Source organism: Syzygium oleosum, unplaced genomic scaffold, assembly GCF_021117445.2.
Source record: "Syzygium oleosum isolate NSW1041296 unplaced genomic scaffold, Sole_v2.1 Sole_v2.21, whole genome shotgun sequence".
Lineage (NCBI taxonomy): Eukaryota > Viridiplantae > Streptophyta > Magnoliopsida > Myrtales > Myrtaceae > Syzygium > Syzygium oleosum.
Window position 1 is genome coordinate 3,198,931 of NW_026607505.1, and position 72,089 is coordinate 3,271,019.

At 40.4% G+C, this 72,089-nt stretch overlaps 3 protein-coding genes, 1 long non-coding RNA gene and 3 pseudogenes across 4 annotated transcripts in view; 3 read left to right on the forward strand and 4 right to left on the reverse strand.

Annotated features, from left to right (window-relative positions):
* Positions 1-711: 711 nt before the first annotated feature.
* LOC130140712 (senescence-associated carboxylesterase 101-like) lies at positions 712-3,714 on the reverse strand. The gene is made up of 4 exons (XM_056320871.1): positions 3,644-3,714; positions 3,091-3,493; positions 2,110-2,649; positions 712-1,855 (listed from the first exon to the last, which is right to left on the reverse strand). Exons 1-4 carry the CDS (start codon positions 3,664-3,666, stop codon positions 821-823), a joined length of 2,001 nt encoding a protein of 666 aa, XP_056176846.1. The 5' UTR covers positions 3,667-3,714; the 3' UTR covers positions 712-820.
* Positions 3,715-4,691: 977 nt separating this feature from the next.
* On the forward strand, positions 4,692-14,138 carry LOC115665953 (disease resistance protein RPV1-like; annotated as a pseudogene).
* A 1,080-nt stretch (positions 14,139-15,218) lies between these two features.
* LOC130140749 (uncharacterized) lies at positions 15,219-15,697 on the reverse strand. The gene is made up of 2 exons (XM_056321044.1): positions 15,346-15,697; positions 15,219-15,292 (listed from the first exon to the last, which is right to left on the reverse strand). The coding sequence occupies exons 1-2, from the start codon at positions 15,695-15,697 to the stop codon at positions 15,219-15,221; spliced, it is 426 nt and encodes a 141-aa protein (XP_056177019.1).
* Positions 15,698-17,511: 1,814 nt separating this feature from the next.
* On the reverse strand, positions 17,512-18,038 carry LOC130140713 (uncharacterized). Its single transcript, XR_008818693.1, has 2 exons — positions 17,874-18,038; positions 17,512-17,708 (listed from the first exon to the last, which is right to left on the reverse strand). It is a non-coding gene; the product is annotated as an uncharacterized LOC130140713 (long non-coding RNA).
* Positions 18,039-32,781: 14,743 nt separating this feature from the next.
* On the forward strand, positions 32,782-41,324 carry LOC115690766 (disease resistance protein RPV1-like; annotated as a pseudogene).
* Positions 41,325-52,539: 11,215 nt separating this feature from the next.
* Positions 52,540-60,608, reverse strand: LOC115690767 (senescence-associated carboxylesterase 101-like; annotated as a pseudogene).
* Positions 60,609-71,381: 10,773 nt separating this feature from the next.
* Positions 71,382-72,089, forward strand: part of LOC115690775 (oleosin H2-like) — a 716-nt gene continuing 8 nt past the window's right edge. Inside the window, exons 1-2 of the mRNA XM_030617241.2 lie at positions 71,382-71,953; positions 72,080-72,089. The exon at positions 72,080-72,089 is cut by the window's right edge and continues 8 nt beyond it. Coding sequence (XP_030473101.2) covers positions 71,471-71,953; positions 72,080-72,089 — 493 coding nt within the window. The 5' untranslated portion in view covers positions 71,382-71,470. The remainder of the gene's footprint in view (positions 71,954-72,079) is intronic.

Genomic DNA, 72,089 nt, shown 5'->3' on the forward strand with positions numbered 1-72,089 from the left:
CCCTTGTCGTAATAGTCACCTATTGGCCGGCTGGCCAAAAGTCCTTATTTGAGACGATTTGGCTATTTCATGCCCTTATTTGAGATGATTTGGTCACTTCATGTCCTTATTAGAAATAAGGTCTACTTCAGACCATTATTTAAGAAAATAAGGGCACTTCAAACCTTTATTTGAAAATTTTCCCATAATTTATTAAATAAAATACGGTTTGAAATTAAAAAAAACAATATATCGTTTTTACTATATCTCAATGAATTTCACAATACATCAAAAAAATTAATTGAACAAGTTATACTTTATATGTAAATTCCTTTTGCTTATATGATCAAACTAAATCTTGGTAAAACACTACAAACGGCCTACCTTTTCCTTACGTTTTACTGCTCTAATTAACTTCATTTTCGGCCGATATAATTGTGAAGCATGTCACTCTTGATAAATATGATCTTATGCATCAAATTACATCTGGGACCAATACTATTTCATATGCTAGATGCTTAGAATCATGAAAATACGATTTATATTTATGTTATAACAAGAAAATGCAGTTATCTAATATTTGCCTGAATAACATTAGAAGGACCCCTTTTTCAGATTGCAATTTACTTTGACCTGACAATTTTAGCTTGCACTTTACTTTAACCCCTCATCGCGTTGAAAATTGTCATCTTTAGACGGTACACGAAACTGCAAAACACGTTTCCTCACAAATTTGCTGATAAGAACATAGTAGGCATATATACCACATCCACAAATTCAATGTTGGGATCGAAGTCTGTATGTTGCCGAGGGCATCAGTATAGATGTCTCTTTTGGGAATTTATCTAGAGAAGTAGGAAAGGAAAAGAAAAAGGCAAAGGCAGAGGGAAAGGAGAAGGACGAGGGAAAGGGAAAGGAAACGCAGGGAAAATTGCAGAGAAAAGGATGAGGGAGAGATTTTGCGTCCTTCTGTCGACCTAAGACTCGCATTTGAGGAATCGGGTGGATTCACATTTGAATGACCCTCTTGAAACATCCTTGGGGAACCTTTAGCATAATTCTTGTAGGGCTCATCCCCCATGAAAGCAACAAGTGGTGAGTTCTGAGAATCACCCATCATTGGCCTCTTCAAGATCTCCACATACTCCCTCCACCATTGCATATAGCTGCTTTTCTCCAGAAATATGTCAGGCGAAACCTTGCACTCCTTGATCAAACCCATAACATATTTCTCAAACTCGATTAGTTTTGCTCTTTCGGAACTGTTTGATGATCCTCCGCTTTCCAGCAATCTGCACGACCGGATGGCCTCCTCCACGTGTGCCCAAAAGCACGAATCCTCCGTCACACTCGACTCGATGTTTTTCAATTTCGAATTCGAAGGACCAGCCTGCTCCTTGGACTTTTCTTTTGGATGATCTTCCAGCCATTTTTGAAGCAGCTTGTAGTGTTCGGATCTTCCTCGATTTAAGTAATCCTTCCGGCCCCTTTTGTAATATTCCGCTATGTCCAGCGGTTCAACTATCCTCCGGTAATTTGTCCCTCCAAAGAGCCAACGGTTCCGCAGTGGAGTGCCCCATACTTGAGGCTTCTTGTCCGCTTCTGTGACCACACGCTCCCAGTAATCCGTGAGGATCGTCTTGTACTTATCAACTCCATTGTCACGCCTTTCTCGTGCATTTTTGAAGCTGTCATAGTAACCAGGACCCTGGCCGTTGGCTTTGCATACCTTCATGTACCACTCCAAGAAAGCCAGGTACACTTTCATTTCGTCCAACTTCTTGGCAGGATCAAATGCCTCTCTTTGTCGTCTGATGACGCCTCGTTCATGCTTTACTATGTCCTCTATCAGAGCATCACTGACCTCATTCTGCTGCTGTCATTGCAATGGGAGTCCACTCAGTCAAAATTTTTAAGCATTCATAACATTTAGAGCTTGCAACTTCAGCAAGTTTTCCTTTTATCCAGCTAAAATTCTGAATTAATTGATCGGCATTTTAATTAGGTAAAAACATGGTCAACATGGCAAAAGTGGGATATCTGTGTGGTTCCAAGCAACACAACTATCTGCTATAAGGCAAACTTCCCCTGATGGAATGTAACCTGGAGAAGAAGGTCAAGTTAAGATACCTGAATTGACTTGAGGCCGACCAATACCCCAGCTTTATATGAATCTGCTTCTTGACCATTCAACCGAGAACAATCATAGTGAATTAATCTTTGCTCTAGGCATCCAATGACATTCTTATAATCAACACTTTGCGACTCTCGGTTTCCAACAACAATTTCCGACGTGAGCAGCTCCATGACGGACTCAGGGGCTTCAAAACAGGCGGCACCTGATTCAGAACACAAAAGAAATGTACAGAAAGGTTTGTATTGACTTGGGTTAGTGGTGGGAGGGTGAAGGAATAGTCTAGGGAAGCAATCATCCTTATGAACTACATGCAAGAAGCATGAATTCCAGGTCGAATATTGCGATATGGCTTGTTGGAAGGCACTGTCCCCGAGGAGCGGCGAACCGAAAGTGATACAAAGGGGGAGCGTTCTCTTCGTTGCGTCGAGCTTGTTTAGAATCCATAATGTGAAAAGGGAGGCGATGGATCCACCCAAACAGTGTCCTGTAATAATATAGGGAACAGAGTCCTCAGAATTGGCTGAAGCTACAACCTGCATTGAAGCAGAATAAGCATCAATCCACATTCTCAACTTATAGGTGTCAAATAGAGTCTTTCAGATAAGATGAACATGCACAGTTAATAAATGAAATGAAACTCCACACAATCATATGATTCAGTTCAGTGAAAGATTCATGAATTTATAGGATGAAAATACCAATTTGATGATCCACTCCTCAATTTTACGACAATGCTCAGAACAGTGAGAAAAGGCATTTCCATAGCAGAACAGTGCTTCACTTCTCATCTAATAAGCTTAACGATAAGTGGTAAACAACTCTAAATTCCTCAATCAGAGCAATTATTAGCATGTCTACTTCAGCAACAATTTCTATAAGTAGTGATTCCTAGATACATGCGTACTTATGATCTTACAGCATATATTAGTAATGATAAGAATGGATAACTCGAGAGAAGATATAAAAATTGCTACCTTTTCTTTGAGTATAGAGAGCTTGTTTTGAAGAGAGTTGAACAGAGAAATCGCAGCTTTGTTTATATGAAAAGTTGAATTGTTTTCGGAGCATAGGAAGTGAAATTCGGGGATATCCAATGAAGAAACCAAATCTCTTTCTTCTTGAAGTTGGCCTGTAGTAACTGGTGCGGTGACGAAAGCAATGATATTGTACTTCAGGTGGTGAAATTCATCGATTATTACAGGGATATTCCCATATGATCGGAAGGTCGCGGGTTCAAATTGCGGAAACACCCTCTTTACACAACGCAAGAGGAAGTGTTGGTTGATTCTCCGCTCAAGTTCGGATATGTCATTCCATGAATCCTGAAGAAGATTCGATGACACAGCCAAGTTTGCCAAATGCAGTCCATTGCTGAATCTGCAGATCAAGAGAAACAACATAAAACTTATCAAGAACGCGGATTAGGAGTAAAAGTCAATCCGAAATGCATTGTCTCATCACAGGTTGCCGAATCCGGTATTCTGCTTTAGAAACCTAAAGTGATGGAAAAAGAATTTCTTTACGCACGGAGGATCTCCATCACGGTCCATTCTCAGAGCTTCGTCAGATTCGTTCAGACACAGTAACTTGACAACGTACCTCCAGTTTCAACCTCATTCCAGTAACAACCACTGCAAGTGCCAGTTTGCTCAATAAATTTCTCATTCCACAAAAACAAAAAAGTCAATGCTTGGTATACAAAGACTATTTAACCCCAGCAAGAGCCTACCACCTCGCTTATTCTGCGGATCTTAGTCTTCTGACTTGGCCACAAACAGATAAAAATTTGATATATTTGGCCACCCATGGGAATTGTAAAGGGTATTATAAGGAAAGGACAATAATTAAACCTAAAATAGAAAGACTAAGGAGATTCCCAATATAAATCCACATCATTTATGTGCTTATTTTTTATTGACCTACTTTTATAGGCTTTGGAGCATTAATGATGTGAATTTTTTTTTTGCTTTAATGTGATTATGTTATTAATAACCCACTTTTATAAAAGAGAGTTTTTTTCAATTATTATTCTTTTGTTAGTTAGTTTAGTTGCGTGCTAATTTGAGAGACTATTATTCTTTTTTTTAATGAAACAAAAAGAGACAGCTTGGATGACATACAACCGTGGACTGACAAAGAAATAAATACACAAAGACTTGCATTTCTAGAGAAAATGCATATATACATTAATCCATGAGTTTTTTAGGCTGTGCATTACATTGAGAAGATCAATAGACCCCACTTCCTTCTTTATGAAAGAAACAACAACCGAAAATTCTCGTTTCCCTGAAAAGGGACACCATAAATAGTTTTCTGGAAGTGATATTCAATTAGCATATAGTCTATGTTACATTAGGTCACATGTTGATTATATAGATAATTTTGATACAGATAATTATATACTATAGATTGGGTCGCCAAAGCCCACCGCAATAATATTTACCGGTTAATGTTATTCCTAGTTTGATGACAGTATATTCATGTCAAGAACAGGGGATGCCTTGTGATGATATTACAATCCTCAATTTTTTGTAGGTGGTTAATGAAAAAATTGAGGCACTACGTTTGGACAAAAATGGCTCAACAGAGCTTTAAAAGAATGCCTAACCTGAAGTTCCTTCATGTGAGTCTAGTGGAATTTGGTGGAAATTTTAAGGAATCACTTACTCAATTAAGATGGCTAAAGTGGGAGAGATGTCCTAACTCTTTTGATGCGACCAATGTTCATTTGGATAAATTACTCGTGCTTGATTTATCAGGTTGTAATATTCGTGATGATTAGGGAGGATGGAGTTCAATCAAGGTAAAGATGAGAAACGCTTTCTCTTTTGTTACATTCAATGATAAATCATTCTATTTCCATCAGCTAACCTTGGAACATGTTTCTTTCTTATAGATGGAGAGGTTGAAAGTTCTCAATCTTTCGTGGTGCTCACATTTAAAGAGAACCCCTAATCTCTCCGTGTTTAAAAGTTTAGAGAGGGGCTAATCCTGGAGAACTGTGAGAATTTGGAGGAACTCAACCCTTCCATTGGACATGTCAAGTGCCTCCTTTCCTTGAACTTGAGGTACTGTGGGAGTCTTAAGAAGTTACTTGCACAACTAGGTGAACTAAAAGAATTGGAGGAACTTCTCGTAGATGAGATTGATATACAAGAAATCCCTCAATGTATAGAATTTCTGGAGAAGCTGAAGATGCTTAGTGCCGTGGGTAGCCGTCTACTTTATCAAGTTCCCAACTCAATAAGCAGTCTAGTAAATTTGTCGACCCTCAACTTGAACACCTGTAAAAAATTACAAGAACTTCCGGACTCCTTCGAGGCCCTTAGGAAATTGCAGCGCTTGTCATTAGTGCGCTGCTACATGTTGGAACAGATCCCTTCTTCAATTGGGGAGTTGGGAGAGTTGGTTGAGTTGGACTTGTTATCAACAGGGATTAAGGAATTACCCGTATCCATTGGCAAATTGAACAAATTGAAAATTTTGAGGATTTCTCACAGCGAGATAGAAAAGTTACCGAGCGCCGTTGGAGAATTGGAAAGCCTCCAAGAGTTGGATGCCTCAGGCTGCCATAAACTGGAGGGACAAATTCCTGAAGATATAGGTGGATTGTCTTCTCTAAAGACCCTTCGTTTAGGTAGAGCGAAAATTTCTGGCTTGCCGGAAAACTTCCATCAGCTTTCTAATCTCGACCACCTCGATTTACTTTACTGTAGTGAGCTTCAGTCACTGCCAAAACCTCCTTGATGGATCTTATGTGGGCCGCCCATGTTGGGAAAGACCGGTCCATGATCTATCATGCCGGCCCATCATCCATTGAGGGATTACTTGCGGATAAGGCGGTTACGGATAAAGTAGAATCGCTAGGGCAGTTTAAATTGAACCGGAGATATTCGGAAGATATGTGATTGTGTATCCGAAAATCTTCTCTCGTAGAACGTAGTTCTAAAAAAGTCTCCCAAAGTGCAAACAAAGTTCCGTCGCAGAGGAATCCGCCAAGAACTCTCAAGCCTGCAAGTGGTGCATTTAATCTGTGGCAAAAGAGGTATGTTCGTTCATGTAATATACTTCAAACGATCGGTGATTCAAGCGTAGAATGGGCACGTTTTTCCGCAAATTATGTATTATGTTTAGGAATCTGTTTCCGTCATTGGTATCAGAGCATGTGTTCTTGTTTTCCTGATCGTTGCTAGTGTGCATAACACGGAATATTGGCCGGAATTCGTGAAACGGCGCCGACGAACGCTCGGGTACGAAAAACCGACACCCGGCCGTACTGTTCGAGGTCGTTTCTCGATTTCCGTGAGTCAAAATTATTTTTTGAAGGCGTAGGTTCGTAGTACTCGTCGAAACGAGCATTTTGATGGGTGGCACGCCGCCGGGAGGAGCCGCACGCGCCCACACGCGCCGCCGCAAGTGGCGGTCTCGCCGGCACGTGCGTGGTGGTTCCTCCCCGCGCGCGTGCACCGCACGCGCCATGAGGGCGTGTGCGGCGTGGCTGACGTCACGCTGACATCAGCCACGCGGTTGCCCAACCCGGTTGATTTGGACCCGGCCCGGAAACCCGATCCGACCCGTGACCCGACCCATGTGACCCGTTGACTTGACCCGGTCATCCGTTTGACCGTTGACCTGCGTTGACCTTCTTTGACCGGTGTTGACCGGCGTTGACTGCGTTGACCATCGTTGACCGGCGTTGACCGACGTTGACCGGCGTTGACCACCAAAAAAAAAAAAATTGCGTGGAAGCTTGAATTGGAGCGTTTTTTCGGTGGCAATATGTGCATATTGAAATGTCTATTGTGATGTTCAATGGATTATATGTTAATCCTTTATTGTTCTGCATTTGTTGCAGGAACAAAGGCGTACCATTGACACACACCGATAGTCGTGAGGATGGATGAACAAATGAATACTCTTGCGAAATTAAAAGCTGATTTAGCTACTTATCGGTGGGATGGATGTCACATGGATATGCACATTATGAAGGTTAACAAGATAATACGGGATATCATCTCGAATGGATACCATATGTTGGATTCAGAAAAGATTGATGCCCTAAGAACCACTCTTCCGTATGAGTGGAAAATGCTGATTGATGATTTGTGGAAGGGTCCGGAGATAATATTTTTTGAGGATGGTGGATGGGATGACGGGGGTGATCCATGGATTCCAGAATACAAACAGTTTGCTGTGGATTTTCTAAAGGAATTCATAAGGATTGGGGCGAAGAAGACGTCAACTCTTGGGATGAACTCATCCTGGCGCAAAATAAATGCGCCATGGGGAAAACCCAAGGGATTTCCGATGGTCTTTTCATGGCTAACCGATACGACTATCGATCTTTCAAAGGGTTCTGACAATGAAGTTTTTCTTAAGTCTTTTCCTAATTCTTACGATAGTTAGGAATCGTTGACTTCTATGTTATTTTAGTTCGGTTTAAGATATCCTAGGTGGATATTTCTGTTCACGTTGATGTTCATGTTTCTTTTCTATGCTAGTTTCTTTCCTAATGTAAATAGTACTTAGTGATTGAATGTTGATGGATATTTATTATTGTGAATAGTTTATGGTACTATTTTATTATAATATCTGTCTTATTAATATTATCTGGTAGAGTGGGAGTTCTAAAAGTTTTAGTAACTTTAAAGAACGTAATTTTACTTTAATGATTACATTAACGGTAATTTCACATTAGGATTTTTGATGATGATTGGGAACATAGTGAACTTTCGAATCTAAAGCCTATGTGAAATTATCCATTAATATAATCAGTTTTTGTAAAATTGATGCATAAATGAGTGGCATTAATAATTCGTGCGTATATATCTGAAATGTTCAGATACCATGACTTCAGCATCAAAGAATATAGTTGCTGAACTGAACAAAGGAGAGAAGCTTAACGGTGATAATTATGAAATTTGGCATATGAAAATCCAATATGTGCTGGAAGAGCAAGAGGCTCTTGAAGCTCTTAACCTAGTTATGGTAGAGCCCGAAGACGGAAACACGCACAACATAAGAGAGATAAGGATGCATTTTTGTATGGAAGAGGAAGAACTCCCTTGCTCGCATCACGTTCTTCGAGTAGCATGGAAAATGATGTCATGCGAGAGTTTAGGCGTTTTGAAAATGCTAAGGAGATGTGGGAAGCATTGGCAGCAAGGTTTGGTCATACATCTGTAACCAAGCTTAGACAGCTCACTATTGGATTTGACTCATATAAGAAGTCACATGGTCAGTCCATGAAACAACATTTAAGGAAAATGTCAAACATGATTAATGAGTTGAAGGATGCTGGCCATGTTTTGACTGATGAGCAGCAAGTGCAAGCAGTGATTCGTTCTTTGCCTCAAAGTTGGGAGCATATGAAGTTGCACCTAACTCACAATGAGAACATCAAAACCTTTGAAGATGCAATGCGCCACTTAGAGCTAGAGGAGGACCGCCTCTTGGCGGATAAGCCGGTAATTGACATTTACTATGCAGGTTCTAGCTCACAAGGGCCTTCGAGCTCTAAGCGCAAGCGTCCTGATTCGTTCAGAAGGTGGAGAGGTAAGAGAGCGAGTTCTTCGGGGAAGAAACCAAGAGATGAACAACACCAAAGAGGAAAGCGTCCTCATGAGAAAAAGATGTCAAGAGTGAAGTGCTACAACTGTAGCAAGAAAGGCCACTTTGCTCGCGATTGTCGTGAGCCAAAGAAGGTTAATTCATCTTGTATTATTGAGAACTTTGTTTATGTATCAAGTTCTATATTTCTAACTGAATCAAATCCTTTGTGGATGTAGATTCGGGAGCAACGGACCATGTAGCGAAGGATAGAGAAGCCTTCGTAGAATTCGACGAGTTCCAATGGGAACTAAATGGATTTATGTAGGGAACAACTCGAGCCGAGGTTAAAGGAATTGGCACCGCCGATTGATTATGCGTTGTGGACGCTTGTGTTCCTACATGATGTATTATATGCTCCGGAAATTGTCGGAACTTAGTGTCCTGTTTTAGTGTTGATTCGACTTGGTTTTAATTTGAACTTCCATAACAGTGGTGTAGACTTGTATTTAGGTACGAGCTATTATGGTTGTGGTTATTTTCTAGATGGTTTTATTGTACTGGATGTTGATTCTGTAAATGTCAATGTTTGTTTTTCCCACTTCACGTCTTCTACTTCGTGTGATAATGATGTGAACGTTTGGCATGCTAGGCTTGGCCATATAGGCCAACAGCGAATGAATAGATTAGCCAAAGAAGGCTTAATGGGCAATATTGAAAAGTCGATTTGCCCACTTGTGAACACTGCCTAGCTGGGAAAACAACAAGGAAACCATTTGGAAAAGGAACAAGAGCTGAATTTCCTTTGCGGTTAATCCATTCGACATTTGTGGTCCAATGAATGTGAGGGCTAGACATGGGGCTGTTTATTTTATCACATTTATTGATGATTATACTCGATTCGGATATGTCTATTTGATTTCTCATAAATCTGAGGCTTTTAGTTGCTTCAAGATATTTATGAACTTGGTGGAAAATCAATTAGATAAGAAAATAAAAGCATTGAGATCCGATCGAGGTCGAGAATATCTATCTGATGAGTTCAGAAATTTGTGTGATGAAAAGGGAATAGAAAGACAGTTGTCTATTCCCTATACTCCTCAACAAAATGGTGTTGCGGAAAGGAGAAACAGAACCCTACTAGAAATGGTTAGGTCCATGATGGCGCAGGCTAACTTACCAATCACCTTTTGGGGTGACGCTTTATTAACTCTTCGCCTACATACTTAACCGTGTGCCTTCTAAATCGTTATTTCCACTCCGTATGAGTTATGGACAAGTAGAAAACCCGATTTGAGTTTTCTGAAACCTTGGGGTTGTGCCGCTTATACACATGAATCTTCTCATAAGTATGGGAAATTAGGTCCTAGAGGTAAGAAGAGTATCTTCATAAGGTATTCGGAAACCTCAAAAGGATATGTATTTATAGGTGAGCAAGAAAGTGGGAGTATAACTGAATTTGAATCACGAGATGTCACATTCTTAGAGAATGAGTTTCCTAAGAAGGGCGAAATAGGTGAGAACTACTCACTATTTGAAACCTTGGATCCTGATAGTGAAATCGATAAAGTTCGTCCAAGTGGAAGCAATGTGAGAAGTGAGGAATTGAATTCGACTCAATCTCAATTGCAACCTTTTGATGAGACGATTCCGTCATTATCTAATCCAAGTGGGAGCATAATGGAGAATGATATACCACGTGTACAATCTCCCATACGGCGAACAAGTCGCAAAAGTATTCCCCGACGACGTTTTGACATTGAAGGGGAAACTTTCATGATCGCTCCACAAAATGAAGACGAGCCAAGGAATGTAAATGAGGCTCTAAATTGCCCTAACAAAGAAAAATGGATGATTGCAATGAAAGAAGAAATGGAGTCAATGAAGTCAAACCATGTTTGGGAACTGGTTGATCTTCCAGAAGGACGCAAAGCTATTGGGAATAAATGGGTTCTCAAAATAAAATGCAAATCCGATGGCTCAATAGAAAGATATAAGGCTCGCCTAGTGGCGAAAGGGTATAATCAACAGGAAGGAATTGATTATGAAGAAACTTTCTCTCCTGTAGTGAGATTTACCTCAATTCGCCTTATTCCGCAATAGTGACAAGCATGGATCTTGAATTACATCAAATGGATGTAAAGCGCTTTTCTAAATGGAGAATTAGAAGAAGAAATTTACATGGAGCAACCAGTTGGCTTCATTGTGGAAGGCCAAGAACAAAAAGTATGTCGACTTCTAAGATCGATATATGGCCTTAAGCAGTTTTCGAGACAATGGTATATACGTTTTTATAATGCCATAGTGGCGTTTGATTTTACAATGATTGATGAAGATCATTGCGTGTATATCAAAAGATCCAAAGTTCAATTTGTGATTTTATCATTATATGTTGATGACATACTGATTGCCGGAAGCAATATGGAGTTGGTTAATACTATTAAGAGTTGGTTATCGTCCAATTTTGAGATGAAAGATATGGGTGAGGCTGCATATATTCTTGGAGTTAAGATTTCAAGAGATCGTTCCAAGAGATTATTGTCTCTTTCGCAAGAGACTTATATAAATAAAGTTCTTGAACGATTTTGTATGCAAGACTGTAAACCCATGGATACTCCTATTGCAAAAGGTGAAGGATTGAGCTATAGGTTGTGTCCTAAGACTCCACAAGAGAAGGAACAAATGAAACGTGTTCCTTATGCTAGTGCTATTGGAAGTTTAATGTACGCTATGATGTGTACAAGACCGACATATGTTTTGCGATTGGGATGGTAAGTAGGTACCAATCCAATCCAGGTCAAGCACATTGGAAAGCCGTAAAAAGAATCATGAGGTATCTAAAGGGTACTGCTAATTATTCACCGAGTTATCAAGGCAAGGATCTGCGACTTGAAGGCTACTCGAGATCTGATTGGGGAGGAGATTTAGATGAAAGGAAATCTACCTCGGTTTTGTTTACTTACCGAATAATGGCGCCATATCTTGGAGCAGAAGAAACAAACATGTATAGCATTGTCCACGATGGAAGCTGAGTTCGTGGCGTTGTCAGGAGCAGTACAAGAAGGTGTTTGGCTTAAGAGATTTTTGGATCATTTAGGTGTTGCTAAGAGTGCTGAAAACTCATTGTTAGTCAATAGTGATAGTCAAGCAGCAATAGCATACACCAAGGATCCGAAATATCATGGCAAGACCAAACATATAGATACCAAGTATAACTTTGTCAAGGATATGGTTGCACGAAAAAATGTGAACTTGCAGTACATATCTACGCATAGAATGATAGCAGATCCTATGACGAAACCAATTCCAAGAGATGTTTTCTATGGTCATGTAAAATCTCCGGGAGCGTAGAAAGTGATGTACTGAATATTGTATTTTTCCCCGAGTGTTCACATTTAATGAAGTTACTCTCTCATTATTAATGCCTATGAATTTATTTAATATTTATGCATCTTAATGCTTAGTGCATTATATCGAGAAAGTATGTTCCGATGATGAGATTAGCCCACTTACACGGGTAATCGCCTCTATTTATGTGCGATAAATAGAGATGAGACAATTTTTAGGCTTATTATCTAGGTGATAATCGAGAGCTCAAGCTTAAAATAAAAATGTTGCCTTAGCTAAGTGCCAAGATGAGGACATAACATTTACTATGTCCGAAAGTAAAATAACCCACATATTTTACTTTATCTGTCTTTGATGCCAGATGTGAGTTCTAATGGATTCTTTAGAGGAGTAGATACGTGAACTCAAGTTTAGACATTAGGTATGTCTGAACTATCATCTGTACGGTATTGAATGTAAAGACATACACTCCACGGGAAAGGAGTTAATACCGTAATACGTATTTCATACTACGTATGCATAAGACGACCGATAAGAGTGGCAAAAGTTTTTGATCTCAACTTTATGCCGTGTGAGACTCTTGAGAATATGAGTTTCGCATTTAGTGCCCTCATGACTCTAACTTATTCTCAAAGTTTCTATTCAGTGTTCGCTATCTTAGGATGTTGCCAATGGTCATGAATGATTCGATCTAATGGGGCATTTCTAGAAAAGCGAGCTGGACTGAAATAGAGAGATTGAAGGAAAGAGGAAGATCAATTTATTATGATGTCACATTCTATGTTTGTATTCACAGGTCGACCAATTATGATTTTAAGTAAATCATAGTTGTGAATACAATATACGAGATACTAAAAGAGATCAAAAGGGATATAAATGTGACTGATTGATCTAGGGGACTGCATACTATATCTACTCGGAAAACGTTGTACCCAATTTTGAGCTGCTATGTATTCCTAACAGATGCATCGCAACGAGCTCTCGAAGTATGTTGGTCGCACGGATTATTTGCTAGTATGAATATTGCAGAGAAGAGAGAGTTATGATTAGCCCACCATGTGCGAGTGGGAGATGATGGATCTTATGTGGGCCGCCCATGTTGGGAAAGACCGGTCCATGATCTATCATGCCGGCCCATCATCCATTGAGGGATTACTTGCGGATAAGGCGGTTACGGATAAAGTAGTAATCGCTAAGGGCAGTTTAAATTGAACTGGGAGATATTCAGAAGATATGTGATTGTGTATCTGAAAATCTTCTCTGTAGAACGTAGTTCTAAAAAAAAGTCTCCCAAAGTGCAAACAAAGTTCCGCTTCGCAGAGGAATCCGCCAAGAACTCAAGCCTGCAAGTGGTGCATTTAATCTGTGGCAAAAGAGGTATGTTCGTTCATGTAATATACTTCAAACGATCGGTGATTCAAGCGTAGAATGGGCACGTTTTTCCGCAAATTATGTATTATGTTTAGGAATCTGTTTCCGTCACTCCTTTAAGCTTATCATCCCTGCAGCTCACCTGTCAGAGCGGCACGCTTCCATCGCTCTCTGACCTAAGTCATCTAAAGAAGCTGACCCTTCACTCTTGCATGTCTCTTCAAAGCATTCCAGCGCTTCCCCCTGGCATAGGGAAGCTTCGCGTTTGGAAATGTCCCAAATTGGAAACTCTGCCAAATCTTTCCAATTTGAAATCCTTGTCGGAATTAGAGCTCTTGCAATGCTATGGGCTGAAGGAATTGGATGGTCTGGAAGCTTTAGAATCCCTAAGAAGGTTGGACGTATCCACAAGCACAGAGTTGTCCAACCTCCACGACTTTGAAGATTTAGAGTCGTTGAGATACTTGGACCTGCAAAGCTACGATGGAAATGTGGATAATCTCCATGTGATAGAAGGCCTTCGCCAATTGAAATCCCTGGAAGTGTTCAATATCTCTGCGCGCAATCACATTCAACAACTGGACCTTTCAAATTCGAAGGATCTGAAGCAATTGATTGTTAATAATTGCAAGAGCTTAGATAAGATCGACTTCCATAATGGTATAAAATCCCTGGAACGCTTTGATAGGGATGGGTGTCAGTCACATATCATCAGCCTCTTTAGCAAGTGACAGGTCATGATTCCAGAGGGAAAGAGCAGCAAAAAAGCTGACTAAGGTTCACAGGCTATTGAGCCCGAATCAGACAAGCAAATCCTCCTATGAGCTTTCCTGAGGAGTCTCAGCATACACTAACCACTGCACACGGTGTAGAGCTAGCAACGAAGGCTGCGTCCACATTAAGCTTAAGAGCTCCTTTCTCCGGCGGCGTCCAGATCGCAGGTGAGATACCTTCTCGTTCTGATTTTCTCTTTTGATTTACGCTGCAACTTTTGATATTTTCGTGCAAGGCTATAGCTTCATTAACAGTCGCTTGTGGATCTGGTGATTTGCCTCTAAAAATCGCATTGGTTCTCGCCTTCCACAGGAACCAGAGTACTTAAAAAACGAGCTCAAGAGACGGCGAGGCTGGTAATGCGCTCTTGTAGTTTAATAGCCACCGATCTATGCTTGTGAGGCCTTGATCTTCAATTCTGATTTGTAAATTGTGGTCTGACCAGACTTTGGTTGTCCAGGGACAAAGGAGAAAGAGGTGCTCTGTTGTCTCCGGACACTTCTTACACACTGGGCACAATGGGTCAGGTAAGATTCTTCGCTTGAACAAGTTTTCCTTTGTAGGCAAGGCATTTTGGCAAAGTTGCCATAGGAATAGTTTCATATTCCACACTTTAGACCATAGGGCTCGTGGTATTTGGTACGAGGATGAGGCTTGTTGATTGGCTGGGCCGTCTACTTCTTTTCTGAGATGATTATAACCGCTTTTGACTGAGTAATTCCCTGATTTGGCTGCTGTCCATACCAGTCTATCTTTCTCTTCAATAGATGGGATGGGGATGGCCAAGATTTCTTCCACGATACTATCTTCAAACAAGCTATAAAGGCTTTGTTCATTCCATTTGGCCCGGTCTCTATTAATTAACTCAGACACTAATTGAGGATCATCTTGGTTTGTTGGACCGGCAATTGTACCCAATTTTGTCCACCTGTCTTCACGAATTTTAATCGATTTTCCATTCCTTACTGACCATTGAACCGAGCCAGCTAATGCATCTCTTCCAATCAGCAAGCTGTGCCACCCCCAAGACGATCTTTGTCCTTTCCTCGCATGCCAAAAATCAGTGTTGGGGAAGTAGAGCCCTTTCAGTATTTGGCACCAAAGCGTCGAAGGTAATTGTGCCATCCTCCAAGCCTGTTTGCCCAACATTGCCCTATTAAAGGTGATTAGGTCTCGAAAACCCATACCTCCACTGTCCTTCCTCTTTTTCATTACCTCCCAACACTTCCAGTGTATACCAGCCTTAGAATCCTTGTTTTTCCACCAGAATGAGGCAATTTTTTGTTCTATGGCTCTACACACGGAAAGCGGTATCTTGAAGATTGACATGGCATATTGCGGGAGAGCTTGGACAACCGTTTTCAATAAGATCTCCTTTCCAGCCTTCGACATCATCTTTTCTTTCCACCCTTCAAGTTTCATGTTTACCCTAGCTAGTATCCAAGCAAACATTTGCTTCTTTGATACGCCCCAATCTGAAGGGATACCCAAGTATTTCCCTGTTTTGTCTATTTCTGGGACTCTCAATTCCTGCGCCATATTTCTGCGAAGATATGGGGGCAGCCCGAGCTAAAGAAGACACCCGACTTGTTTAAATTGATTGCCTGGCGGCCCTGGCCCGTGGCAACACAGTATTGATTGAGAATGTTAGCTAGGTTTTGGCATTCTATAACTATCGCCTTTTCAAGCGGAAGCCCTAGCACTGCTTCAAGGTGTGCGCTTTATGAAAGAATGGAGAAGAGAGAACATGGGGCGAGAAGTAACCGTGGAAGTGGAGTCTGACAACTCTACTTTAGTTCAGTCAATCACGTGTGAAGACCAACCTCCTTGGGATGTGGAAGTACTCATAAAAGAATGTCGGGCCTCGCTTTCTTGTATGCCTTTTTTATGTTTATCCCACTGCTCTAGAACCCAAAATAATGCAGCGGATTGGGTCGCTAAAGCTCAACTTCGCGGGACTCTTCCTCGGTGCTGGGTGTCCAATCCCCCTCAATCCCTTTTAGATATTTTGTATGCCGAAACCCATTTCAGTTGTGCTTTCATTTTATCTACTTAAATGAAATGGAAGGATGCATTTTCGACCAAAAAAAAAAAAGGTTCACAGGCTAAGGTTAGATTTTACATTTGATAGTACTGTATACGATTCATTGGGAGCGACCCCAAAAAGATAGGGCCGAGGACACTGCGCTGCATGAAAGAATTGTGAAGAAGATGGAAATTATGGCAGCAAGACAAAGATCTGATTCTGGAGATTGCTGAAGTCTTCCTTCTAAATGTAAATATAGCAGGTAAACCACCGCTTTTCTGTTGAGATTACCTGCTTTCATTAGTATTTTAAGTTTGCATGGGGATTTTCTTTGACGTGTTATTATTTTCCGTCTTAATTCCGGGAACTGGGGGAAGTTGTTGGAGCAAGTAAATTGTAATGCTTCAGTGTTATCTGGCTCGTGATCATGATACGAATAAAAAAGATCAGAATGCCTCCAAAAGTATATTAGATGTCGTCAGTCAAATAGTAAGAGATTCTTCATCCTCGACATGGTATCTATCTGCGCTTGTGTAAATAAAGTAGTACTTTTCTCCAACTTCTGTTAAAGTTGGTTTTCTTGTACTATGTGGTTGTCCTTTTTATGCAGAAGGATGAAGAAAAGAAATTTACTATCTGACGGATTCTGGATACTGCCCTTGGATATGTGATTTTGATTGCATTTTAGCAATTTGTTATTTTGTCATGGAAGCAGGCAGTGAAGGTACCATAATGTGTTTTGGATTTTCTCAAAGCCAGGACAATAATGTCAAGTTGAAGAATCTCAATGGATCTATACCAGACTTTGTTCGTCGTTTAATATGCCAAAATGAAGATTGCTCTCTCTGAAGGTAGATATATAGCATTGATCATGCCGAAAGTATTGTCATCAACGGTAGAAAACCCGGTAAGATGGTTTTTTTTTTTTTAATTGAATTGCTCAAAGAACTGATTCCTACACCGGAGTGCTAACCTTGTTTTGCAGATTAGTGTCTTCCGCAACAAGAAGGATAGAATAGAAGAAACCGGAAGGCAATCAAAAAGGAGAATTTTTGTGGAAGCTAAGCCAGGAACGTGAGCTCTGACACGATGTCACGAAAGGGGAAGGAAGAGAAATGAGAACAAAGAAAGAATTGTATTTCTGTTACTACTTGGTTTACATGTACAATGCTTAATATATAATACAAGATATGTGCAATAAGAGGAGAGAATATCTTTTATATAATCAATCCTAATCCTAGATTGATTCATTCAATCAACTATAATCTCGCAATGATTTAAATGTATCAATCATTATCTGGATTGATTCAGGCATATCTTCCAACAATAGGAACCAAAAGCCTTTCTTTTTGAAGACAACTTGCAGTGACCGGTGAGCTGACAATGGCAATGATATCGTAGTCCGGATGGTCCTCGATGATTTTTACGGGCTTATTCCCTTGATGTTCAGATATTGCGTTCCATGAATCTGTAAGAATACTGGATGACATTGTCAAGTTTGCCAAATACAATCCATTGCTGAATCTGCAATTCACGAAACCAACAGACTGACATAATCAGGAAGATGTTCGAGCAGTAAAAAGTCAATGTAAAATGCAAGCACTTTCTTCGCAGATCTTGGATTAGGTAATTCAGTTACAGAAACCAAGTAAAGGAAAATAAAATCTATATACAGGCTCAGGATCTTACAACGGTTCCATTCTGGGAATGTCGTTGGATTCGCACAAACACGGAAACTTAATGTATGAACCGCGTCCTCTTCTGATTTATAGAACTCCGAGGAAGAAACTAGCGACAGATTGCTTAGTAAATTTCTTATTTTACAAAAAAGTTAAACTTCATTTTAATCCTCGAGATGGGGTCCCCAGTATTCCAGTTGGTCTGTTTGAGACAAATTAAATTTGATAGGAGACTTCCAGGAAAGACCGTGTGTTGGCGTTCAATGTTCTAAAACCGATTTTCAAACTCCACTAGTCATTATGGTCATAAGAGAAAACTCCAAAAGTCATTCACGTGCCAAAATAAGAAATTCTGAAAGTCGTTGTCTTATTAGTTATCAATGGGCCCTAGCCAACAGAGATTGGATTATTTGGTCGGAGAAAAAAGAGATTGGATTATGTATTAGAGTAGTAAGATAATATTTGTACTGACACCCAAAAATGACCAAATCTTTTTAATTGACATGATGCCAATCTGGATATAGAGCTCGGTTGGGAAAAGTAACAAAAACATCATAAACCTATTGTATTGGTACCAATTCAATCCTAAACCTTTCAATTGGACCAATTTAGTTCTAAACCTTTTCATATTGCTACCAATTTAGTCCATTCAATCAATTTAGGCCGGAATTTGTTGACATAGACACCGGTCGTTCTACGTGATACAGCCGGCGCTGATATTGAATTTTTTAATAATTTTTAATGTTTTTTTTTGCCGTTTTGTCCTTTCTTCTCCTTCCTTGGGCCTGTGGCCGGTGGCCATGGCCGGCGACCGGTCACAGGCGAGGGCCGACAACTGTGGAATTTTTTTTAGTCAATTAATAATCCAATTTTCAGTCAAGAGGAAACACAAAAGTTGCTACGGAGGGCTTTTCCCAATCTGAATGTGGAAAATATATATAAAACGACAAACGTACTTCATCTTCTTGCTTTGTGTCACGGGTTGATTCCCTTAGGTTGCGTATGACAACGATTCTGTGCCCGGGAACAGATTCTGCTCAGAAATGATTCTTTTTTATTCTGTGCCCGGAATTGATTTTGAGCATTTTAAGGCGTTTGTTAACGGCCCAAAATTCCATCCTTGGAATAGAAAAAGAATAGAAATGCGTTTGGTATCGCCACAAAATTTCTTTTTATTAATAATATTTTTAAATATTTTAATATTTCTTTCTTTTTTTTCTTTTCCTCCTTCTTGGCCATGGCCTGCTCGCCGGCCATGACCGGTAAAATATTTTTTTATTAATAATATTTTTATTAAAAGTATTTTTTCTTTTTTTTGGCCATGGCCCGGTCGCCGGCCATGATCGGTAAAATATTTTTTTTATTAATAATATTTTTTATTAAAATATTTTTATTTTTTTTTGCCATGGCCTGGTTGCCGGCCATGGCAGGTAAAATATTTTTTATTAATAATATTTTTTATTAAAAATATACATTTTTATTTTTTTGGGCCATGGCCGGTAAAATATTTTTTTTATTAAAATATTTTTATTAAAAAGATATATTTTTATTTTTTTGGCCATGGCCTGGTCGCCGGCCATGGCTGGTAAAATATTTTCTTTATTAAAATATTTTTATTAAAAATATATTTTTTTGCCATGGCCTGATAGTCGGCCATGGCCTGTAAAATATTTTTTTTATTAATAATATTTGTATTTAAAATATACATTTTTATTTTTTTTTTTGGTCATGGCCTGGTCGCTGACCATGGCCGGTAAAATATTTTTTTTATAAATAATATTTTTTATTAAAATATTTTTATTAAAAATATATACTTTTTCTTTTTTTGCCATGGCCTGGTTACCGGCCATGATAGGTAAAATATTTTTTTTATTAATATTATTTTTTATTAAAATATTTTTATAAAAAATATATATTTTTCTTTTTTTTGGCCATGGCCGGTAAAATATTTTTTATTTTAATAATATTTTTTATAAAATATTTTATTCTCGTCAGATCCGGCGAGGGCGGTCCTCGGGCCGGACATTAGAAGCTACATTAAAAACCAAGAAAAGGAAGAAGAAAAAAAATCGATTCTCAAAATTGTTTCCAGAATCAAGAAGCTACTTTTTTTTTATTCTTGATTCTGCTCCAAAACTGATTCTGGGAACAATTTTTGACAAAATTGTGCCCAGAATCAAAAAATTAAACAAACGCATTTCTGTTCCCAAACTGATTCTGGGAACAAAAGAACAGAATCAAACACTGTTTGGCAAGTTGTCATGCGCAGCCTTACTCATGTGGCCTAAGTAATTCATTATTAAGTCCCCCTTACTTGCTCACACTCACAAAGATCTTTAGAGAAACTCTAGAGAGCGACCCATTTATATATAAGTACAAGCTTAATCATAGCCCTAGAACTCTCATCAATCTAATGATGGGGATCGCATCTGCTCATCTTACCAACTACCCGCAACTATTACAGGAACACTTTAGAATAGGGTACAATCATAGTATTGCCCGCCTCTCGAATATTTTAGAGAACACTGGAGAGGCTTGCCGATCTTCTCGGATGATTCATGGTTCTTGGAGTGTTGGAAACCTCAGGACTGTGACACTTGCCTCCTACTTTCGTTTCTTCCTCTTTACTAGCAATAAAGAAAATCATTACCCATGCTCAAGATGCGAAATCTAGAAATTTCACAATAATAAGTATGTGATGTTGGAAATTTTCTATGTTCGATAATGATATTTGGATTATAGTCTAAGTAGTATTTAGCTTAGTATTTGTGCTGACACGTAGAAATCATTGTTAGACCGTAATTTGTGAGGCGCAGATTTGGGAACGTAATCATTTCGAGCTCGACGTGTTTAGAATTTTAAACTTTGTTGTATATGTTAATGGTAGTGCGGTATTAATTAAATTGCCGCCGTCTTAGTAATTAATGGGTAATATTATTAGATTAAACTTTGGTTAATTAGTGATAATCATTATTTTCTAATTGTCATAAAAGGAGGGGTGGGAGGTATTCTGTTTTTCATCTTAATTCCTTACCAAAATCTCTCTTCAGACACCTTACTCTCACGTGGCTTATGAAGGGTTAAACATGCCAGATGCCCTCTTAACATAAGCTTCTTGTACTATCTTGACACCTAGCCATAGGTAATCATTTTCCTTGGCCATTACTCTTTCGTAATCAGTTTGGATTTCTTACACCTGGCCGTGGATGGAAAGAGGAAGTGTCACCTGTGAGTGCATGCACTTATCCATCTCACAATCTACTCCTCTATTTCATTTTCATCTGGGCAACATCGAAAAAAATTTTACCCCAAATTGTAACTCTCTTCTTCACCGTCAATCTTCAAAGAGAATTTACTTCATTAACACCCAATACAAAATCTACAAGCTGGTTTTGGGCATTCAGATTTTAGACAAGGTAAGTGAAGACTCTAAAGTTAAGCTAGTTAAATCTACTTGACACTTTTTAACTTGATTGCTTGAGAAATTATTTTGTGATGTATGATAATAGTGAAGATATCGTGATGGTTGGATCTGCTTTGCTGGTTCTGTACGTGTTCAAATGGATGTGTTTTGTTTCTATAAAGTGTGTTGAAAACGGCAAGTGTAATGGTTAAATCTGAACATGTAAATGTCATCTTTGAGGTGATTGTGGAAATTGTCTTGCTAGTTTTATGTATGTTTAAAAGGGTAGAAAATCGTTTTACTCAAAGTAGAGTATATTAGGTGAGTGTAAATGATGATTCTATTTACTTTTGAAATGAGTAGATTTTAATCTCAAATTCTGATTCCGTTTACTTTTGAATTGAATAAATTTTAGCATCAAATTTTGGTTCTGGTTACTTTTAAAACTGAACATGTCAAAATCTGGACATGTCTATTTTGAAACCAAGCAAATTTTACTGTTAAAATCTGGACATGTCTTTTTTGAAATCAAACATAATTTATTTTCAAAGTCTAGACGTATGTATTTTGAATCCGAGTAGACTTTATTTTCAAAGTCTAGACGTATGTATTTTGAACCCGAGTAGACTTTATTTTCAAAGTCTAGACGTATGTATTTTGAAGCCGAGTATACTTTATTTTCAAAGTCTGGACATATGTATTTTGAATTCGAGTAGACTTTACTTTCAAAGTCTGGACGTATGTATTTTTGAACCCGAGTAGACTTTACTTTCAAAGTCTGGACATATGTATTTTTGAACCCGAGTATACTTTACTTTTAAAGTCTGGACGTATATATTTTTGAACTCGAGTAGACTTTATGTAACAGCCCGAATTTCGATGTAATTCCGGGATCAATAATGCTGATATTATTTCGCATTTCATTTTAGTAAGTCTCGCCCAGAGCTGATCACTCTCGGGACACTAACCAATGGGGTATGGCTAACTAGAAACCGGTACGTGGACCGGGGACCCTATCGTGAAATGGACACCGATCACGAGAGACGCTGAGGGAATATTTTGGGCCAACGTAGGCCGATCGTAGGAAAGGGTAATGGATTGGGTTTGGCCAAGGCCTACGATGTACAATAGGGACGCAGGTGATTCTGCAAGACCGAAAGTACACGTGGCCAACTAGTCCTAAACTTAAACCGAACGATCGTGACCTCTGGAACTAGTGATAATTTCTCATTCTCTCAATGATCAGGACCATTACGATACGGATAGCCCTAGGTCGATACGCGTAACCTCTAAACAGCCTCCCGTTAGTGAGAGAGACCCTGAAATTGAAAGTTTAGCGAGTATTGTTCACGGAATTGGGCCCGGATTACGATGTCGATTTTTAAAGGCTTAAGAGACTATTTTTGGGAATCTGACGTCATATTACGCTGGCCACACACGTTTGGAGTTAGTACGAGTAAAAATTGGAATTTCGGTCCGGGGGTGAAAAATTACGATTTTGCCCCTCGGGACGCCAGCGTTGCTTTTCGAGGCCAAATGAGGTTATTTTTTGAGGCCGACACCATTTTTGGGTGGCCACGCATACCAGGAGTTGTTTTGGACAAAAACTGGAATTTCGACAAAAATTGGAAAAATAATATTATTTTATTCCCGAAACTTTGCAGTCGATTTCCAAGGGCTTAAAAAGTGAATTTCGCGATTCCGACGCCATATTATGTTGGCCACGCACATATGGAACGCGTATGTGTGAAAATTGAAATTTCGCCCCGGGACCGAAAAAATGACGGTTTTGCCCCTGGGCTAATTTTTGGTCCGAATTTTTGGGATAATTTTGGGATAATTATCAGAGGTTATCAGCTGCATTATTGGGGGCCATTGACCTTTTTGCCCCTCCCTTTTTGGATAAGATCGAATAGAAACCGTTAGATTAGGGGCGTTTTTGTCAAATCGCGCGGATCGGCGACACGTGTCGCCCCTAGCCCCTAAAGTTTGACTGGTTAAGACCCTCTCTCTCTCCTCTCTCCCTCATTCTCGGCCAGCCCCCACCAGAACAGCTCTCTCTCTAATTTTTTCTCTCATTTTCTCTCCCGGCCGAGCTTCGCCGGAGCCACCGCCGGGCACCGGAGCGCCACCGTCGGGCACCGGAGCGCCACCGCCGGCCGCCGTGCCTCACCGTCGACCCCATCGGTCCCCAGCCTCAGTCCAGCCCTGTCCGAACCCTTTTCCCTCTCTCTTTCCCTCTCTTTCTCCCTCTTTTTCTCTCTCTTCCGTTCTGCAAACAGTACTCCCAGAGCTTCGCCGGAGCTCCGATCGCCGTTCCGTCGACACCCAGCCGTCCAGCTCGTCCATACGTCGCCGCTCAGCCCTGTCCGTACAGTATCCGTGCGGTTACTGTTCACCGTCAGTACGGTCGCTGTTTCGCGGCCGTCCGTACGGCCCGTCGCGGCCGTCACCGGCACCTCGCCGGCCATCGTTCCCAGCCTGTCCCCGTACAGTGTCCGTACGGGAGCACTGTTCACCGCGTCCATACGGTCACTGTTGACGCCGTCCGTACGCGTCGCCGGGAATTCCGCCGCCGGTTTCACTGTTCACTAGTGATCGGCCGCCTTTCCCCGTCGTCGTGACTTCGGATTTGGTGAGTAAAATTTCTAAACCCGGATTAGGATTGATTGTGCGTTTTTCCTGGACTGATTTAGGTATTATTGGTGCATTTTGGACTGGCTTAGATAATAGCAGTGTGTATTTGAGACTGGGTTGAGGACCGATTAGTAGAATTTATTATCGGGAAAATTTAGTGGATTAATGAGAACTATTGGGGAGGATAATGGGGTTTAATGATCAATTTAGGAGCTCGTTGGCGAAATTGCCGGGTATGCCCGGGTTGACTGATTGTACGTCAATTGTGCTTAATTGTGGTTGATTTCGTACTGTTATGTCGTATGTGGTGTGGCTAATTTTGTGGAGTGTGATTGGCCATTGTTTGGTTTGCAATGAATTACTAATTTGTGAATCGCACGTTAGGCCACACGGTATTAATTGGGCCAATTAAGCACGTGTTGTGACATTGGGTGTCTGAATTATATTGGTGCTCGTGGTGCATTGCATTGCATAACATGGACATGCATTGCGTATGCCAAGAGTGAGGCATGTGATGAAATGGTGCGAGAATGCGTGTCTGCCGTGAGCATATGATCACCTAAAATGCCCTGAAGCGTGTTACGCGGGGTTCAGATAATAATGAGTTGTGTGATCACCTAAGGACCTTCGGGTCGTGACCTTCGGGTCGTGACCGTCCTCATGCACTTTGAAGCAGGACGATGCCCGGTACGTCCGGAAGACGATCATCCTCATGCACTTTGAAGCAGTGCTCGGTTCGTAAGGAGATCGTGTTGCGCCTCATGCACTTTGAAGCGTGCTAGAGACACCTGGCCGGATCGCTGTCGCGCTCATGCACTTTGAAGGGCTAGAGACACTGGACCGGATCGTTGCTGCGCCTCATGCACTTTGAAGCAGGCTAGACGCACCGGGCCGTGAAAAATTGATGACTCGAGTCGTAATAAATAATAAATTGGACGTTTGCCAGTGTGCTAATGTGGGCCAGTGGGCCAGGAAATGCACGTGACATGTCGACGACATTTGCATGCATGAACATGCATGGACTGGCATGCGAAAGTGTGAAAATCGGTGCATGAGCATGTGATTGGCATACGTGTGATTATGCGTACCACGTATGTGCCGTGACTATTATATGTTGGTCCGTCTAACCTGCAGGGTCAGTGAACGGTTTGATTATTGTTGTATTGTGATTTAAATATTTGATTCCGGTCAGGAGATTGCATGCTAGCCTAGCCTAGGTTTAGGGGTTGAACTCACTGAGATTCGTCTCACGGTTGTGTAAACCGAAACTTTTCAGACCCCTGGCCGTAAGGATGGAGAGACCACCGACTCTTTTTGGGATCCCTCTGCAGATCCGGCAGTACACTACTACCTACCCCTCAGGAAATGGGGAGGCTTTTGTGAGATATCGATATGAAGTAATTGTGAATATAGACGAGTACTTTTACCAGAAACAAGAGTACGTTGCTTGGTGTCACCGGGATGCTAATGGCAATGAGGGAGAGCCCCTTAGGACCTTTGATATTCCGATTGACGATACCGGGTTGATGTACCCAATTATAGCTGCTGGTGAGGTGATAGACCCTGAGGCCACGCCCGAGTGGATGAGGCAGGAAGAAGAGATGGATGAGGAGCCCGATGTACTAGTAGAGGACCCCGAGCCTATGGTAGAAGAGGAGGATGACGAACCCGAGGCCATGGAGCAGGACGTAGAGGAGGACGGAGAGGTGGCAGAGTTGGGATCAGATGAGTAGGAGTTCGAGCTTTACCTTGACCCGGAGTTGGAGCCAGACTCCGAGGATGAGCGAGCCCAAGCGATGGATTCGGAGGAGTCAGAGTCTAGTGAGGACGCCTCCGAGGAAATGTCAGAGAATTCTTCCGAGTCATCCGATCCTGATTGGGAACCTTAAGGTCACCCAATGTCCCTAGTTAGTAGTGAGGGCCGCCACTTTTTGAGACTGTAGCCCTCTCCCTCTAAGTTTTAACCTGACCTCCCTAGCCACTTATCCTATTTTTTGACCAGGTGGCTGCTGACCGTTTGTATCTTTTGTTTGTACTTGTAAATATTCTACAAATGGTTTTAATAGTAATATAAATGTGTAATTATTTTCTATATTAGTGTTTATTGTTTGGCTATCCTTGGCTCATATTGCAGTTGTCTGGGTTTGTTTAATTAATGCTTCCGCTTGTGCTTGATCTCTGTTTGGGCGTGGGTCGGCGACGCTTCCTGGGACGTCGCAGTCAAACGACCGAAGGTGGGATGCTCGCGCTTCGTGGGGTACGGGGCATGACACTTTACTTTCAAAGTCTAGACGTATGTATTTTGAACTCGAGTAAACTTTACTTTCAAAGTCTAAATAAAGGTATTTTCTAAACTGGGGAAGTTGTATCTCAAAATCTGAATATGTGTACTTTCTAAATTTGAGTAGACTTTAGCTTTTTGAGTTTGAACCTGTGTTGCTTCATACTTATTTGCTCGAATGACGCTGTTCATTTCTTTAAAGGATAGGTGATGTAAAAAGGTGAGTATATACATGCAAATATTTATTTATCATGGCTTGCATGTGAATATTATAAATTCCGTCACCCACAAAATTCAACAAAAACGATGCCACGTGTGTCGGGATGTTATTTTGGTCGGGATGTCCCGGGAGTGTTCGGGATGCCTCGTTGGTCAAGATGCCCCGGAGGGTGTACCGGGATACCTTGGAGTTGGGATGCCATGTTGGTCGGGATGCCCTGGGAGTGTTCGGGAGGAAGAAGTAATGAACCTAACGCATGAGCATGAATGTTTTACATCATATGCTTGCGTCTGAGTAAAAGTATTGTGAAATGATGAATTGCTCATATTTTGTGGCATATCCAAATGGAAAAAGGTATAACATTTATTCAAGTTCTATGCACACTTTTTGTTATGCATGTATGTTGTTTATACCATGTGAAGTGGTAAGCTGCTTTTCCTAACTTAAACCTAGAGATTTCATTTACTAGGCCTTGGCTCATTCCTTTATTTTTCAGACATGTAGGATGGATGTTCCACAGCCTCTGTGTGTTGGAGTTCCCGTATATCATGAAGCTATCCATGAAATGTGTTTGTGCTTGAGTCTGAAGTATCATATACTAAGTGTAGCTCTATTGTCTGGGTCGACGGGGGTTTTATGGAGTGGGTTCCTTATCGGTTTGTTGCGTGGTATTGTAATCTCGACGAGAAGTTAGTAGGCCCATTGAGGGGCTTCGGCATAGTTGAGGATGATTCCGCATCGGAGGACGAAGTTATCGATACATAACGTCACCAGACTTTTGTCCAGGTAGACTTATGGAGTATAACTTAGTATGGAGATAAGCAGCCTAGACCTACCTAGAATTTTGTTTTTTTTTTTTTTTTTGATTATATGATGTTTGTCGGGACTTGTAAATCTGACAAGTGTTATTAATAAGAAGCATAAGTATGATGACTAAACTTGTGTGATTTTCATGTTTAAAACTTGTTCAGACTTTGACTTCCGCTGGCCAAACTATTAATAATATTAAAAGACACGTGTTGCGCGTGACGTTCTGGGGCGTCACACAAGATCTTCCATCGGATCAATTCTGGGACAGTTGTTGGACTCGCACAATCACGACAGCTTAACGACTGAACCGCCTTCTTTTCATATTTATATAACTTCGAGAAGGAAATTAGCCCAATCGGTTTGTCTCAGGGAATTTAAATTTCATGGGGACTCCCAAGGAGGGACAGTGTGCTTGTGTTCAACATTTTGAAACCGCTTTTTAAACTCCAAAGGTCATTCCTTTGCGAAAAGGCCTTACCCAATATGGATTGGATTATTTGGTTAAAGAAAAACAGAGATTGAAATATGTATTAGCGTGGTAATGTAATATTTAACGAGTGAGAAAATTAACCGTGCTAATCTTGGAATCAGCACAATCAATCGAGATGCTAGGAGATTTGTAGCTCAAGAATTTTGAGGTCACCTATTGAAATTTTACCAACCGCGTGCAACTGCAACTAGATCAGATCCCCATGTACAAGCCAAAGGTCAGAACTTAATTGGTTGGTGAGATTTGGAATGTTTTCCATGGGCCTCCAGGTATTCGGTTATTCACACTCGAGCCCTTGAAATATACCCACAAAAAAAAAATCTACCATTCTCTAACCATATCTTTGATTGGTGTTCAAGTTATTATCACGCACATACAAATTTAATTAATATTAAATACGAATGATGTCCATATATATAAACCACCAATTAAAGGTATAGCATGGATAAAACATGGCCCATCACGTGGTGATCTATTATGTTAGTATTTTGGCACATGGAGAGGAAGCCTCTAAGGAGTTGATGCGTGGCCCTCTCCTTTTGTGACACCTAGCTAACTTCGCTTTCGGATTTCTCCTTTTACCTTTAATTTCTAGACCACGTCATGTTTTGTGTTGCTTTGCTTCCTTTCATAAATTGCAAATTCGCTCAAGAAAATTTATAAACAAGTGGAACGTGGTCCCTTGTTTATCATTATAATTAGTTTTCTAATTTAAAAAATTGCAAAACCAATGGTACTTAGAACATTTGGGCCAAAAGTTAAATAAAAGAAGGAAGAGCAAGATTGTCTCGTAATTAAATTTATTCTTTTTTGTTCTTTATTAAAGTTCATATGTTAATAAAAAGCAAATTGTTGATATGCTAGCGTAAAAAAAAAAGGCATAATATCTTAGAACTTAGAATTAAGCTTATAACATCGAATATGTCATATCTATAGATTTAAGATAGATACAATGAAGTTATCTTATTAGATAAATATAAAGTCGTGCTTTACAGCACTTTTAATGGGTTGTTGGCATGGCACTCTCCGGGCGGGACATCTATTGAACTTTCCTCTCAGAAATTTTCCTTTTATTTTTCCACTTTAATTGAACTCAAATTTTCCCCTTTAAGGGGGCACATAATTACTTTTAATATTGCAGAATCTCTTATTTTCATGATGATCAAGTATACTACTAAAATAATTATTTCCTGTCATAGATTTCGCAAGTCTTCTTCCCGTGCCAGTACCAAGGAAGATGAAGAGTCAATGAACGATTTGAGTGGGAACATATAATGTTTCAACTCTAAAATCATGAAACACAGTTTCGTTTTTCGGCAAACTGTATATTTGACTTGTCCAGTTAATTAGTGAGGTATCAGCCCACATCTAAACTTAACTATGAAAACTCGGGTTATGTCCATCTAGGTAGTCCATCAATAAAAAAGCCAATTAAAGGAAAGCACAGCCTTCTTAATATACACATGCTGTGATATCTCCCCAGCTGCCATCTTAATTTGACCCAAACTAATTGGAGAGATTCAAACTAAAAAGTTCAAGCATAAAAAGTAAAGGGCAAATAACTATTATTGTTTATATAGTTTAGGCTAATATTGATTCCTATCTTTGTGTTGTGCCCATTCCTTTTATTTTTGTCACTCACAGACTGCTTTGCTGTAAAATTTGTAGCTCTTCTTGCTATGCTCATTTTTTAGAAGGTTGACTTGGAGTCGTCCAAATTGGGTGACAAGTCTCTTTCAGTCTCCCAGGTAGACCTATCAAAATAGATTATAAACCCATTTCTTAACCCATATTTCATAGGCTAAGTTATTATATGTGTTAGTTATATTCTGTAAATAGATCATAAATGGGTTTAAAATGGTGAAGTCCAAAAAAATATGGGTGTTAAATAGATTTACAACTTACTTAGATCCAACCCATTTTTATGACTCTCTTTTTACTCTCTCTCACCCTGACTTGATCTCGTGCTTGCTCATTCCGCGCTCTCATCTCAGTTTGTGTATGAGTTTTCTAAATTTAATTAAATATATAAATATTTTAGCAATATAGATTGGGTATGTGTCGGGACGGGTATTTGTCATTAGATTTGTATTGCATAGAAATAAGTCAATTTGGATCGGGCCATTTTCGACCTGCCCACCCGTTTGACAGGTCTATTCCTAGGAAGTCAACAAAAGCATGTGCTTTCTGCTTGAACAAAAAATCATTGATCTTTTTTGGCTGTAGCAAGAACTAGTTAATGTACTAGTACCAAGCATCTACATGTAACTATACAAGACAAAAGCAATTTAGGAAAGGACATGGTTGAATCCCAAGGATTTCCACCTCACCAGTCAAGCCTCTTACGCTGCGACTAAATCTACTCAATTATTAATTAACTCGCCCATTTTTCCCCTCTTGATAGATGAGCATTTTTTCACTGCAAATTCAGGGCCAAGGTCCACAACAAGGCAAAGACTTCTAAGCATGAGATTAATATTGCTCTCAGGCTAATCACTTCATGTGCTTTCCTGACCAGAAGCCGTTCAGAACAATTAATCAAATCGTTCATGTATTACATGCGTCCAAACTCATTCAAAAAGCTTTGCAATTTGGTAAGAAAGTCCAGCTCAACTTGATTTTGTTTTTCCTCCTCGGGCAACAAGAAGGCTTCTTCGTGGTCTTTCCCAATTAAACAGAGAGAGTACTGTCCAAATACCAATAGCTTCTGATTAGAACAGATGAAGAACCGCTACCAGTTTTATTGGCCTGAAGTAGTTGCCAAGGCTTAGTACTAAAATTCTTGTATGTACTCGAAACGTGTGAACCTACTTTATCTCAGCTAATAAATAATATGGACACTCACATGATCTAATGGCTGAGGTGGAAAGGGTTCATATGCACCGCATGCATATAAGACTTGCTACTTTTTTTTTTGGTGTAAAATGTAAGTAGTATATAACAGATGATGTACAGCAGCTTAGGGGCATTCCCCGGCATTACAACTAGTACTAATAATTCGAGAATATGGAGGTAGGAAGTCTCCATAAAGTAGCTAAAACAACGTTAGCTTGCGAAGGTTTGATTTTTTGGTATAGCGAAGCTCTACCTCTTACATTTTTCCGCACCTTCGCCAAAATAATCTGAATGTCAGTTGGATTGTTTTGAAACCGCCTATGGTTGCGCTCCATCCAAGTGCAATATACAGTCGCTAGGAAAGATACTTTGAGGAGTTTCGCTGCCAAATCTTTGCCTCTTGTTGCTCTAACCATCCATTGAAGCTTCTTGTTCCATCCCCATACATTACGCCTGATGCACAAACTCCTGGGTAATGTCTAGAAGGCAACGATTATGAACGCGCAGAGGAATACTTATAGAAGTGAAAAGGAAAGGCCCCCTAGGAGCAGTGAATGGAATGATTGCACCGGATAATTCGTAGAAGGCAATGACTTTACTAAGTCCAGGTCTATTACCCGGTTTATTTTCTAATTACATCAATTATATAAGTTCATTGTAATCACTTCTCAATAAAGAAATGGTGACTTCTGGAAAGGGAAAGTAGGAGGCAAGGCATCGAAAATGGTGACTCCTGAAAAGGTAAAGTAGGAGGCAAGGCATAAATGGTGACTCCTGAAAAGGGAAAGTAGGAGGCAAGGCATATAGGAGGCAAGGCATAAATGGTGACTCCTGAAAAGGGAAAGTAGGAGGCAAGGCATGCCTTGCCTCCTACTTTCCCTTTTGTCTCTTTACCAGCCACGCTATAAATGTGGTGCAGAGAGTAATCATTTCGTGCTCAAAACTATCCACAATAGTCGAGTAATCTTCCTGGTCGACGAGGAAACCATTGTACCTTCCCCCGCCCTCCGAAAGATCAAAATGAGACTTTTCTATCTTTATCTCACATCCATTCTTTCCTTTGTGGCTGGGTACTTCTTTTGCAAGAAGAATGAGTGGACTGTTCCTGGAGCCTCTAGTTCCTCGACCTCAACTGAACGAATTGATTCCACGTCATCTGCTTCCGACGGCATTGGGCAGGAGACGTCCGATCTACAGCAACAGGTGAATCTCTCTCTCTCTCTCTGTCTCCTCGGTGTCAACATAGAGGAAGAACCACCACCAGCCGGAAGAAGTTGCCAAGGCTTAGTACTAAAATTCTTGTACATGCACTGGATGCATATAAGACTTGCTCCTTCTTGATGCACAGACTGTTGGGGAAATTTGATTGCTAATGAAGATAGAGAAATAGTAATAGACCCTTAATGCTTTGATGCATGATGACAATCATTGTCCTTAAAATATTATTTGCCCCCACTACTGTTGTTGCCGGATTTAGAACAAATATACCTCCAAGATATACATCAAAACTGCAGAGAAACGAGTTCAGCAATTCCTCAATTTCTCTATTGAAATTTCACCTTGAATGTGTTGTTAAAGTTGTGTGTACGAAAAGAGAAGAAATGAGAGTTCCGAAGAAGTTGTAATTATGAACAGTTGTGGTTATAATAAATAATGTGTGATTTGATCTCTATTCACAGACAATCAATCAACACACCTCTTGAGGATAGATACCTTATCCCTAACCATCACCATTCTTCACGTTAAGAATAACTTCCGTTCATCACCACCGATAACTTCTTTTTAGGACAAAGAGTCACCTCTTTCATAATCAAGAGTCACGTCTTCTCTTAACTAAGAATCGCATTTTTTATGATAACAAATTATTTCAACACAAACTCTCGAGGATAATGCCTAGAAAGCAACGATTATGATCGCACAGAGGAAGACTAATAGAAGTGGAAAGGAAAGGCCCACTTGGAGCAGTGAAAGGAATGATCGTTCACTGGACAATGCCTAGAAGGCAACGGCTTTGCTGAGTCCAGCTCAATTAACCATTTTATTTTCTAATTACGTCAATTATGTGAGTTCATTGTAATTATTTCACAATAAAGAAATGGTTGCTCCTGAGAGCCAATGGAAATAATGGGCAACGACTGAGTTGTTTTTACATTCCAAGTGTGAACACATGAAATAATGAAACAATCAACGTAGTTTGAGAGATTAAAATATACATAATAGTCGAGTAATCATGCATTGCCTCCTGCTTTCCTTTCTTCCTCTTTACCAGCGACGCTATAAATGTGGCGCAGAGATAGTCCAGTAATAATTTCCTACTCAAATATCTGTGGTAGTCTGAGTAATCTTTCTGGTGACAAGGAAATTACTGTACTTTCCCCCACCTTGAAAGAGCAAAATGAGACTTTTCTGGCATTATTTCACACCCGTTCTTATCTCTGTGGCTGGGTACTTCATTGGTAAAAAGAAGAATGGGAGGACCAACCCTTGCGGACAAGCCGAGGATCCTGGAGCCTCTAGATCCGAACGAAGTGATTCTGGGCCATCTGCTTCGCCCACCCCTGCGACAGGAAACAATTACTTCGTATTCTTGAGCTTCAGAGGCCCTGATACTCGCAATGGCTTTGTCGATCACCTCTACCATAAACTCCTAGCTGTGGGCATGCAGTTCCATCCTAACTTCGTGTTCAGAGATGATAACGACCTCCCCTTCGGCGAGGACATCGGTAAAAATCTTATTAGTGCAATCAGGCAGTCTAAGGTTTCAATCCCAGTCATCTCAGAAAAGTATGCTGCTAGTGAATGGTGCCTCCGCGAGCTCATTGAGATAATGGAGTGTGAGAAAACCAGTGGACAAATAGTCTTACCTGTGTTGTACAAGGTGAAACCCTATGAGGTGCGAGAATTAGAGGGGGCCTTTGGAGAGGCCTTCAAAAAAAGAATGCATCGTTTTAAGGAGGAGGATGTCAAGCTAAAAGGGCCGGAAGCGCTCAGAGAAGTAGTTGATTTTAGAATATTCGAATCAGAGAAAATTACTAGTGGGTACGTCATTTACCTTGGTTTAACTGATCCTTGTCGGAAGAAGAACTTTTCTATTTATCATCCTTAATCCTTGTTTATTGGAGCCATTAATAAGTTCTCATCTGTTGTGTTGTTTGACAGGCGTGAAGCGGAATTAGTAAATAAACTCGTAGAAATAATAATGGGCAAGCTGCAACATGATTTTCCGCCACCGCTTCCCGCTGAGTTGGTTGGATTCGATCATCACGTGGCTAACGTTATGAGATTGGCAGATACTGCTTCTTCTGAAATTCAAACTATTGTGATTTATGGGATTGGAGGCATCGGTAAGACAACTCTGGCTACCTTCATCTATACAAATATTTTTGGCAATTTTGAGTGCCGCAGCTTTCTCAAAGACACTAGAGAAACAATTAAAAGCAAGGGCTTGGAGCATGTTCAATCTCTACTTATCTCAGATATAACAAAATGTCCTGCCGGTATAGTACGTGATTCTGAGAAAGGGATTAACATGATCCGAATTAGTTGTGCAAAGAAGAAGGTACTTATTCTTCTTGACGATGTGGATTGTCAAGACCACCTCGATAAATTGATTGGTGGTTGTGAATTCGGGTCGGGAAGTAAAATCATTATTACATGTCGAGATAAGGAGCTCCTGAAGCCTAAATATAAAATGTATGAACTCCCAAAAATGAATCGCAAAGACTCTTTGCTTCTGTTTAATAGAAATGCATTTGAAGAAAAGCAACCTCCAAGAGACTTTGCGGCTCTTTCTAGTGATATTGTTGAGACCATAGGAGGGCTTCCCTTAGCTCTCGTGATTGTAGGTTCACTTCTCAAAGGAAAACTTAAGGACATATGGATAGAGACGCTGGAGAAATTGAGGAAGGCGCCTAATAAGGATGTACAAAAAATGTTGAGGATAAGTTACGATTCCTTGGGATATGAGGAACAACAGATGTTTCTAGACATAGCATGCTTTTTCATTGGAATTGACCAAAGAATTGCCACCTACCTGTGGGATGATCTCAAATTTTTCCCAAGGATCGGATTGAAAGTGCTGATTAACCGTTCGTTAATAATTGTTGATGATAACAATAAGTTGGGAATGCATGATCAATTGAGAGATCTAGGCAAAGCAATCGCCCGTCCAGCAAATAAGAAGCCTTGGGATTGTAGCAGACTATGGGACGAGGAAACCATAACAGTTCAACGGAGCAAGGTAACAATCATGTCTACTTTGGGCCTCTCCCATGTTCTCAAATGGTAGTCCCTCATATTATTATTCTTATTGTTCTTTTACTCTAGATCTTTGACCAGTGTCAACATATTGTTAGCATTTTGTTTTTTTTTTGGTAAAGGTAAGTGTATATATAACTTTCTCAAACACCAAATACAAGCTAAAGCTCAAACCAAGTCCTGACCCTATTAGGACATAACCTGTCCATATAGGGTCAAGAGAGGTCCAGCAAGACTATACAAGACAGAAGGGACACCCCAGGGCCCGAATGAACAAGAGGGGGAAGAAGGTCACCCAACAAGGCTAACCAAAAGACCTACAAACAACAAAGCGGGTACAAGCCAAAGGAACACGGAAAGCTCAACCACAAAAACACAAAGGAAACAAGGGAAAGCTATACAAAGGAATGCCAACCCAGCCCATTTAAGAAAAAATGGATGGTGAGAGCCCCCAACTCCTTTGTAATCTCCTATTCAATGGTGTGTCTGCAACTCTTCCAAGGGTTGAGGCTTTATCCTTCACCACTTTGATCATATGATTGCGTATACCAGGGATTGTTAGCATTTTGTTGGTAAAAGCTACATCCAATTTTGGCCTTTAGTTCATGAAAAGTTTGCACTCTTGACTACAGGTCATCTCTTGATGCATAATTAACAGGCTCAGAAAAGGGGTATTAAAAATTGTGTATTATTAGCTCTATCTATATTTTCTCTTTGCTGTCTTAAGATCATTTTCTAGCAGTTTTGCTACTGCTTCTTTCTATATTGCAAGTTGAAGATCCTAGCGTTGCCCAGGTTTGGAAATTTACTTATTCAAATATCATTTAAGTAAGATAATATCGTAAAGTACAAAAAAATGCATAGTTTTCTTTTATTCATGTCGAGACTGGGGAATGCTACTTGCTAATATTTACCATCCTCAATTTTTTTGTAGGACGAAAATAGAAATATTGAGGCACTACGTCTGGACAAAAATGGTTCAAGCAAGTTCATGGAGCGAAAAAGCTTTAAAACAATGCCTTACCTGAAGTTCCTTTGTCTGAGTGAAGTGGATTTTGTTGGAGAATTTGAGGATTCACTTTCCGAATTAAGATGGCTAGAGTGGAAGATGTGTCCTAACTCTTCCAACAAGACCAATGTTCTTTTGGAGAAATTACTAATATTTGATTTATCAGGTGGTTATATTAATGAAAAATGGGAAGGATGGAAATCGATGAAGGTAAAGATGAGAAAGGCTTTCTCTTTTGTTTCTTTTCGATGATAAATCGTTTTATTTCCAACAGCTAATCTCGGAACATGTTCTTTCTTGTAGATGGAGAGGTTGAAAGTTCTCAATCTTTCGTGGTGCTCACATTTAGTGAGCACCCCTGATCTCTCCGCATTTGAAAATTTAGAGATGCTAATCCTGGAAAATTGTGAGAATTTAAAGAGATTCGACCCTTCCATCGGAAATGTGAAGCTCCTCGTTTCCTTGAACTTGAGGTACTGTGGGAGTCTCGAAGAGCTACCGGTAGAATTGGGTGAACTAAAAGAATTGGAGGAACTTTTCGTAGATGAGACTGATATAAAAGAAATCCCTCAAGTATAGGATCTCTGAAGAAGCTGACGACGCTTAGTGCCGTGGGTTGTCGTCTACTGACTCGAGTTGACAGCTCAATAAGCAGTCTAGTAAGTTTGTCGACCCTGAACTTGAACACCTGCAAAAAATTACCAAAACTTCCGGACTCCATCGAGGCCCTTGGGAAATTGCAGCGCTTGTTGTTAGAGCGCTGCTACATGTTGAAAGAGATCCCTTCTTCAATTGGGAAGTTGGGAGAGTTAGTTGAGCTGGACTTGTCATCTACAAGGATTAAGGAATTACCCGAATCCATTGGGGAATTGAACAAATTGAAAATCCTCAGGATTTCTCATGGTGAGATAGAAAAGTTACCAAGTGCCATTGGAAAATTGGAAAGCCTCCAAGAGTTAGATGCCTCAGGCTGCCATAAACTGGAAGGACAAATTCTGCTTGCCAAAGGTGGATTGTCTTCTCTAAGGACTCTTCGTTTAGGTAGTGCAAAAATTTCTCGCTGGCTAGAAGACTCCGATGAGCTCTCTCCTCTCAAACTTCACGAGTTTTCTACTCTCGACCACCTCGATTTACTTTACTGTAGTAAGCTCCAATCATTGCCACAACCTCCTTCCAGCTTGTTATCCCTGCAGCTCACCTGTGAGAGCGAGGAGCTACCATCGCTCTCTGACCTAAGTCATCTAAAGAAGCTCACCCTCCACTCTTGCATGTCTCTTAAAAGCATCCCAGAGCTTCCCTCCTGCGTACGAGAGCTCCGAGTTTGTAAATGTCCCAAATTGAAAACGTTCTTAAATCTTCCCCAATTGAAATTCTTGTTGGAATTAGAGCTCTTGCAATGCTATGGGCTGGAGGAATTGGTTGGTCTTGGAGCTTTAGAATCACTACGAAAGTTGGACGTATCCATAAGCACAGAGTTGTCCAACCTCAACGACTTTGAAGATTTAGAGTCGTTGAGACACGCGGACATGCAAAGCCGTGATGAAAAGCTGGATGATCTTCGTGAGTTGCCAGGCCTTGACCAATTGAAATCCATGGAAGTGTTGAATATCTCTGCGCGCAAGCACATTGAACGACTGGACCTTTCAAATTCGAAGGATCTGAAGCAATTGATTGTTAATAATTGCAAGAGCTTAGATAAAATCGACTTCCATAATGGTATAAAATCCCTGAAACGCTTCGATACGGATGGGTGTCAGTCACATATTATCAGCCTCTTTAGCACGTGACAGGTCATGATTCCAGAGGGAAAGAGCAGCAAAAAAGCTGACTAACGTTCACGGGCTAAAGTTAGATTTTACATTTGATAGTACTGTATACAATTCATTGGGAGCGACACCAAAAAGATTGGGCTGAGGACACTGCGCTGCATGAAAGAATTGTGAAGAAGATGGAAATTATGGCAGCACGACAAAGATCTGATTCTGGACATTGCTGAAGTTTTCCTTCTAAATGTAAATATAGCAGGTAAACTGCCGCTTTTCTGTCGAGATTGCCCACTCTCTTTTGTATGTTGAATTTGCATGGGGATTTTCTATGACGTGTTATGACTTTCCGTCTTAGTTCCAAGAACTGGTGGAAGTTGTTTGAGCAATTAAATGTAATGCTTCAGTGTTATCCGGCTTGTGATAAAGATACGAACAAAAAGGATTATAATGCCTCCAAAGGTATATTAGATGTCTTCAGTCAAATAGTAAGAGATTCTTCATCCTCGACATGGTGTCGATCTATGCTTGTGTAAATAAAGCAATACTTTTCTTCAAGTGCTATTAAAGTTGGTTCTCTTGCGTTATGTGTTTATCCCACTGATCCCAAACTTTTCTTCAACGTTACTGAAATTAGGTTTTACATTTGATAGTACTGGATACAATGCGATGTGAGCGACACCGAAAAAAGATTGAGTTGGGGACACTACGCTGCATGAAAGAGATGTGAAGAAGATTCAAGCTATGCACCACGACAAAGATCTAATTGTGGAGATTGCCGAATTCTCCTTCTAAACGTAAATACAGCAGGTAAACTGCCGCTTTTCTGTTGAGATTACCTGCTTTCATTAGTATTTTTAGTTTGCATGGAGATTTTGTTTGACGTGTGATGATTTTCCGTCTTAATTCCAGGAACTGGGGGAAGTTGTTTGAGCAAGTAAATGTAATGCTTCAGTGTTATCTGGCATGTGGTGATGATGAGAATAAAGAAGATCAGGATGACACCAAAAGTATATTAGATATCTTCAGTCAAATGGTGAGAGATTCTTCATCCTCGACATGGTATCAATCTGCGCTTGTGTGAGTAAAGTAATACTTTTCTTCTACTTCTATTAAAGTTGGATTTCTTTCGCTATGTGGTTGTCCCATGTATACATAAGGATGAAGAAAAGAAATTCACTATCTGATGGATTATGGAAACTGCTCGTGCATAAGTGATTATTGATTGCATCTCAACGATTTGTTATTTTGTCATGGAAATAGGCAGTGAAGGTACCATAAACAAGTTTTGCATTTTCTCAAAGCCGGGACATTAATGTCAAGATGATGAATCTCCACGGATCTATCTAAACTTTGTTCATCACTTGATGTGCCAATATAAAGATTAATATTTCTGAAGGTAGATATATGGCCTTGATCATGCTGAAACTATTATTATCAAAGGTAGAATATCTGGTAGAAATCATGTAGCCACTCTTTCCTTGTTTTACTTCTTGCCTATACTAATCATCTCGCAAATTATCACCTTTGTATCATTCGCAATTTCCTCCTTCAGTTCGGTCATTATTTGTTGATGGCAATGTCTATGGCTCAGAGGCTTTAAACGAACAGAGGATTTTCACTATATTGTGGAAAACAGTGTCAGATCCAAACCAGAAGTGTGGAGAATGTCCATAAATCAACTACGTTGCTTTCACGTCTTTGAATGAAAACAAGTAATCAACAGGGAGCTAGAAAGTTGATTTGCTTCAGTCTTTGAATTTTTGAGAGTTGATCTAGATCTATAAATGCCACCTTCTTGAACTACTACTAATATCAGACTGTTTTGTTGCAGTTACCACTGAACGGAATTGGAAATTCACTCCTGCAATAACCAGTCGTGGTTTCAGCCATAAATGTGAACCGTTTTTGGCTAGGCTGATGGCGGGGATCATAAATCTTCAGAGCTCGGGTATCACCTAGCTATTTATGTCACTGAAATGAAGTGAGAGGAGTTGTGCATATGATTTTTACTTCTGTGGAGAGCTTAATTGACACTGCATCAGAAGCGAGGAATTCCAACTACAACTGTAATCTTGACATAGGAATAGCTCATTGGCAATATTGGGAGTGCAAATTGACTTGGAAGATACTAGTCATGTTCTTTTAATATCATTTGCACAATAGTTTGATGCGTGTCTTTGATCCTGATGAGAGACATCATGTTCTTTTATTATCATTTACACAGAGAATACCAGAATGATAAAGAACACATGCTCCATGTAGAATTATGAAGAATATTTGCATGATAGCAGCACGACAGAGATCCGATTCTGGAGATCAGTTGTGTTTCCTAGTAAATGTAAATATAGCAGGTAAAGTATCATATTCAGTTGAGAGTACCTACTTCACAATAGTAATTTCAGTTTGGCATGGGGTTTTTCGTGTCGATGTCTTATTATTTTGTGTCTCATTTCAAGGAATCTCAGGGAAATTGGTCGACTAAGTGAAGGCAATGCTGCAGCATCACCATGCTTGTGATCCTAGTGGGAAAATGCCTTCGAAGTACATTGCATTTCATTATACATCATCAGTCACAGGGTAAGACTCTTCATCCTTGACATGATATGAATATATTCTTATGCAAACGGAGTATTAACTTTTTCCAAGTTCTATTAAGGTTGTTTTCCTAGAGCACAGGATGTTTATTATGTGTTTCTTTCATTCATTCATGCATAATAAAAAGGAACTTCATTACTTGTTAGGAAAAGTTTCACCAAAAAGCTTAAGCTATTAGTTAGAGGTAGGTTGCATGTATATAACCCTTGCGGAAACCGTTTATTCAACAAATGTGGAATAACACTTCTAACAATTGATTGATCATGGTAACTACTCATGTCCATGTGGTTTTGATTGATTTTTAGTAGCCTATGTCCACTTATTCTGTCATAAATTAAAAAGCCACTAGAGGCACCATCCTAAGATTTTTACTTTTCGGAAATCCAGGACACCGATGTTAAGATGATGAATTTCCATGTAACTATATTCAACTTTGTTTGTCAATTGAGATGCTAATACATAGATTACTCAATCTGATGGTGGCTTTATGGCCTTGATCCTGTCAAAAGTAACATCCTATACGCTGGAAAAACTGGTAGGAGTAATGTTGCACACTCCTTGTTTTTCATCATGCCTTTATCCATTTCAAATGTTCGTACCATCAGTCAATGTCTTTACGTTTGGCGATGACAATTTCTCATGCCCTTGATACTTCAAATGACCAGGAGCTTCACTGTAATTTTGGCAATGGTGTGGGATCCGAACCAAATATCTGGGATATGGATGCAACATGGACGTTCTTTAAACCAATTGCATTGCCTCGTGCTTTATGAACGGGATCTGTCCATCATAGTAACGAATACAGGTGCTTTACTTCCCCTCCTGGAATGTTTGAGAGCTTATCTGGATCCATGAATGCCCATCTTTTTTCGAACTATTGCTTAATCAGATCAGAATACTATGTTACAGATGCCACCGCAGCGGAACGGAATTGGAAGTTCAACCTACTGAACACGAAAGGACCACGGAAACGACCAACTAGGGTCCCAACTAGAAATGTCTATTATATTGGGTGTAACAATAGTAACTTTTTCTTGAAAGATGCTAATTTTCCTCATAACTTTGGTTATGTTATAAATTTTTCATAAATATCATGATTTTGGCTTGTAAATTGTACTTAATGTTACTTATAAACATGCATATAAAGATTGCAATTAATCTCTTGTGTAACTAAGACTAAGAATATCTTTTAATAGTTTTCCCATATGATCCTAATTCTCCTCAATCAGCCATATCTACGCAACGTTATCTATCATTAGCACCTCATTCATAAGCGCAATAATCCTTTTTCTTCTGCCAATTGTTTGCCACGTACATAAGAAGTATATATGTCCAGTGTAAATATTAAGGGAAAATTACGTAAAAAAGTTAAAAAGAAAATGAAAGAGGGAGTAGAAAGTGGAAGTGGGTGAAGGTGAAAGTGGCATTGGAAGCTACTCTTCCTTATATACGGTCAACAAAATAATCAACCTACTTAATAGATGCAGGGGAAGGCAAAGATTTGCAGAGCGCACCACTTGGAGCTAACCGCTTTAGGATCGAAACGCTCTCGTTGGAGTAGCTGAGACCTTCTAGAAATGGCTTTAACTCATCGAGAATGAAGCTTAGTAATTGTAACAATCAACGCGTCCTGCGTCAAAGTCTGTAAAAAATTGCTATAATAGTTGATGGTATGCTTGTTCTGCTCTCTATATCAGCCACAAAGATTGAAGCCCACGATCTTTGAAAAACACAACCCTTAACTCTAGGAACCTAGCTTCTCGTATGACTCAAAGAGCTCCTCATCTTCATTCTCTCATGAAACCATTTGTTGTATATCTATTTACTATTAGCCTTACTATTTGCTACATAGTAGTCTAGGTAAGTAGATGTTGATTTCTAATTCCCTCCCTCAACATCTACTACCTTCATCCTGCTTTTGATACCCAACTATTTTCAAAATTCCACGAACTTGGATCCCGATAAGTCCCTTCTTCAAAATATCACCGACTTGTTAATTGCTTGATGCCTATGGTTGCGAATCATTGGTTGGACTTCCCGACTCAATTAGCCACGTGGTAAATTTGCCGATCCTCGACTTGCTTCAGTCCATATAGACTTTCAGAGAGCATCGGTGTAACGACCCGGTCCGACGAGGGCGGGGAGTGGTCACCGGGGCCAGAGGGCTTGGACAAGGAGCGGCTCCTGGCAGGCTTCTAGGATGGCAAGGGGGGCATCTCTCTGTCCCACATCGCTTAGGGGGGAGTCCTGGGATTGCTTATAAGGCCTGGGTGGCCTATCCTGTGTAACGCGTTTTAAAGCCGTAAGGGTCAATGGACTCAAAGCGAATAATATTACACAGTGTAGACCCGGGGTGTTACAAGTGGTATCAGAGTCGACTCCCGACCGCGTGTGGGGCCACAACGAGGACGCTGTGCTCGAAGGAGGGGAGAATGTAACGACCCGGTCCGACGAGGGCGGGGAGTGGTCGCCGGGGCCAGAGGGCCTGGACAAGGAGCGGCTCCTGGCAGATTTCTAGGATGGCAAGGGGGGCATCTCTGTGTCCCACATCGCTTAGGGGGAGAGTCCTGGGATTGCTTATAAGGCCTGGGTGGCCTATCCTGTGTAACGCGTTTTAAAACCGTGAGGGTCAGTGGGCTCAAAGCGGACAATATTACACAGTATAGACCTAGGGTGTTACAATTGGATCTCTTCTGAAATTGCAGCGCATGTCACTAGGCATAATGAGGTTTCCAAATGGTACCGGTCATGCCTGAGTTGACACCTAACTCATTTTTTTTTCTTTTTCTCCTTTTTTCCATTAATGTTTGGACCATGTCGTATTTTGTGTTGCTTGCTTCATTAAAAAAAATTGCAAATTGGCTCAACAAAAAGTATAAACAAGTGCAACATGAGGTCCCATAATTAAACTGGTTATCCTTACAATAGGTTGTCTAATTAAAAAAACTGCAAAACTAATAGTACTAACGACATTTGGGCCAAAAGTTAAAAAAAAACAAGTAAGCACATGAGTGTCCCATATTTGAATTTATTATTTTGTTTCCATAAAAGTAGGGCGGCTTGTTAGGAGCTTGAGCATCATTGGTAAAGAAACCACCAAAGTTAATCATAAGAGAAGATCTTTATACTAAGAAGAAATACACTTCAAAGAACAAATAACAAGGCTCTGATACCAATTGCTGGGGTCAATAATACAACCTAAGAGGGGTGAATAAGTTGTTTTAAAAGTTTTGACAACCTTTTACGAAAATTAACAGATGCTAAGTAAAGATCAAGTTGAGTTGATGTTTCAAATATTGTGAGTTGATTGTTGTGCATATTGTAAAAGAGAGATAAATAGTAGCACATAATGATATATAGTGGTTTGGCTTTATCCTCAAGTTTACGTCCTCTCTCAACACTGACACAAGTCGGGTTGGAATGCAGTAGTAATCTACTGAACAAGTTACACTCAGCACACATCAATCCTTTCAAATGATAGATCACACTATCAAAAATTAGGTATTGCTATCAATCAGTACAGGTTATCTTTTTCACAATTACAAGGTAGCAAGAATACTATAATGAAAATAACAGATGAATGAGAGTTTTTTGCTAAGAACACAGCTTGTTCTAGATTTTTGGATTTTGTATTGCACGTGTCTAACATTTTGGCTTCAAGGATCTTCTCTTATATAGCCATCTTCAATCTTCTCATTGAAGATATCTTGGAGAAGCAAAAGAACCGTTAAATATCCATTGGTGCTTCTGTCCAAGGATAGAATTGCCCATATAGTCCTTTTCCAGAACATTTGTAGGCTACCTGAAAAAGCTTTTGCTGTTGTTCTATTGCTGCAGCTCTAACACATCTGTCAAATAGCCTGTTCTCTAATTATCTATTGACTTTTGATTCTTCTGTTATGCATGCCTAGTCGACAATGGCTATAATGGTGAGTCAACTGACACACTCAAAGATCAGTTGCTCTAACATCACCAATGGCCTGATATTTTCAACTGTCATGACCTCCCCAAACCGGTCATGCCACCTAGGGGGTTTAGCTAATAGATTACTAAGTTAAACCTAGTTCGGGTTCTCCCAAGCTCATACCAATTCACGGCTTAAGTTCAAGTCAATAACCTACGAATCAATTTTATATAGGAGTCGTCATTAATTAGTTTTTGATGGGTTGATTAGACACCCAAGTAAAGCATGGAGAATTGCTTCACTTTTACGAATCAAAGATTCAATGGGTTCGAGGACTCGATTATACTAATTGACCAACTAGTTCCATTTCGGTACCTAAACTTGTTAAATCAACAACTAACGTGTTCATGCAGCAGTCTTATCAATAGTGAGTCCTAAAACTCCATCCCTAACCAGGCTAAGGAAACAACAACGCATCGGAAGTGCACGAACAACGGCCTAACATGCTTGTCATTGACCACATACAAGGTTGCACTAAACATGCAATTCAAACATGCCAACCAAACAACGTGCAATCGAGTAGTAATCAAAATGAAAATGCGCAAACAACGGCCTAGCATGTCTCTAAGAATATTCAAAACCCTATTGTAAAGTCCTAAGGACTTGTTGAATTCGACCCTAATTTTTATCAAAGATTTTTAAACAGTTTTAAGAAAAACTACCCAAAATCTAATTTCCGAGCTTTTTCTTAATTTTAGAAAAATTAAAAAATTTCGAAATTTTGGTTTCCAAAAAAAAATTTCGAAATTTTGTTAATAAATTATTATTATTTTTTTAATATTATAATAATACGGACCCGGGTCGGATCTTGGCATCCGAACCTGGACGAAGCCGACTTGGGCGCGCCGGCCCGGGTCCACCGCTAGGTGGGCTTCGTGATTGGGCCCAACTCGGCAATACCCCAAAACTCAAACAAAAACAAATAAATAAAAATAGCTAAGCCCAGCCAGTAAGAAATAAAACCCTAGAATAACACTTTAGCCCATTACGCCTAATCCGGCCCACCCGCGAAATGGCCCAAAACCTAAAAGACCTATTCTAGTCTTAAACTAAAAAGCCCAAGCCAATAAACCCTAATAAATTTAAAACCGGCCCAAACAAAAAGCCCTACCCGGTCACGACCCACGCGCGAAAGGGCTAGGCCAGCTCCTTTTCCCTCCGTTTGGGCCGGCCCAGCCCGGCCTGTCTTCTTTTCCCCCAGGCCCACGTCTCTTTTGTTTCCTCTCTCTCCTTCCTCTCACGGGCGATAGAAAAGCAAAGGAGGTGGGGCACCAGCATAGAGAGAGGGAGCCGAGGGAGCTTGTGCGCGGGAGTGAGAGCCGAGAGATCTAGAGAGAGAGAGAGAGAGAGCAAGGTCGAGCAAATCGCTCCGACAACAGCCGCGCCCCTAACCCCGGCGTCCCCCTACCCGGTAAGTTTTTTCTTCGAGTTCAACCCCCTTCGTTCCGAGGATCCCGGCTTGGCGACATTGAGGCGACCGATCGTAACTCGACTCGCTTCGAGATCACCTTCCGACCGTTGCCGCCAAGTCGAGTAGGGACCCTCACGGCCGCGCATTCCGACGCCCTGTTTTTCCTCGGTGCTCTGTTTTTTTCTAAAATATGTGAAAATCTTTGATAAAAAATTGTGCTCATAATTAAACAAGCTCTTTGGGCTTCACAATAGGAATTTGGGTATTCTTAGATATAAACACTATGTCTTTGTTTGCGCATTTCTATTTTGATTATCACTTGATTGCGCACTTCAATATATTGGCTATCGTTTCTCTTTAGTCCGGTTAGGAATAGAGCCCTAGGACTCATGATTGTAAGAAGGATGCTTGAACATTTTAGTTGATAATTGAACAAAATTAGGTACCGAAAGTGCACTAGTTGATTGATTAGTGTAATCAAGTCCTTGAACTTACTGAATCTCTAGTTTGTAGAAATAAAGTAATTCTGTCATGTTTTACTTATGTATCTAATTGGCCCACCGAAAACTAATTAGTGGCGACTCCTAGTTTAAAATCACTTACATATTAAGAACTTGAACCTAAGTTGTGAATTAGTATGGGCTTGAGAGAGTCCGAGCTAAATTTAAATTTTAGTAATATATTAGCCAAACCCTAAGTGATGCATCACGCGAGGAGGTCACAACAGCATGGCAAGCAGTAGACAATAGTAGCCATTGATGGGAGTATTAGAAATAAGGGTTAATACCACGAAAAACCCCAAATTGGTACACCTGTGACAAATTTACGCCAAACTATTTTTTTGACCACAAAAAATCCTAAACTGGTACACCTGTGACAATTTTACCCCGAACTATTTTTTTAACCATAAAAAACCCCACATTGGTATACCTGTGACAATTTTACCCCCGAACTAATTTTTTTACCACCAAAAATTCCAAACTGGTACACCTGTGACAAATTTACCCTCCGTTAGTTTTCGTTAAATTTTACTGTCAAATTGCTAAGTTTAATGACACGTGGTAATTGACATGTGTACTGGTTTTGGGTTTTATCCCTCTGTTTGTCACAAGTTTACCAATTTGTGATTTTTCATGATATTAATATAATTTAACAGACACTAACAGAGGGTAAATTTGTCACAAATGTACCAGTTTGGGATTTTTAGTAGTCAAAAAATTAGTTCGGGGGTAAAATTGTTGCAGGTGTACCAGTGTGAGATTTTTGGTGGTCAAAGAAATAGTTCGGGGTAAAATTATCACAAGTATACTAGTTTGGGATTTTTGGTGGTCAAAAAAATAGTTCGGGCTAAATTTATCACAGGTATACCAGTTTAGGGTTTTTTGTGATAAAAAAAATAGTTCGGGGTAAAATTGTCACAAGTGTATCAATTTAGAGTTTTTCATGGTATTAACCCTAGAAATAATCTACTTACCTAGGCGATATCAAATAGTAACGCTAATAGTAAGGAATTATTTGGGGGACAAAATAAATGCTTCCATAAGAAAATGTAGACGAGGAGCTCTTAAAGTCGCATGTGACAGCCTAAAGTTAAGGGTTGCGTCTTTCAAAGTTTGTGGGCTCAAATTTTGAGCTGAACGTGTGAATTTTTGTTCAAGGATTTTGGCTACACATTTCACTTGGGAAAATTATCAAAACAATCATAAACATATTTCAATTGTGCCAATTCAGTCATAAACTTTTTTTTTGGGTCAATTTAGTCATAAACCTTTTGTATTTGTGCCAATTCAATGCATCTAGTCAATTTTGGCTGCCCAGCGTTGACGTAGTCAATTTTTGCCAGCCGACCCAGGTTGTCCGGCCAATAATGACGTGGCAATTTAAAAAAAAATTCAAAAAAAGATTTCGAATTTTTTTTTATTTTTTTTTGCTTTCCTTCTTCCCCGGCCTAGGGCTAGGGCCGGCGAGGTAGAGGTGACCTCGCCGGCAACTGGTCTGGCCATGGCAGGGTGACAAGCTCGCCCAGCGACGACGAGGTAAGCTCACCCTCGCCATGGCCAGACCAGTGGCCAGCGAGGTCACTTGACCTCGCCGGCCTTAGGCCCTGGCCCGTCGTCGGACCGGCCAGGGGAAGAAGGAAAGCAAACAAAAAATGAAAGCAGAAAAAAATCAAAATAAAAAAATCAAAAAAAATTTGGGAAAATTTTAAAAAAAATCAAAAATTGCCATGTCAGCGTCGGTTGGTGTAACAGCTCGAATTTCGACGTAATTCCGGGATCAATAAAATTGACAATATTTCGCATTTCATTTTAGTAAGTCTCGCCCAGAGCTGATCACTCTCGGGATACTAACCAATGGGGTATGGCTAACTAGGAAACGGACGTGGACCAGTGGACTCGACAAAGGAACGGGACACCGATCTCGAGATACGATGAGTGAATATTTTGGGCCAACGTGGGCCGATCTTAGGAAAGGTGATGGATTTGGTTTGGCCAAGGCCAACGATGTACAATCGGATCGCAGGTGATTCTGCAAGACCGAAAGTGCACGTGGCCAACCAGTCCTGAACCTGAACCGAACGATCGTGATCCTTGGAACTAATGATAATTTCTCATTCTCTCAATGATCGGGACCGTCGTAATTCGAATAACCCTAGGTCGATACACGTATGTCCTAAACATCCGCCCGTTAGCCAGAGACCCTGAAATTGAAACTCGAGCGAGTTTTGATCACGAAATTGGGCCCGGATTTCGATGTCGATTTTCGAAGGCTTAAGAGATTATTTTTGGGAATCTGACGTCATATTACGCTGGCCACACACGTTTGGAGTTAGTACGAGTAAAAAGTGGAATTTCGGTCCGTGGGTGAAAAATTACATTTTGCCCCTCGGACGCCAGCGTTGCTTTTCGAGGCCAAATGAGGTTATTTTTCGAGGCCGACACCATTTTTGGGTGGCCACGCATACCAGGAGTCATTATGGCCAAAAATTGGAATTTCGACAAAAATTGGAAAATAATATTATTTTATTCCCGAAACTTCGCAGTCGATTTTCGAGGGCTTAGAAAGTGAATTTCGCGAATCCGACACCATATTATGTTGGCCACGCACATATGGAACACGTATGTGCGAAAATTGGAATTTCGCCCCGGGACCGGAAAAATGACGGTTTTGCCCCTGGGCCGTTTTCGGGTCCGAATTTTTGGGAAATTTTTGGGATAAGTAACTGTGGTTATCAGCAGCATTATTGGCACCAAAGACCCAATTGCCCCTCAATTATTTAAGCCTATCTCTTTAGAACCGTTAGATTAGGGGTGTTTTGGTCTTTTTTCACGGATCGGCGACACGTGGCACTATGGGCTGCTTTATTTGACCAGCTGACCATCTTTTCTCTCTCTCCTCCCCTCATTCTCGGCAGAACCACCCCCAGCAGCCCCCACCAGCTCTTTCTCTCCCATTTTCTCTCTTTTTCTCTCCCGGTTTAGCACCGCCGCCGCGTCGGAGCCTCACCGGAGCTTCACCGGAGCTCGGATCGCCGTTCCGTCACCACCCAGCCGTCCAGCCTCACCGTACGACGTCGACCGTCACCGTTCGTACGGTGTCCGTATGGTCGGTACTGTAGCATCCGTACGCCGCCGTCCGTACGGCCCGCCGTGCCATCACCGCCACTTCGCCGGCCACCGTTTTCCGCCCGTCCCTACAAGTCCGTACCGCTGTGAACAATACTCTGTGAACAGTACCGTGAACAGTGCCGCGTGAACAGTATGCGCCGCCGGGAATTCCGCCGCCGGTTTCACTGTTCACCAGTGATCGGCCGCCGTTCCTCGTCGTCGTGATCTTGGATTAAGTGAGTAAAATTCCTAAACCCGGATTAGGACTGTTAGTGCGTTTTTCTAGACTGGTTTAGGTGTTATCGGTACAATTTGGACTGGCTTAGATAGTATCAGTGGGTATTTCAAACTGGGTTGAGGACGGATTGGTAGAAATTATCATTGGGAAATTTAGTGGATTAATGAGAATTATTTGGGGAGATTAATTGGATCAAATGACCAATTTAGGAGCCCGTTGGAAAATTACCGGGTATGTCCGGGTTGACTGATTGTACGTCAATTGTGCCTAATTGTGGTTGATTTCGTACTGCTATGTCGTATGTGGTGTGGCTGAGTTTATGGAGTGCGATTGGCCATTGTTTAGTTTACAATGAATTACTGATTTGTGAATCGCACGTTAGGCCACACGGTATTAATTGGACCAATTAAGCACGTATTGTGTCATTAGGTGTCTGAATTATATTGGTGCTCGTGGTGCATTGCATTGCATAACATGGGCACGCATTGCGTATGCCAAGAGTGAGGCATGTGATGAAATTGTGCGAGAATGCGTGTCTGCCATGAGCATGTGATCACCTAAAATACCCTGAAGCGTTATACGCTGGGTTCAGATAATAATGAGTTGTGTGATCACCTAAGGACCTTTGGGTCATGACCTTCGGGTCGATACCGTCCTCATGCACTTTGAAGCAGGACGATGCCCGGTACGTCCGGAAGGCGACCATCCTCATGCACTTTGAAGCAGGCTCTGGTTCGCAAGGAGAATAGTGTTGCGCCTCATGCACTTTGAAGCAGGCTAGAGACACTGGACCAGATCGGTTGCTGCGCCTCATGCACTTTGAAGCAGGCTAGACGCACCGGGTCGTGAAAAATTGATGACTCGAGTCGTAATAAATAATAAATTGGGCGATTGCCAGTGTGCCAGTATGGGCCAGTGGGCCGGGAAATACACGTGACATGTCGACGACATTTGCATGCATGAACATGCATGGACTGGCATGCGAGTGTGTGAGCCTCGGTGTATGAGCATGTGATTGGCGTACGTGTGATAATATGTGCCACGTACGTGCCGTGATTATTATATATTGAACTGCCTAACCTGCAGGGTTGGAGGATTATTTGATTGTTGTTGAACTATGGTTTCACTTATTTATTTTCCGGTCAGGAGATTGCATGCTAGCCTAGCCTAGGTTTAGGGGTTGAACTCATTGAGATTCGTCTCACGGTTGTGTAAACCGAAATTTTTCAGACCCCCAGCCGTAAGGATGCCGAACCCGCCGCTTTTTGGAATACCTGTACAGATACACCAGTATACCAGTACATGCCCCGCAGGAAATGGGGAATCCTATGTGAGATATAGATCCGTGGTATTTGTAAACGTGGGAGAATACTTTCATCAGACTCAGGAGTACATAGCCTGGTGCTTGCGAGATGCAGACGGAAACCTAGGGCAACCCCTGAGAACTTTTGATGCGCCAATTGGTCAAAATGGATTGATGGAACCCATATATGCGAATGGCGAAGTGATCAATCCTCAGGATGTTTACGATGTAGATGGCGTTGATGAGCCTATGGATGAGGAGCCACAGGTGATAGCTGAAGATCAGGACCAAGATGCCGAAGAGGAGCCGGAACCCGAGCCGATGGATCAAGACTCAAGCGAAGACGGAGAAGTCGCTGAGGTAGGATCTGACGAAGAGCTGGGAGTAGACGACGAGTTAGGTCTCTACCTAGATCCAGAGTTGGAGCTGGACTCTGAAGATGAGCGAGCCCAAGCCGAAGATATGGATTCTGAACCGTCCGAGTCTTCGGAGAATCCTTCAGAGGAGCCGTCGGACGAAACTACTGGATCTTCCGACCCTGAGTGGGAACCCTAGGTATCCGGAGCCATAGCTAGTAGTGAGGGTTGGTAACTTTTTGATTGTAGCCCTCTCTTTGAGTTAGTCTGACCTCCCTAGCCACTTGTCTTTTTGACCCCGTGGCTTGTAGATCGTGTAGGCGAGGACTTATATCTTTTCCCAGTTGTGTATAGATGTCTGTAAAGAAGTTTTCTATAGCAATGTAAAGTGCAAGTATGCTCCCGCGCTGGTTGCTTGTTGGTTATCCTTGGCTCGTATTTTATAATTGTCAGGGTTGTTTTTAATTGCTTCCGTTTGTGCTTGTTCTCTGTTGGGCGTTGGGTCGGCGACGCTTCCTGGGACGTCGCACTGCAATCGACCAAGGTAGGGATGTTAGCGCTTCGTAGGGTATGGAGCGTGACAGTTGGACGACTGGTGTCTACGTCAGTGCCGGCTGGCTAAATTGGCTGGATGGACTGAATTGGCACGGATGCAAAAAGTTTAGGACTGAATTTGTAAGAAAAAAAATTTAGAATTGAGTTGGTACAATTACAATAAATTTATGACTATTTTGATAATTTTCCTCATTTCACTTAGGAACCTCAAGTGGAGCACTGATAGTCTCCATCTGAGCGCTAGATTGGAGCCTATAAATAGGGCTTTGGAAAGCCTCAAAACTTTAATTTAAGAGAGCTTCCCAAACAGAGAGAAAAGAGAGAGTTGCCCGTCTGGGAGTGAGAAAAAAAAGAGTGGTGTGTGTGTTTATATGAGTCAGTTTGCCCTTAGTATTTAATTTATTAGTGCAGAGAGAAAAAAATTGTAATACTGATTGAGCTTCTGCTATTCACAAATAGTTTGTCTATTAGGTGTTTGAGACGACATTTTATTTGTACGTCATACCTATACCGTATTTTGGTACAAGTGTGTTTCGGGAAGAATGGGTTTTTATAATCACTTATAAATTAAGGGAAGTTTAAGAGCGTCATCGCTTATTACAACTTTCTTATAGTGCCACCGCTATGGTTCCGCATCCAACAAGAATCCCATCAATTAAGCTAGATGTCAATCACCCACCGATTTGCCACACAAATTTTTTTCTTTAATGTGGAATGAGTATCTTCTAGAGTTTGTATTGCTAATAGATCTACGCATTGGTATCGAACAATTCTGACTGCATAGATTTTCAAACTTGGAGCCTACAGGAATGCATACATTTCTCATAGCAGTGTCCTATAATTTGGGTCAAGCAGTGGCGAAAGAAAGCGGATTGAATCCATACCGATAGGGAAACGGAAATCTCGGTCTTTATCACGAGGGCCACAGTGGCTATGAGTAGTAGCCAATATTAATCCTGTGGACTTGGATAAATGTCGTGTTCTTATCATGTTGCATTCGAAATATGGCAAAATGCTTAATAATACAGACATGGGACTGGCAAATGTTTAATTTTCAGCATAACCCTTAGCATTTGGATTAGTCAGGATAACTTCAGCATAACTTTCATGTCGGCCATTCCTCATGAAATCAGCTGTTAGCCGCGAGGATCTCCAGAAGTCGAAGGACCCAAATGGGATGTGTCAGATGGATTCCCATTTGAATTGATCTGGGAAGGTTTACCATAATCTTTGTAGCGGCCTTCCATCATGTAATTGATGAGTTCTGAGTGGTGAGAATGAGAACCTACAACTTTCTTGTTCAAGATCTCCCGATACTCCCTCCACCACTGCATATAGCTGCTTTTCTCCAAAAATATGTCTGAAGAAACCTTCTCCCTCTCGATCAAATCCATGACATAATGCTCAAAGTCGAATGGCCTTTTTTCTTCTGAATCATTTGATGATCCCACTCTGGCTCTGTCCAGCGACCTGCATGACCGGATCGCATCCTCCACACGTGCCCAAAAGCAAGAATCCTCTGTCACATTTACCACTTTTGATTTAGAAGGACCATCCCGTGTCTCCTTTCCCTTTTGCCCGGCTTTCTCGGACTTTTCCTGTGTCTCCTTTCCCTTTTTCCTGGCTTTCTGGTTATCTTCCAGCCATTTTTCCAGCCTCTCGTAGTGTTTGGATCTTCCGCGAGTTAAGTAATCCTTCCGGCCCCTTCTGTAATACTCTGCTATGTCTAGCGGTTCGACTATCCTCCGGTAGTTTGTCCCGCCAAAAAGTCACCAGTTCCGCAGTGGCGCACTTGGTAGTTGGGGCTTCTTCTCTGCATCTTCGACCACCTTCTCCCAATACACCGTCAGGTATGTCTTGTACTTGTCAACTCCATTGTCACGCCGTTCCCGTGCATTCTTGAAGCTGTCATAGTAACCAGGACCCTCGCCGTTGCCTCTGCATTTATTAATGTACCACTCCAAAAAAGTCAGGTACACTTTCATTTCTTCCAATTCTGCAGGATCAAGTTCCTCTCTCTGTTGCTTTATGACGAATTTTTCGTGCGCTGCTATGTTTTTAATCAGAGCAGAGATGCCCCCATCCTGCTGCTGTCATGACAATGAAAATTCTACCGGTTAAAAGTCCATGAGGGGAAAATCATTCGTCACATAGGGGCTTTGATGTTCGGCAATTCTTCACTCGAGGAGTAAAGGCCCATACATGAACGAGCCGTTTACAAAAAACCAGTACTAGAATCTTGCGTCTATTGGTGATTTGTGTCTTCTAATCATGATTGAATTTTGTGCACTGAAATTATCGGACGCTTTGGGAGTCTGTGTCCTTGAAATGCAACCGCTCAAAGGGCGCAATGCAATACATCCATAGTTCGTTATTCCAAAAGTTAGGGTGAAACTAACCAAGGAAGGAAAAACAAGACATGGAAAAAAGAAAAAATGGAATCCATATGGAGTTTTCATTTCTTCGTTTTATACTAAGTCAAACGAAAAGATTGGAATTGGATTAAATCGGGATTCTAATTCTTGATTGGATGGATCGTGGGACTGAAAAATAATAGAGTCTTTCTTTGGCAGTAAAAAACTGTTGCAAGAATCATGATCTTCATAAATCTAACATAGCATTTACGAAGTAATTTAAGGGAAATGACATTCCCATTAGGGAAAGTACCAAAAAAGTCCTCAACCTATTACATTGGTGTCAATTCAGTCATAAACCTTTCAATTGGACCAACTTTATCTTAAACCTTGTGCATTTATGTCAATTAAGTCAATCCTGTCAATTTTGGCCGAAAATTGCTGACATGGACGCCGATCATCCTATGTGACGCGATCGACGCTGACGTGAACATTTTTTAATAATTTTTTAATAATAGTTTGAATTTTATATAATTTTATATGGTTTTTTTTCTTTTCTTCTCTTTACTTCTTTTATTAGGCTGAGGTCGCCAAGGGTCGCCGGCCGACCCTTGCCAACACTGGTTGAGGGCCCACTAGCCCCTCACCTAGATCTGGTGAGGGCCATGACGCCCTCGCCAAATCTGGGCCAGGTGAGGACACCGCGGCCCTCGCCGGGTCTGACGAGGCCCTCTAAAAAAGAGAGAGAAGAAAAGAAAAAAACCATAAAAAATTCAAAATACTATTAAACTATTATTTGAAAAATGTCCACGTAATCGCTGCCACACCATGTGAGATAGCCAGTGTCCACGTCAGCGATTTCCAAGTCAAATTGGCCGGATTTACTTAATTAGCGCAAATGCAAAAGTTTTAAAACTAAATTAGTTCAATTGAAAGATTTAGGACTGAATTAAGATCGACGCAACATGTTTATGCCATTTTTGTTACTTTCCCCGTTGTCACAACTAAAAACAACTTCTTCCACAACTTTTTGTTATTCTATATTTTGATTGGAGATATTTGCGATTAATATTGATCCACAATCTCTATGAGGATTTTTAAAAATTATAAAAACAAAAGTAGCTTCTAACAGATTGAGTAAAAAATCAAATAAAACCAAAATTACCTTCTTCTTTCTTCCATGGGAAAAAACCTATCTTCACTTGGCACTTTCCTTTCCATTCTAAGTGTCTGTTTTCTTGTTTGAGTTTAGTTTAGTATTGTGGTTTTATGCACTCGTTTAACAATAGGGTTAATACTATGAAAAACCCCAAACTGATACACGTGTGATAAATTTACCCTAAACTAATTTTTTGACCACTAAAAATCCCAAAACTAGTACACCTGTGACAAATTTACCCTCCGTTAGTTTTCGTTAAATTTTATTTTCAAATTGCTGAGTTAAATGACCCGTGACAGTTGACAAATATACTAGTTTTGGGGTTTTACCCTCCGCTTGTCATATGTATAATAGTTTGTAGTTTTTTTTATTAATCCAATTTTATGAAGGGTAAATTTCTCATAAATGTATCAGTTTAGGGTTTTTGGCGGTCAAAAAATTATTTTGGGGTAACTTATTATAGGTATACTAGTTTGGGATTTTTAGTGATAAAAAAATTAGTTTGGGGATAAATTTATCACAAGTGCACCGGTTTGGGATTTTTCGTGGTATTAATGCTTAACAATAACCTTTTAACCATTACCTTAGTTGTTATCTCCAAACATTTACCTACTAAGTCTAAAATTGGAAAAATATATTTTTAAAAAAATTATTTAATAATATAGCTTTTTTTAAAATCAATTTGTAATAAAATTAAGAAAATATATTTCATTTTAATAAAATTGAAAGAAAACGTGAAATATTATAAGAGATAAATTAAGTTGATTACCTGAAATTTGAGTTAAAACTTACCTTTTTTTCTGTTAGCCCTAGAGGTACACTTCACTTCATAACATGGACAACTTTTGCTTAATATAAATAAATATAACTTACTTTTAGATTTTATAGTCAAATTAATTATTGAGAAAATGAAAATTATTTATATGAGTAAAGTAAAATGGAAAATAAAAATATTTAAGAACATATTTTATTACCGAATAAATTAGTTGTGATTTGAGGATAACTTTTTAATTAAGTGAATAAGTTTCACTAAATAATTATGTTCCTACGGGAAAAATAAGTAAAGATAATTAACATGACATATCTTATTAAATTAAGAAGAAAAAAATGAAAAAAAATCTAAAAATTTATGTCTTACACAAAAATCATTTATAGCTTATGTAATGAAGTGAATAGATTTCAGCTAATAAATACATTCACTCAATTTCAATAAACAGCTTATTATCAAACCATATAACATATATATTAGTTGGTAGTTTATATTTTATTGCTGTAGAGGTATACCTTACTTCATAACATGAACAAGTTTATGAACAAGTTTTGCTTAATATAAATAATCTCACTTACATTTTAATGTTATAGTAAAATTAATTAATGAAAATGAATATTATGTATATGAGTAAGGTAAACGGAAAATCAGAATACCTATTGCCTATGTTTGTTATAAGAACTAACACTATTAACATGACATATGGTATTAAATTAAGATAAGAAAATGAATTAAAAATCTAAAAACACATATATTACAGAAAAGTCATTCATAGCTTACGTAATTAAGTGAATAAATTGCTACTAATAAAAGTGCAACTTCCATTTAAAAAAATTTAAAATTGCTTGTGACATTAATATAGAGATAGATCATGTTACTTGAAGACTATAAAAAATTAATAAAACGCGAAACATAGAAAATAGGAGAAACAAAATAAGATAAATTGGCTTCTTCGATTGTTTCCTAATTCGGTAGGTGTTAACTTTTTCTTACTTTTCGAGGAGATTGTAAATGAGCTTTCAGGCAAATGAGTCCAATAAAATTTACAGTTCGAAAAAGTTGTGAAATAAGATTTATTGGTTCTGGAAATATCATTACCCTAATTTGATATATAACAGTGCAACCATTAGGATTAAAATCATAAATAAGTTTACCAACTCTAAGGTCATGTTTAATAATGTATGTCAAACGATAATAATGACAGCTATAGTTATATTTTATAGCATATTAACATTGTTAACTTTGCACAATTCCTACGAAATGAGCAATAGTTGTAAGGACCCGGGGTCTACACTGTGTAATATTGTCCGCTTTGGGCCCACTGACCCTCACGGCTTTAAAACGCGTTGTCTTGGGCAGAGGCGCTCTCTGGCCCTTCCTCCCCCAAGCCCAATATTGTCCTCTTTGGGGCGCTCTCTGGCCCTTCCCCTCAAGGCTTTGTTCTCATCATGCGCAGCGGAAGCAAGCCCATGTGAAACGCGTTACACAGAGTAGAGAACCCAAGCCTTATAAACTACCCCCAGAACTCTCCCCCTAAGTGATGTGGGACAAGAGACATGCCCCCCTTGCCATCCTAGAAGCCCGCCAGGAGCCGCTCCTTGTCCAGCCCTTCGGCCTCGGCGACCACTCCCCGCCCTCGTCGGACCGGTCGTTACATTCTCCCTCCTTCGAGCACACGGCGGCGGACCGGGTCGTTACATTCTCCTCCTTCGAGCACGGCTGTCCTCGCCGTGGCCTCACACGCGGCCTGAGTCGGCTCGATACCATTTGTAAGGACCCGGGTCTACACCGTGTAATATTGTCCGCTTTGGGCCCACCGACCTCATGGCTTTAAAACGCGTTGTCTTGGGCACAGGCGCTCGGCCCTTCCTCCCCCAAGCCCAATATTGTCCTCTTTGGGGCGCTTCTCGGCCCTTTCCCTCAAGGCTTTGTTCTCATCATGCGCAATGAAGCAAGCCCATGTGAAACGCTTACGTAGTAGAGAACCCAAGCCTTATAAACTCCCCCCCTAAGCGATGTGGGACAAGAGACATGCCCCCCTTGCCATCTTAGAAGCCTGCCAGGAGCCGCTCCTTGTCCAAGCCCTCTGGCCCCGGCGACCACTCCCCGCCCTCGTCGGACCGGGTCGTTACAATAGTATCCGTGATTATAAATAAAATTAATATTATATTCATCTAGATAAGTTAATATAATACACACAATTACAATTCATAGTTACTTTATTAATTTACTATAGTAATTAGTTATAAACAGTAGTTTAACATTGCATATAATAATCAATCAAGAGGGATATTCAAGTTAGTAATGAAGTAACTGTTATTTTATTAACAGTAATAGTTAAATATTAGAGTTAAAAACACAAAAAATCCTAAACTATGCCCACTATGACACGAATACCTCGAACTTTTCTTCGTGTCATTAAAAATCTTAAACTTTCCCATAAAAAATCCCGAACTTATACCAGTGTAATAAATATACCTTCAATAGAACTGAAATATAGAGTTTATATGTCAACACGTATAAGTTTGGGTTTTTTCGTTGGGGTTATTTGTGTCACAGTGGGCAAGTGTAGGGTTTTTGATGACACAAAAAATGCTTGGAGTATTTGCGTCACAGTGGGCATAATTTGGCATCTTTTGTGATATTTTCCCTAATATTAATTATTTATTCAGGGCCCACAATTAGAGTGGAATCACAATTTCTCCGCTTAAAACACCCCAGCCAGAACAAGGGGTCAAACCGAACATAACATGGTCAAGATGAGGTACCTGACTTTGCCAGAGGCCAACTGCTGTGACTTGAGCAGTAATCCCAGCTTCATATGTGTCTGCTTTGTGCCCGAGAAAGCTAGGACCATCCCTGAGAAGATGTTTTTTCTCAAGACATTCAATAACGTTCCTATAATCGAAAGTTTGGGACTCTTGATTTCGAGCTACAATCAGGCTCTCGCTTGTCAGCATCTCAATTACGGATTCAGGGGCTTGGAAGCTTGCACAACCCGATTCAGAGCACAAAAGGAATGTACCGAAAGGCTTGTATGAAGGACCAAGGAATATCGGGACATAATCATCCTTGTGAACTACATGCAAGAAGCAAGAATTCCATGTCGGATGGCGCGATAAGGCTTGCTGGAAGTCATTGTCCCCGAGGAGGGGCGAACCAAAAGTGATGCAAAGGAGTTTGCATTTGGTTGGATCGAGCTTGTTTAGATGCCTTAATGTAAAAAGGGATGCAACGGATCCATTCAGACAATGTCCTGTGATAATATAGAGGATAGGCTCCTCATTTTTATCCTGCATTGAAGCAGAATGAGCAAAGTCTGTGTGAGCAAATGAAATTTTCAATGCTTATATGTACCCCAAGAGAGTCATTCGGCTCTTATCAACATGCATGCATATAATTGATCCAATCCATTGACTCTCACGCTAATCCGCGAAACCCTGCTGAATCTATCAATTGAGCATAGACCTACCGATTTTGATAACACATGATTCGTTGTACTTTTACCTGTCAAATTCCATTAATTTCACCATCTTTTGAACCTTAAAACTTAATCGACAGGAATAATGGTTAATCAATTTTCTCGTGTTTATATGCGGTGTGCATTTGAAAAGAGCAACGTGTACAAAATCATCAAATGAAGTGCCACTTAAGCTATATTCACTACTTAATATTATGAAAAAACTCTCATTCTTCAGCATACTAAAATATATATGTTGCTTTGCATCATAACCAACATATTTCCAGTGTGCTTCACGCAGAATTTTGTGACATTATTCAATTCAAGATCACAGAATAAAGACACTGATTTACGATCACAACTATGCTAAAAAAGCATACTTCTCTAGCAAAACAATGCCATCACATCTCATCCAATAAACGGAAACAAGGTGAAAATCGTAAGGGGGCAACCATTATAGCTAGTACTTCTGTGACAATATCTTTAATAGATGATTCGTAGATCTGAGAAATACTTGGAGACCTCTGAGCAACTAATAGCTAGCTATAATGGATAACTTGAGAGAATAAATAAATAGGGTACCTCTTCTTGTAGTTGAGGGAAATTGTCACGAAGAGAGTTAAATGGAGAAACAGCAGCTTTATTTATTGAAAAAGATGGAAGAGCATCGGAGCGTAGGAACTGAAACTCAGAGATCTCCGATATAGGAACCAAACCACTTTCTCGTTGAAGAACACTTGTATGGACCGGTGAGCTGACAAAGGCAATGATATTGTAGTCTTGATGTTTACGAGTGATGATATTGGGGTTCTTCCCTTGGTATTCAGATATCACTTTCCATGAATCTATAAGAATATTGGTTGACACAACCAAGTTTGCCAAATATAATCCATTGCCGAATCTGCAACTCAGGAAACCAACAGACTGATAAGATGTTTTAGCAGTAAAAAGTCAACGTGGAATGTACGCACTTTCTTCGCAGATCTCGGATTTAAGCAAATTTTGTTTCAGAAGCTGAGCAAAGGAAAGAAAATCTTTACATATGCTCAGGATCTTCCATCAGATCAATTCTGGGAAGGTTGTTGGATTCGCACAACGGCAACTTAACCAGCGAACCGCATCCCTTTCAGATTTGTAGAACTCCGAGAAGGAAATTTAAGACAGTTTGCTTAGCAAAATTTATCATTCCACCAAGGAAAACTCCATTTTAATCCTCGAGATGGCGTTTCCCCAGCAGCCCAGTTGGTTTGTTTGAGATAAATTAAATTAGATAGTAGACTTCCAGGAACGACCGTGGGTTCACGTTCAATATTCTAAAACCGATTCTTAAACTCCAAAAGTCAATGGCCAAGCAAGAAAACTCCGAAAGTCATTCATTTGCCATAATAAGAAATTCTAAAAGCCATCCTTTTCATCTTTATCAATAGGGCCTAGCCAACAGAGGCCGGATTTATTTGGTTAAAGAAAAAAAATCAGAGATTCGATGATGTATTAGTGCGGTAATGTGATGTTTGACATGTGAAAAATTTAACCATGCTAATCGTGGATTAGCATGGTTGATTGGTTATTAGGGGATTTGAAGCTTAGGAACTTTGAGATCACCTATCTGAATCTTATTAAATGCGTGCAGCTACAACTAGGTCAGGGCTACTAGCATAGGTCGAAGATTTGAATTTAATTGGTTCATGACATTTGTAATGTGCTCCATGGGTCTCCAAGTAGTCGAGAATTCACATTAATGCCCTTGGGTTATTGTTGACACCTATTTTTAAATTTGCCCAAAATTAATTGCACAAAATTTAGGAATTAATTTTCTTTAATTCCTAAAACAAAAATATTGCAATTTAAATGAATATTATTTTTAAATTTTTTTTAAAAAAATGTAAAAATAAAAAAAATTTAAAAAAAAAATTAAATTAAAATTATTTTTTTTTCCTTTTTTTTTCTGTATTATTATTATTATTATTATTTTTTTTTTCGAAAAAAAAATTAAATTTAAAAATTAAATTTAAAAAAATTTTAAAAAAAACTTTTTTAAAATTGTATTATATTCTAAATGTTTTATTTGTTATAGTATTATTATGCATAATTTACCATGTTTAAATTAGATAAACCTAGGATTACGCGGTAGTATTTTGCATGATAGTTTTTATTACCGTTGTATTGTTATGCATGTTTTTAATACAATTGCATGACTGTTGTGTTTTGAATGTCATCCGACTTAGTTAAGGTTAGAACCTTATTTGCATGAATGGTTGTGTTCGATGCTAATCGTTTCGATTATGCACTCGCTTGATCACCTCACATGTTAGGAGAAAGGTCCTAAAATCAATCCAAATTGCCTCGACAAATGTTTACGTAAATGAACAGGGTAAAATGGTACCGAAAGGGCATTAGTTATCCAACTAGTGTAACCAAGTCCGAACTCATTTAATCTGGTTCGTAGGAATAGGGTGATTCTCCCATCACCCTATTTGGGTTTCTAATCGACCTACCCCAAATCGATTAGTGGCGACTCCTTGATATAAACCACTTGCATGTTAAAAACTTAAACCCTAAGTCGCGATATGGTATGGGCTTGGGAGAGCCCGAGTTAAGTCCGACCTGGACTTGCCCTTTTGATGTTCGTAAAAAGGGGTTATAACAAAAGAAAAATGAACCAAGCTCATGGAACAATTCTATTTGGCAAATAAAAAACTTTATATGCACCATCATCTAGATCAATTGCTTTTACTGCTGGTAAACAAAATAAAAGCTTGGGTTAATACGATAAAAATCCTCAAATTAATTTTTTGACTATCAAAAACCCAAAATTACTACACTTATAACAAATTGTTGATGTGCTTGTGCAAAACAAAGAGTACAATTTCTTAGAGCTTAGATTTAAGCTTATAATATTAAATGTCTCATGTATATATTTAAAATAGTTACAATGAATCTATCTTATTAGAGAAATGTAAAAGTGGTGCTCCACAACATTTTCTATGTATGGCTGACATGTGGCACTCTGCATGAGTGAAATATATATTTATATTAGAAAGCGGAATAAATGGGGGACGTAGGAAGACACGTGGGGCCCTATGGAGAGTTGACACGGATCGAAGATGCAATTGAAACAAAGAAATTGCGAGCAAATTTGTTTATATTAATTTTAGAGATTAAGTCTTCGAGTGCAAAGAAGGCTGAATGGGTAGTGACTTTGAATAATGTACGTAGTTACATCTTACTATGGGTTTGAAAGACTTTAGTCTGGATTAAAATCCATGGCTTGTGGTGGATTAAAAGTGGAACCTGATTGACCCATGAAGATCGAAACACAAAAAATCAACCTCCTTTTTCTCTTTTTTTTTTGTGAACCCAAATACTCTACCCGTACGACTGGATTGCCTTTTGTCCCGGTTATACAAATCAACCGGAATCTATGGTCATTGTAACGGATTGCCTTTTGTCCAATTCTTTTTACATGATTTCAAGAGACAATAAGATTGTCCATGTGAAGGTTTGATAGATGTTGCAGGGTGAATAATGCCATGGAATATGTGGATCCAATTGGACAACTTAAGCAACTACCGGTGTTTTCCAATTATTTCAATTGCAAGACTGCTCATATGGTTTTATCATCAACTTCTTTTACCAATTGTGAGTCTTCCCTAAAGCATTTCGAGCAAGGTTGAATATAGATGGGAGCAAGTTATGGCAATGATGGAATTAATAAGGGATAATGATATAAATGGTCTTCTAAACTTTGGCCCAGCTCAATGTGCAATGTGCAATGTGGTCCTTGAACTTTAAATTTATTCAATATGGTCCCTAAACTTTAGCTCAATGTGCAATATCGTCCCTCAACTTGTAATTTGTTCAATGAGGTTCCTGAACTTTAGTATATGTTTAATTTAGTCCGAAAATGTTTAATGTTGTCTCTAAAATTGAATTAATGGAAAGATGATATTGACATTTTCCATATAGTCCATGGACTAATTGAATATGTACTAAAGGTATATGGATCACATTAAACAAATTTAAAGTTCATGGATTATGTGACATTCCGAATTTTGGCCCCTAGTTGGGATATATAAAACGTGTAATTTGTCAGTGTGCTTATAGGAAAATCTCGCCCGGGAACTGATCACTCTCGGTTATTATTTTTAAATTAGAGATTTCGCTAGAATCGCACTCGATCGAATTTTGCCGTTATTTAGAGCCCAAACTTTGGTGTCGAATTTCTCGGAGTTCCAGGACGAATTTAATTGGACGGTGTCAATATTATTGTGGCCAGCGTCGCTATTGCCATGAATATGTGAAAAGTGGATTTTTGACCGGGTGCAGATTTGGACTAGTAGACCTCCCTCTGAGTTTATTTTATTTAGTGTCTATTTAGCCTTTTCTTTTATTTTGAAATTTGAAATTTTCTTGGCCATTGGATCTTGGCGTGCTCACCAAGGCCAAATGTGAGCCATAGGATGAGTCAAAAGAAGGTTTGACTCTCTCTCTCTCTCTCTCGCGCGATCGTTCCCCCCGTGTCAGACCCATCCCCTCTCCTTCTCTCTCTTCCTTTTTCTTCTTCTTCTTCCCTCTCTTCTTCGTCTTCTCGGTCATTCGCCGACCGGGTTCCGCACCTCGCTTCTCGCTCGCCCGGTCAGCCGCCACCGACCACCCCTCGCCGTCCGCCTCGCGCCGCCGTCGCCCGACCGAACCGCGCGCGCCGCTGCGTCCCGTGACCGCCGCCGCTGCCCCGCTTTGCTTGTCGCCGGTCCTGTCCGCGTTGCACGCTAGCAGCAGCTCGCCGCTGCATCCGCCGCGGTCCGGCGTTGCCTAGCCGTCCGCCGGCCTGTCCTCCGTCGCCCGGCCGCCCGTGACGCCGCCGTACCGCCTCTGGCCGTCGCGCGACTTCCTCTCCCCCTGTTTCTCTCTTCCCCGGCGCCTTCCCCTGTTTCGGCCCCTGGCTTCGCCGCCGCCGCGAGCCGCCGTTCCGGCCGCTACCGCTCCGCCTCCGCCACCCAGTCTCTCCCCTTAGCCACCTCCGCCGACCTGCTGCTTTCCCCCCGGCCACCACCACCTTTCTTCCCCTGTTTTTCTTCCTCCCCGACGCTTCCCCTGTTTTGGGCTCTCCCCGGCGCCGCCTCGCCCAGCCACCGCGCGCCACCGTTTCGGCCGCCGCCGCTGCTCCGTCCGCCACCAACCAGCCCCGGCGACCTTGCTCAGCCACTTGCATCCGCCGTGCTCGCCAGAACAGCCCAACTGCCGCTGTCGTCGCCGTTGGCCAGTCGTGGCCGAGCAGCCCAAGCCGTGGCCGAGCTCGCCCAGGCCACCGCCTGGCACCTCGCCCGTTCAGGCCGGCGCCTTGCCCGTCCCGGCTCGGCCGTGCGCCGGGCACGCCGTTCGGCCACCGCGCCCGCGCGCGGGCACGCCGATCGGCCACCGTGCCCGTGTTGGCCGGTCAGCGCGCCCGTTGGCCCGCGCCCGCGCCTAGTCCGGTACTGTTCACCCGGGCCATTTTAGGCCCAAGCCGATTTTCTCCGGGCTAAAACCAAGTAAGTGACTTTCTAAACCCTATTTAGTACTTTGGGTATTTTATAGGCTTGTCTCGGGTTTAGAACGGCTAGGGCATGTTTTAATTTAATTATATTATGATATAATTGTGCTAATTGGATTGGATAAAATAATGTGCATGACTTGGGTGATCGTACGTGGCCGACTTGAACGTCGGGTTTGTGGATTGACGTGGCGAATTGTGAATATGGATCGTTTGGTGCAATTGACGTGAAATTGATTAAATTGAATGGCGTGTGCATGCTTGTCGATTATAAGCCCGGATTGATCGGAGGGCTACGGACTTGGGACGTGTTGACGGCGGTCCGTGTGAAGGCATGAATGGCCGGTGTGCCAAATGGATGCGGGCTTGAGACATGTTGACGGTGGCCCGTTAGAGGTGTGTTGGACCGGGACGTATTTACGTCGATCATTGGAAATTGAGCCCGGATTGATCGGAGGGCTACGGGCTTGGGACGTGTTGACGGCGGTCCGTGTGAAAGCATGAATGGCCGGTGTGCCAAGTGGGCCTGAGGCACAGTGGCGCGGGCAGTGAGAATGGACCTGAGGCGCAGTGGCGCGGGTCGTGAGAAAGATGTTCGGCCATGCATGCGAATTAAGTGTGAATGAATTGGCTGGTTGAATTAGTTGGATTGATTGAGTGCAAGTGTGGTTGATATTTGAGCGATTGTGATGTGTTATTTAATTATTATTATTGTATTATCACGTTGTGATTAACGTGTAGAGTTGGCATGGACTTGATGACGAGGTAAGTACAATGATGCGAATTTTATATGCTATGGGGTAGATGTAGATTGCATGTACGACTTGTCTGGGTACGCATTGGCCTACGTGGGGTATAGGGGGTTGCTTATTGAGACTCGTTCTCACGGTTATTATATAACCATTTCAGATCCGCGACCGTGATCGATTCGGAGATGCCGCCAGAGCACCACAGGGATTGAAAGATAGATTATTTACCCTGTCTTTTGAGTATCTTTTGTAGAGGAGATAAGTTTGTCAACCACCGCCCCCTTTTGAAAATTGTGGTTTTAAATTTGGTAGACTGGGTTATCATTTTGTAATAGTGACTGCTTTATGATGTTATGCAATTACTGTTGCGTGCTATCCCTTTGTTATTATTTATTGTCTGGGTTAATTAATTTCGCTTCCGCTTGCCTTTATTGTTGAGTGTTTCATTTGGGTCGGCAACGCGTCCTGGGACGTCGCGTTCAATACGACCGTGGAAGGGGTGTCGCGAGCCCGTTGGGGTTCGGGGCGTGACAGATTATATTGCATATAGGGTCAAATTTCTGGAACCATTTAAGTCATTTACCCAATGATTAACTCCAATGAAAAAAACAGTTGTAAGGGTCAAAAGAGGTCTTGGTCTTTTTATATTAGTTCTTCACCAAATTGCACATGCTATACAGCAAGCGGGAGCTTTTTATATTAGTTCTTCACCGGGTCAATAGGTAGCTAGCACCTTCTTATCTTTCTGTTGACCTTGCTTCTAGACAACAATATTAATGTCGTGGCCAGAAAGGACAACAATATGAACCTTAAGACATGCTCCGAGCACGGGCTGACTAAACTGCTGGTGTACAAATGATAACAAAATCAGATCATGTCGGTTCACTCCATTGGCCGGATAATGCCCGGAAGGCAATGACCATAAAGCATGCGCAGCAGAGGAAGACTACGAGAAGTGCAAAAGGAAAGGCCAACTTGGAGCAGCGAATGGAACGATCTTTTCACCGGATAATGCCTATTGCCAACAAAGCGACGACTTTGCTTAGTCCAGGTCAACTGACCAGTTTATTTTTTTTCTAATTACATCGATTGTGTTAATTAATTGTGGTGATGGGCCGGTTGTTGAGGCCACTAGGAAGCAGTTAATGGAAATAATTAACCACTGGTTGAATATATTTCCTGTAATCTATTTCGCAAGTCTTTTACCAGTGCATAGGCTCTATAAGCTAGTATAACGGTAATATGATAGAGGGATAAGCGCACTTGAAGTTTTAAAACTTATTACGAAAGTTCAATTGAATTCTAAAACTTTCAAAAAATGCAATCAAATCCTAAAACTTGTCACCAAAGTGCAGTCGAGTCCTAAAACTTTCAAAAAGTACAATCGAATCTTAAAACTTGTCACCAATATGATATCAAGTCTTATAACTTTCAAAAAGTGCAATCAATGGAAGGACTTGATTGGACAAATTTAACAAGTTTTAGGATTTGATTGCACTTTTTGAAAGTTTTAGAACTCAATTACATTTCGCGATTAGTTTTAGAACTTAATTACAGTTTTGGAAAGTTTTGGGATTCAATTGCACTTTTGCGACAAGTTTTATAATTCAATTGCACTTTTTGAAAGTTTTAAGATTTAATTGCACTTTCGTCACAAGTTTTACGACTTTCAACGTACTTATCCCTATAATATACTGGCAATATAGCTATTGCCTTATTTTATTTCTTTTTTTCCTTGCTTGTAGAACCAATATGAACGTGGTGGCCAAAAAAGACAACAATACAAACATCAAACCATCATCCTATGCGTACGAGCTAATTAAACTGCTGGTTGGTGAGTGATTACGGGAAAATTGCTATTTTAGTTGTAAACGATTATACGAACTCTAATTCAATCGTAAGCCATTTCAGTAATCAGGTGTAGTTTTAAACTTTTGAGTGAAAATCCAATCAAATTTTTCTGGCCTAATCTCGCTTAAATTACTGACGTGATAGTCCAGTCATCATCGGCCATCCTACATATCACGGCCCACAATTTGACATTGACAATTTTACTCTGAACCATGTCGTTTTGCATCATTTTTACATTTTCTAATGTTCCTCTTTTTCTTTCTTGTTATTATTCATCTAGAAGAGTGGCCGAAATCAGAGGAGCACTCATGTGAATTCACCATTGGATCTCTGACACCGACATACCATGAGGTGAAATTACACTGACGGCATTTCGACAAACTTGTGAACTCCCACAATCCATGGATGAATGGGGCACAATCAAGGATTTGCAACTACAACAGCAGGCACGGCTCCTTATTTTTTATTTTATTTTTTTTGGTCAGAAAAGATAACTGAGCTTCATTACTTCAAGTAGTTTCTCCACTACACCAAACCTGGGCCTCGGAGACAATGAGGTCCCATAAAACACTAGTTATTTAGTTCTCTCAAAAGCCTGATGAATTTGCTCGCAGAAGACAATTTATAAAGAGAATAACAAACAAAAAAAGGGGCTCGCTGACATTTAAAGGAGTGGCCAAGCTCACCGAGATCTGGAGTCTCTACCCATTGCTGTCGAGCTCGCCGAGATCTCAACATCTACAAGCTGGACGGGCGTGGAGGATTATTGTTGAGTACGAGAAGAGAGTAAAGTTGTCCACGTCATATCTCACATGGGACAATTGGTAATTGACTGAACCGTCATATCAACAATTTCATGCTATAAGTGGCTAGGAGGGCTTGATTAGATCTTCATGCAAAGGTGTATAGTTACATTAGATCAATGGAAGGTTTAGATGTTTAGGACCGAAATCACCTCATGCCAGTTGACTCTGTCCAGCACCAAGATAGAACTGCCACCAGTAATGTTTGTGTTAAGTTGTTCCGATTGATACCTTATTACAGCAATCCGCAAAAGGCATCAAGTGATTAAGCATTTGTTAACTGCAAATCGAGGGCCGATGTCCACGTGAAGGCAAAGACTATTCTAAGCACTTGATAAATGCTGCTGTCAGTCATTTAATTATGAGCTAATCATTTCATACGCTCTCCCTCTCGTGAGCAGAAACCTCTCGGAACAATTAATCAAACTGTTCATCTTCACATGCGTCCAGTTCGATCATGTGTTCGCGTTAAATGTCTTCAAACCGAATTTTTATTTCCAAAAGTCATCCATTGGCGGAAAGGGTGATTAAAGGAAAACATTGCCTTCTTAATATACGCATGCTGTGAATATCTAGCAGCCATCACACACAGAATGCTACGCAGTAGATATTAGAAGGTCGTCTTGCTATACTCATTTTTGAGAACGTTGACTTGGTGCCCTCCAAATAAGGCGACAAGTCTCTTTCAGTCTCCCGCAAAGGCAGCAACTAAGCGAGCACTCTCTGCTTGAATAATAAACGATTGATCTGTTCTGGCTGTAACTTAAAAAATAATTAATGCACAAGTACTGAGCAACTTCGAATATCAGACAAGAAAGAAAATTTTAAGAAAAGGGCATGATTGGTTCCAAGGATGCCCACTTCACCAGTCGAGCCTCTCCACGCAACGACTAAATCCAGTCATTTTTTTTATTAATTCTTCTATTTTTTTCCATGTTGGCCATTATGGAGTAGAAATTGCAAAAAAACTTAGCTCTGGATGGTCATCTTTTTTAAGTTCGGGTTTTAGGGAAGGGATGCAACTTTTGAAGTGAGGTTTACTCCAAAATATAAGACTGAGGTTTCACATTCTTCTTGTAAGAGTGTCATCATAATTATCTAATTTGAAGTGATTTTTCTCATTTTTTTTGGTCGAAAAAGAAACGCATTTCATTAGAAACTAGAGCAAAGTTTGTGCAACATCTGAGCATAATATTCTCAGTATCGGGTTGGACCATATCTTTGAATTTCCTCAGCATATCTTTGTAAGTTTCCTATCATTCTCTATGTGATATTATTGTCATGGATAATGAGAAACAATCAACTCTTGTCAAAACAAAAATATAGACATAACACGGTTACCAAAGAGAAGAGAGAACTTCCAAGAAAAAAGAAACTGAAATATGTGAAATTAGGAGATAAATAGAGGGCAAATATCGTTCTTACTTTATCCTTTCATGTTTCTTGTTAGTTTATATCAATTTAGGTGCTCGAAACATTGCATGACTTACATTATGAGTCAACAAACATCACAATTTTATGTCTTATGCGTTCTTTTAATAGAAGAATAAATCTATATAAAAATAAAACTCCACGTAAATGCTAGCAGAGAATTTGATTGATATAAATATTTATTTTGTTACAATTTTCTAAACATTAATTTTTCTTGCGAAAAATTCAAGTCGACATCAAATACTTAAAATAATATAACAAATCTAGTTTTAAATCTGCGCAGTGCATCGGCATCTCGCTTTATATATATATATATTTATGTTTCCCCAAAGTCCAGAGGAATATCTTGGCTTGGGAAAGATTAATGATTCTCTCGGACCAATTAATCGAACCGTTTATATACATGCATCCAAACTCATTCAGTAAGATAATGCAATTTGACTTAGTCTAGTTCAATCACGTGTTCGCGTTAAACGTCTTCAAACCGATTTTTTAATTCCAAATATTCATCCACTAGGGAAAGGCAAAATGCCAGGGTCATTTTCTCTTTCTTTTTTTCTCTATGGCCCCAACCGGTAACCCAGGAATACAGGGAGTCCATAAACAAATTAGAGCAGGAATGTCTATATAATTTTTTTTTAAAATGTGACAGTGACGGTGCAATCATCTTCTCATTTTTCACCATTTAAATAGGGTGTAGAAGCAGAGGTGTGGAAGTGGTTTACACGTAGTTTGGTGTGAGATCGTGAGGGGATGCATGAGAAAGGAAAATGAGAAGCTGACTGCATTGTTCCCAAAGTAAACGGTGCAGTCTACATCACTCATTTCCACTTGGTGGGATTTGCTGCAAAACACACCGAGTGGGGAATCCTCTGTTCCTAAATATTTCATTTACAATACGTCATTGTCCTGTATCAAAAAATAATTAAGAAATAATGTGTTGCTTTTATGTTCTTTTTTTGTTCGGATGAAGCAATTATTGTCTTTGTTAGCATCCATAATGTAACAAAATGAATATATTTTTCATAATTAAATCTCGAATGTGTGTAAATATCTTAACTTTGCTTTTGGAGAAATTTTTTTAAAAATCGCCAATGCACTTAGAAAGTAAAAGTTCACATTAATATGGATAGATGATCCCTAGATTTACATCAAGTAATTGCTTATCATTTTATCATTGTGTAGTCGAGTCAAAAGAGACCGATAAAATTAAGAGAAACCGGTAAGCCTTTTTCTTTATGAAAAGATATTAACTTTGTATTTCAAAGTGTAAATAATAGAGTTTTTTTTATTGTTGTGTACGTACACGCAAAAAAAAAAAAAAGAGATATATAAGTCCATAGTATATATTCCTTGTGTCCCATATATTTTCTTTCCTTCTTCTGTGTATTATTATATACCATCAATATTTTTATTTGGGAGTTCAAATTTGCTTTTGGAATTTGTTACGTGAACTTGAAGTCGTCTCATAGGAAATTGATTTCATATCAATATTAAGTTATTGAATTAAACAGAATTGTTCATTTCCCTCTTCCATAAAATGCCTGCAATCTTCTACTAATTAAGCTGAATTATTAATTAATCAAATGTCCTGTAGCCTGTTGCTTTTAAAGTGACATTAGAGGCTCAAAATGCACCTTCAGGCTAACATTGTCCAATGGTAGCTCACTGTCTCGCCTCTTCTACTTACTAATCTCCTGCATCAGACAATCACTCTCGATCAAATCTCTCAAAACAACTCCTAGAACCATTGCAACCAAATGGAGGACCAACCCCGCCAGCAACCCCAGGCCGCCGCAACCCAGGAGCCCAGGGGCCTCTCCTCCACAAGGGGCCCCTCGACCGGCCAGGTCCTCAAGGTCGTCATGCTCGTCCTGCTCGGCGGTGTCCTCCTCCTCCTGGCGGGCCTCACCCTAGCGGGCACCCTCATCGGGCTCGCTGTCATGGCCCCGCTCTTCGTCCTCTTCAGCCCAGTGCTCATCCCGGCGGCTCTCACCATTGGCCTCGTGGCCACTGGGTTCTTGATGTCGGCGGCATTCGTGCTCACGGCGCTGTTTTTCTTCATGCGGATGAACTCCCTAAGGACGAGGATGAGGGAGCAATATACAATTTCTGGCGGAGAACATGAGGATTCTAGAGCCTCAAATTCCTTGGCCTCATCAGAATGTAATGATTCTAGGCCATCTGCTTCCGTCGACAATGGGAAGGGGAAGTCTGTCGTGGTCGTCGATCAACAGCAACAGGTGAATTTCGAGCGGGATCTCTCTCTCTCTCTTCGTTTCCTTGTGCAATTCATTGTCTATGCGTGGTCACGAGAGAGAAAGAGAGAAAATTTCTTGCCGTTTTGCCACCTCTGTTACTAAATTAAGCTTGCTTTGA

Bases quoted from the DNA above. Each gene is read 5' to 3' on its own strand.
- LOC130140712 (XM_056320871.1), bottom strand. From the start codon at position 3,666: ATGGACCGTGATGGAGATCCTCC. The intron at 3,494-3,643 runs GTGCGTAAAGAA...CTTGATCTGCAG, and splicing joins GACCGTGATGGAGATCCTCC to ATTCAGCAATGGACTGCATT. The intron at 1,856-2,109 runs GTATCTTAACTT...TTGCAATGACAG, and splicing joins TCGGCCTCAAGTCAATTCAG to CAGCAGAATGAGGTCAGTGA.
- LOC130140749 (XM_056321044.1), bottom strand. From the start codon at position 15,697: ATGGCGCAGGAATTGAGAGTCCCAGAAATAGACAAAACAGGGAAATAC. The intron at 15,293-15,345 runs GTATGGGTTTTC...TTGGGCAAACAG, and splicing joins AAAGAGGAAGGACAGTGGAG to GCTTGGAGGATGGCACAATT.